At 38.9% G+C, this 60,948-nt stretch overlaps 1 protein-coding gene across 2 annotated transcripts; it reads right to left on the bottom strand.

Moving 5' to 3' along the window:
* Positions 1-14,533: 14,533 nt before the first annotated feature.
* LOC118731807 (norrin cystine knot growth factor NDP) lies at positions 14,534-39,199 on the bottom strand. 2 transcript variants are annotated; one of them, XM_045570436.1, is made up of 4 exons: positions 38,785-39,199; positions 26,379-26,457; positions 24,888-25,268; positions 14,534-15,775 (listed from the first exon to the last, which is right to left on the bottom strand). In XM_045570436.1, the coding sequence occupies exons 3-4, from the start codon at positions 25,059-25,061 to the stop codon at positions 15,548-15,550; spliced, it is 402 nt and encodes a 133-aa protein (XP_045426392.1). In that variant the 5' UTR covers positions 25,062-25,268; positions 26,379-26,457; positions 38,785-39,199; the 3' UTR covers positions 14,534-15,547. The 2 variants fall into 2 exon arrangements, with proteins under 2 accessions (XP_045426392.1, XP_036316563.1); XM_036460670.2 differs by lacking the exon at positions 26,379-26,457.
* Positions 39,200-60,948: the final 21,749 nt, after the last annotated feature.

Here is a 60,948-nt window from a genome sequence, read left to right as displayed (position 1 = left end):
CAAATATTTATGTGCCCACTGTGAAAGCAGGCCACTATTGGATGGTTCCATTTCACCAATTAATTGGATACTTGCCCACTTATTATTTACCTCAAAGAGAAGATTTATGCCTCTAGATCAAATCAGGATATATTTTGTTTTTAAAATGTTGATATATAGTTATTATACAGAAATTAAAGTTATTTCTTGCTTTATTGTTTGCTCTCTTTCACAGAGATAATGATGAGCTAAAAGACAAAGGATAAATAGTTATGTACTCAGATACTTGTTTTATTTTATTTATTTATTTATTTATTTTTATATATTTTATTGATTTTGTACAGAGAGGAAGGGAGAGAGAGAGCTAGAAACATCGATGAAAGAGAGTCATCGATCAGCCGCCTCTTGCACACCCCCTACCGGGGATATGCCCACAACCAAGGTACATGCCCTTGACCGGAATCGAACCCGGGACCTTTCAGTCCCCAAGCCGATGCTTTATCCATTGAGCCAAACTGGTCTCGGCTCAGATACTTGTTTTAGCTTGAAAATATTTTAGAGTTAATATTTTAATCAGCCAGTCTTCATGTCCAAAATTCTGCAAAAATGTCTATCTATTATTACCTACTTCCCAATATTCTGGCAAGAAATATTAGAGGCCTTCAGAAGCAAGGTACTTTGATGGGGTATTGTAGATGATTTTTAATTTTTAAATTAGCATTCCAACTTGGTCACCAAATAATGTCTTCCATAACTTAGCCATGATCTACATCTCATGGTAACTCTTCAGTGACTCGTTTTATAAGTCCTGATGGAAAATTTATAATTATGAGGGGTTTTTTTTCCTCTTCAGATAAAGAAGAGGCTTCTGGGATAAGTATCTTAAAGGTAAGACATTGTATTTCTGACATTTACTTTAAGATCATTTAAATTAAAATTGACACTGAAAAAAAATGATATGTGAAATATTATCTAGTTATTTCAAATACCGTGAATTAATTAGAATAGCAAAACACTAAAAATTTATCAGAAACTCAACAAGGTGGTACCTAGTAGATGAAGAAAAGTACATTTTAAATGCAGCTTAAAGAGTAAAAGCTTGTGATGATCATATGAATCATATATTTTCATGGGAAAAGTATCCATAGAAATCTGGGGCATGATAAGTGTTGGTATAACATCTTTGCAATTTTAACTTTTGGAATTTTCATCAGAGAATGAAGATATAGTTTCATCAAGGTCTGAGTGTCAAGAAATTGTGTGCACTAAACTTAGATTTAATAATGGATGGCTTTATGTAACTTTGGCTGTAGTTCCTTCACACAAGTAAAATAATCACAATTCTTTATTTTCTCATATAAGTCTTGATAAATGTTGGTTTAACAAATTAATAAATTATCAGCAAATACTTACTTTGGGGTTTCTAGGCACATGAGCTTTTTAAAAAAGAGACACAGGGAATGATTAAGAATAGGCAATTTGCATACAGACATGATGAAGTGATCCTGTCTCAAAAGACTTTCTATTTTCCAGTTAGTTTTTCTACATAACAAACTACTGCAAGATTAAGTTGTTAAAATAACCCTTGTTTGACTTATTTTCCAGAGTTTGGGGGCCTAGAACTATGGGGCTGGGGAAGCATATTACTAGTTCTAATTGCTGAAACAAATAATGTATCTGCTCTTTGAGAGTTAAAAATAAAATCTTCCTTTTTCTTACCACAGAGTATATTTTCTTGACAGACTTAAATAAGCCACCAAACGGCCTTTACTTAATTTTAGGTTACATGCTTTTGATGGGAGAGTGAGACAACTTAATGACAACATGTCAATATTTATAGTTACCAAGAAAAGCACAGATTTTAAAAAAGCTTTGTCAAAATTTAATATCAGAGAGTCTTTATTTGCAATTTTTCTTCTATCTATTACGATATGCCATCCAGTTATGTAATCTGTCTACAATCAATACCAGCATACAATGGAAATGTGTTGATAAATGTTGAGAGATCGTTAGGTGTGGTCTTGTATGTATAACTCCAGGGACAAATCCTCTGTTTCCAGTTTATATATGCGTGTAGGGATATTATAAAAGTAAATCAATTTCCTCTTCCAAAATATTGTCAGAGGCTAAAGGCAAAAATATTGTACTGGCTATCTTATGATCTTCATCTGACTCCTGAAGCTTTTTTAGCTACATGTTGTTCTCAGAGTTATCTAAGAAACCTTTATGTGACGGTACAAGTTAGTTTTTCTACATAACAAACTACCGCAAGATTAAGTTGTTAAAATAACCCTTGTTTGACTTATAATTATATGGATTGGCAATACTGGCTGGGACCGACTAGGAAGATTTTTTTTTTTTAATTTTGGCTTGGCTGGGCTTCCTCGTGTGTCTAGGGCAAGGGTCAGCAAACTTTTTCTGTAAAAGGCCAGTAGTAAATATTTTAAGTTGTGTGGGACATACAGTATTTGTTACAACTAGTCAACCTGGCCAGTATAGCACTAAAGAAGCCATAGATAGTAACAAATGAAGAGTATGGCTGTTTTCCAATAAAACTTTATTTACAAAAACAAGCAACTGTCCAGCAAACTGCAGTTGCCAACCCCTGGTCTAGGATCCGATGCTTGTTGGCAGTTGGCTGGCTGGCCTAGAATAGCATCAACTGAAATAGACAAGCACTTTTCAAGTTTCTGGTTGCAACCAGTTTACTAACTCCCCAATAGCCAAAGCAAATCACAGGGGCAATGAAAATGTAAGAGATTCAGAAACAGACTATACCTCTTGGAGGGAGGGGAAGAATTTGCAGCCATTTGTGATTCTTTTGCTCCCATCCAACCATAATCCACTTATTGGAATGACTCTGAGCCAAGACACAGCTAGAGATCATAGCAGTCAGGCTTTCTACATTAATCCTGGGCCCTCCCTCTGCTGGCAGAGCTGGAATTCAAAAAAATCTATTAGAATTTTTTTTTTCTATGATGAGGTCAGATGGCCCTGGAGAATCACCATCTTATGCATCTTATATGTGGTAAGTGACATATACAGCAACCTGAGAATAAAAAGGGACCCAATTGGTCCAAAAACATCAATAATTACCAATGGCATATCTTCCACCAACAAACCCATTTCTTTGAAGTTATAAACAGAAAGATACCTGTCCTTAGGAGCACCCACTTAAAGTGTAGCCAGGCCAGCAGAAAGCCCAACTTATAGCTCAGATTTATTACTTTTATTGCCGTGTTTCCCCGGAAATAAGACATCCTCCGGAAATAAGACCTACTTACAGGTTTCCTTCTGAGTGAAATATAAGGCACCCCCCTGAAAATAAGCCCCCCCCAGGCTAAACATGAGAGATTTGGTCCACTGATTCTGAAAGAAATGGAGTCACAAGAAATTCACCAGGAAATTCAGGAATTGGATTGTTCTGATGATGTTCCAGAAGATGATGACATGATTGTCATTGAATAAATGAGTAAATTCTTGATACTGTAGGATTCACAGTTTGTCTGGTTTGTGTTGACAACTACCGCACTACCGTACCGTACACAGGTAATAAATTTCCTTTATTTTCATTTAACAATAAATGTGTATCGTATTCTTCTTCATGGGAAAATAAGACAACCCCTGAAAATAAGACCTAGAGCATCTTTGGGAGCAAAAATTAATATAAGACACTGTCTTATTTTCGGGGAAACAGGGTACCTGCCATCTTGCCAAGTACCATATGACCCTAAGGGCATTGTAAGATCTGCTGGCTGTTTTCACACCTCTCAGGGTGGTTCCATGTTGTTCTGTCTTCCCCTTGTCATTGAAAATAGGAGCATGTCTTATCACTCAGCATCTGTTGAAGGACCACTCAGCTGTAAATGTGAAGTACAGATGTGGGCATAGTGGTGGGAGAGAAAGTATAGACAGAGAAGGTACATTCTTAGGAAGGTAAATCCTAGAGAGGTGAAAACAGTTAACAGCAGCATGAAAACATCTCAAATCAAATGCAGTCTGTTTCATGGTTTGCTTAAAGGAAGAAAAATATCATTAATTGAGTGTCTGTTATGTTGTAGGTCTACCTTTAAGAACGTGGCTCATATTTCCTCATTTTATCTTCCTAAAAACACTTTGACATGTGTATTATTACATTCATTTTACATAATAGAAAACAGAGGCTCAGATAAATTCAGAAAATTGCTTAAGGTCACTCAGCTAATAAATTACAGAATCAGGATCAAAACCTAAAACACACTCTACTCCAACTACTCCCTCCACGACTACAGAAGTAATGCCGGTATTTCTCCACCATATTATCCCATCCCTTTAAAGCCAGCAGCATTAACTTTCAAAATGTTTGACACTGAAGCTTTCCTTTGTACTTTAGTCTGATGAGCTTTCCAAATTGTCAGTGACTCTCAGAAACAACAGCAATTTGAGTTTGGACCATGACACATGATAATCTCTACCTTGTGCTCAGAATCTTACCATCTCTTATTAGAACTAAAGAGTGATCCTAGAAAATCATCCATCTTGCTAGGCCCTCACCTCCATGCCAGGGAATTGCCTCAATCTCTCTCAAATCACTATCCTGTTTTTTTCTCAAGGTTTCACAGAATAGTCCCTATCATTTCCCCTGGAAGCCTCTGCCAGTGTTGTTGTTTGTTTTTTCCCTTGAAAGAAAAAAAATTCTTTCTAATGAAGATCTAAAGTTTCTGCAGTTTTAACTTAAATCTACTTCTGTGTTTTTGTCTTCTAAGAAAATAAAGAAAAATGACTTAATTCATCCCCATGAAAATCCTATTATATGTTTGAAGGTCATTATTATGTCTTTGGCTCCTCTTGACCCCCTTTATCTTCCTTAATTGGTTTTTGGCAGTCTTTAGGAACAACAATTCTGATCATAATCATATATCTCTCCAACTTTAGACACACCTTACTAACAACCACCAGACTGATTGTCATAATTCCACTTCTCAAGAGATGAGTCTTTGGACTTTTTATCATGTGAAGCCATAAAAAGAGCAAGGATTTAGAGTCAAGCCAGGAGTTTGAGCCATAGGTCTACTAGTCCTTAGCTTATTTATTTCTGAGCCTCATTTTTCCCTTCAATTTTCTGCTTCATTTCATCTCTTTCAAATTGGGGAGGATATATTTTCACATTTAGGAAGTTTTGTGTTTTTGTTAGAAACTAGTATATAGTCACTGTGATAGGAAGAAAGTTGGTCCCCAAAAGGTGTCCATTTTCTAAATTCTAGAACCCTAACCCTACATAGTAAAGGGGAATTGATGTTGCAGATGGAATTAGGTTTGCTCATCAGCTTATATTAATATTAGGAGATCATTCTGGATGATCTGGGTGGACCCAAAGTAAACTGGTTGAATAAAAGTGTCCATGGGAAAATGAAAATTCATATTGTCACAGATGACAATTCATATTTTCTCAGAAATGTTTCCAGATAAAAGCTGAGCTGTACATCCCTATAGTTACTGAGAACAATTGACTTTAAAATGATCAAACTAACTTAGTGGCTGAAGCAAAGTAAATTTATTATCTTAACAGTTCTGGAGGTCTGAAGTCTGATATGGATGTCACTGGGCTAAAATCCAAGTGTTGGTAGGGCTACATTTCTTGTGGAGGTGCTAAAGGAGAATGTATTTCCTTGCTTTACTGCTTCTAGAGACCACTGCATTCCTTGGCTTATGGCTTCCTTCCTCCATCTTCAAATCTAGCAAATATGACTTAAGTACTTCTTGCATGACATCAAAATAAGTCTTAACAGGAATGGTTAAGTGAAGAAAAGTAGAATTGAATTTGAGCAATAAAAATTTGGAAATCCATTTTAAAGATGCCAGAGGCAAGATTTAAATACTGGAAAGTAATCATGAAAGGATGCAAACATACCACTAATCATCCAAGAGATGCAAATCAAAAATCTCACACCTGCCAGAATGGCTATCATCAACAAATCAACAAATGACAAGCAGGCTAGGGCTGGGTTATTTATTTAAATAGGTCTTTTATTCTGTCCCACAACCAAGCTAGTAAGCTCTATATGCTAAGCATGCCAAGCTGATATTTGAAATTTAATATTTGATACAGCCTCTTTCATTTCTGAAGGTCTTAAATCTTACAAAGTCTATTTTTCCTTACTTCAGCAGTAATGTATCCTAGTGGATTCTGGATCAGAGGAAATAATATTGTTATAAAGGACAATATTGGGAAAATTGCTGAAATTTGAGTATGAAATGTATAATTTTACTTAGGTTATGCAAGAAAATGTCCTTATTCTTAGGAAATGCATGATGAGATATCTATAAATGTAAGAATATTATAATGTCATTTACTATCAAGTGGTTCCAGAAAATATAATACCATATATGAGAGAGATAAAGTAAATGTGCCAAAATTTTAACAATGAAGGAATAAAGGTACCCAGCTTATGTGCATTTTTTGTACTTTTCTTGCAATTCTTCTGTAAGTTAGCAATGTTTTTAAAACTGAAAACAAAATTTTGCTGAAATTGAGTCGAAATACTTACGAGTAGCTCACACATATTTCTGTCCCTTTGGATCTAATTCTGCCTCTTGCATAATTCTTCTGAGAAGATTGATTTTTTTCACTATAATAGAATTTCAGACATTAGAAAAATGGTATCATGAAGCTCTGAAACTCTCTTCTCATCAAATTATCTGGAAACTTCAATTCCCTTTTGACCATCACCCCCTACACACACACACACACACACACACACACACACACACACGCCTGCACCACATACATATGCTAAGTATCGTACTTTGGGAACTTAGTCAGCTCCCATATGTGAATAGACAAGAAATTGTTTTCTTCCCTGCACAGAAAATCTCAACAATGGCCAGGGCTTCTTTACGCCACTGTGACACAGCTTCTCACCTGCTGCAATGCCAAAGAAAAGCCGGATAGAGGCAAAACATTGCCTCTTTGGCAGGACTATGAGACAAAAGGAGCCTCAGAAATTCACAACGCGTGGAAAAGAGAAGAAATGAGACATAAAAGTCTGATGTAGAACGGTTGCTATGGTGTAATGTGTTTTTATCCACCCCTCTTTTCAGAGCAGGGAAAAAAAAAAAAAAGAATGATCTAGCTTTCAGCAGTTCTTTTTAAGTGAATGAGTGAGGCTTTCCCGAGGCAAACTGTCATGCAAAATAAATAGCTCCATCATGCAATCTAGCAGCATTTTGAACAAGAATCACCATGAGACCTAACCAATGAACAAATACACAAGATGAATCGGACTTGTGAACGTGTGTATTCGCATTTAAAGTACTGACTGATGGCATGGATTCATGAGACCTGCTCAGAGCAGTCTGCTACATTTAGCATTATTAAAACCTTACTGTGGCAATGAAAGCCCCAGAAATGTTTTTTGATCAAGATCTCCCCACTTCAAAGGTATTTGTGGGTATTTTCCCAGGGTCTGGCACAGGAGGTTTGAAATATAGCTAGCTTCTTGAGGTCCTTCCATCTTCTTGACTCTAAGCATAGAGTTCTTGCAGACTGTGTGTTAGAGTGGAACGTGAGCACCATCTAAAGGCTACATACCAAATGACTTGCCAGTGTGAATGTTGCTTAACATGCTGTTTGCTATGATGATCTAATTCTTTGGGGGGGCTGACATTGTGAGAAATGTTGCTTACCAAGAATGAAACAGTCCGCAAAACGCTGCTAACCACAAAGTTGTTGAGAAGATTAAATTGGAAACCTATCATGTCTAGCACAATACTCAGAGCTGGTAAATATTCCATGAGTGCTATCATTGGCTTTTTACTTTAAAATTACTCTCCTGTTGGAGGTCACACAGCACACAGAGAAAGGCTTAGGTTTCTTGTGCATCAGCACAGGCCCCAATGATTGATTCTGAATCTTAGACCTAACAAATGCTTGCCTGGTTCCTCAGACACACGACCCAGGCTTTTGCTTTTGTTTTTCAAAATGTTCTCTGTGCTCAGTGCTTTCTGAGTATCGGCCATAGCCCTGTGTTTCCACTGCATGATCCTGCTTCTGCTTTTAGCCCAGGTGGCTTTGCTGTCAGGGTATTTGAAGTTTGCCTTTGATGGCCCTGCAACTAAGCAACTTAATTATGAATGAGCACTCTGCCTAAAAGCCTCTCTTTTCCCCTAAATGGCTCCTGGCATATAATCCAGGGCCTCAATGCACAAAAGCTAAGCTATGTCTGACCCACCCTCCCACCATTGAATGACCCCCATCTCTTCCCATTTATCTGCTGCTTGCCACCTTTGTTAGATAAGAGGAACAGTGAGCTAGGAAAAAAATAAAAGGAAAAATGTAACACTTTTAAAAATGAAATATTCCCTATTTCCATTTTTAAAAATGTTCAAAATGAATGATGTATTAACATCAATTCACTATGTTCTGAGATTAGACAAAGCAATATTTCAGTGAGTTTTCTTCCATTTTTTATTACTTATGTAAAATATCACCCATACACAACTCTTATAAAGAAGAAAAAGAAAAACATAAAATAGGTAAGTAAAAATATAAGATTTCTTAGTGGTGAATGCCAGCTTATTACAGAGAAGTACTTTACTTCTTTAAAAATTATATTTATAAACATATGTGCATGTACAGATGCTTTAAATATTCTTTGTGATGATGATGGCAATATTAGTTTTGGTGATCATATTGAAGATAATGAAGAACTCTGGAAAGCAAAAAATGTCTGAGTGATTACAAACCATAAGCACTAACTCATACCGTCTGCAAATTGGGGATTATATTAAGTTCAAAGTTGGTTGTGAGAATAAAATGAGATAAAGCAGAGAAAATGCTAAGCACAAGTCTGCTTCATTACATACTATTAATCAAGGTTAACAACGATGATGATGATGATAGGCCTCAGAAATTAAGCTGTTTCTAGGGAGCCATATCCAATCCTCAACAATTTTAAAATAAAACATTCAAGTTAACATGTATGTATAACACAAGGACATTGGAGTCATTCGAAATATTATAGCCAAATATGATAGGGCTTTAAACTCACAAATGTGGCTTTGTTTTCATATATAATTTAAAACTCTTTCTTTTTTTGTCAGAAGTTTATATTAGTATAGCATAGTATCTAAAGTTCAATGAGGTTAAGGTCCTGTATGCTTTGTGTTCATTCTGGGATCATAGTTTGCTAATGAGAACTGACACATACCAACACAAAATGGTTTCATGGTTCTCTCCTTCTGTTCACAAACTTTAGAAATAAAAACAGTGTTTGGGAATAGCAAAGAAAGCACAGAGTTTAAAATGTCAGAAGACAACCTCCAGCTTATCTGTGAGTCTGTGAGTTTTTGTAATAAAGTTAATCTCACATGAATATTTTGGAAACCAAATGAGATTCAATCTATGTGAATGATGTACAAATGCTAATGTTATCACTGAAAGTCATATCCTCTTACTTTTATAACAACCACTTTAAAATGAACACACAAGATCATCTGCTTTATTTTGTTCATTAGATTTAACATATAAGTAAAATCATGTGATATTTGTCTTGCTCTGACTGGTGTATTTCACTTAACATAATACTCTCCAGGTCCAACCATGCTATTGCAAAAGCTATTTTCTTTTTCATGGCTGAGTAGTATTCCAGGGTGTAAATGTACCACAGCTTTATTTATTTATTTATTTATTTTTATCCACAAATGTACTGATGGGCACTTAAGCTGCTTCCAAATCTTGGCTATTGTAAATAATATTGCAATGAACACAGGGCTGTACATATTCTTTCAAATTAGTGTGTTAGGTTTCTTTGTATATATTCCCAGAAGTGCAATTGCTGGGTTATAAGGCATTTCCATTTTTAAAAAAATATATTTTATTGATTTTTTACAGAGAGGAAGGGAGAGAGATAGAGAGCTAGAAACGTCGATGAGAGAGAAACATCAACCAGTTGCCTCTTGCACACCCCCTACCAGGGATATGCCTGCAACCAATGTACGTGCCCTTGACCGGAATTGAACCTGGTACCTTTCAGTCCGCAGACTGACGCTCTACCACTGAGCCAAACCGGTTTCAGCAAGGCATTTCCATCTTTAATTTTTTGAGGTAACTCCATACTGCTTTCCACAATGGCTGCAATAAAATAGAAATAAACTCATAGATACAGAGAACAGACTGGCAGCTGTTAAAGAGGAGGGGTAGAGTGCTGGGTGAAAAAGATGAAGGGATCAAGCAGACAAATAAAATTAAAAAAAACCACCTTATAGACAGACAACAGTACTGTGATTGCTAGAGGGAAGGGGAGGTGGGGGAATTAGGGGAGGGTAAAGGGAGAATAAATGGTGATGAACGGACTCTTGGGGTGGTGAATACACAATATAATATATGAATGATATATTATAGCATTGTACCCCTGAAATCTATATAATTTTATTAACCATATAAAATTATGGTTAATAAAATTATATAACCTATATAATTTTATGTAACTCCAATAAACTCAATAAAAATCATCTACTTTGTAGATTATCTCTATATGTCATCAGTACACTTAATTATAGTCATCTCTAGCCCTCTGTAGCCTGTGCACACAATAAAGCTAGGCTATGCCCTTTTCACCTCAACATCTCCAGCATTTGGCATTCTGACATATAGTAGACGCCAGCACATATATTTAAATTATGAACTTAGAGGAAACAGAAACATAATCTTAACCCTAAATATTATTGGACCACATAATGAGACTACACAGCTTAGATGCACGTGTTTCTTTTTACAGGCCAATAAAATATGTTAAAGTTACTGTTTCAAGCTTTGGTTCCCAAGAGTCAGATATTGAGATGGAGCCTGTAGTGCAGGGAATTTATTAGGGATCAGCACCTATGGAAGGCCAGGGGAGAAGCAAGCTTGGGCACAAAGAGAAGTTGAACTGGCATACCTTGGTCAGCCTAGTGGACAACTCTGGAACCAAGTTTGTCCACTGGAGTTGTCTTGCATCAGGCCAAGATAGGCTCTCATGCTCCCACCTCCATCACTCCTTGGATCCTCCATCACTCCTCCGCTACCCCTGGGAGAGAATGCCCTTGGGCAAGGTGACTCTGCAGCTGAGACAGTCTCTGAAGAAGATCAACAGCTAAGGCAACAAGTCTTTCCCTGGTGCTTATCCATGTTCACAAGAGTCATCAAATTTAAAATGTTCTGTCTACCACATAAGAAGAGACATTCATATTTGAAGGCACAGAATGACTTTACTCAATGTGGAATTTGGAATTACATTCATAATCAATTTGAAGAAAAGGCTTATGCTGTTATAGATTGATAGTAGCATAAATAAAAAAATTTCATTAATATAGTGAAGACTTACAGGAAGACATTGGTGTGTTGGCATTTTCTCATGAAATACTGTCCTTCAGCAAGTAGTTTCTGGGTACCTGCTTGTGCATTGAAACAGACATTATGAAGTAAAGCACTCCTCTAGGGATGTAATGATACAGCTTTGTGCAGAACCTCTCTTCCTACAATAGATCCAACCTTCTCCACTGTTCTAGCTTCTGAAGGTAATGAGTATGTCTTTCTGCCAGGATGTGGCTGCATCTAGGGTCATGAAGAAAGCACTATTAGCAGGATATGGGTTTCCTTTCTGATCTAAGCCTTCTTACCCATTGATCCCCATGCATTCAGTGTTCCATCTTGGCAGTTGTCTTTCTCAAATGTATGTGGTGTGTGTGTGTGTGTGTGTGTGTGTGTGTGTGTGTGTGTTTTAAAAAGGTCATTATTTTTAAAGAACTGTAATAATTTAATTTTATTAATTTCTTTTTAATTGATCTTAGAGAGAGAAAGAGAGGGAGAGGGAGGGAAGGAGAGAGAGAAGGAGGGAGGGAAGGAAGGAGGGAGGAAGGGAGGGAAGGAGGGAGGGAGGGAGAGAGGGAGGGAGGGAGGGAGGGAGAGAAAGAGAGAGAGAGAGAGAGAGAGAGAGAGAGAGAGAGAGAGAGAGAGAGAGGAGGTACATCAATTGACTGCCTTCCGCAACCGGTGATCAAACTGGAAACCTATGTACTGGTATATGCCCTGACCGGGAATTGAACCAGCAACCTTTTGGTGCAGGAACAATCCTCTAATAAACTGTGCCACCTTGGCCAGGGCCAAGTGTATATGTTTTAATGATGCCTGAAGAAGTGACCAAAACCAGATTTGTGCCTTAATTTCTCCGAAGTTTCAAAGAAGAAATCAACTTAAAGAGTTCCTTGGTCATAGTGTGTATGCAATCCTACTCTACCTACTACAAAACAGTGTGTTGGGTAGATTAGCAAACACTTGAGTTTACTAGAAAATCAACCATTACGTATTTCCTCAGGACCTAGAAGGGTTGATTTTCTTTCTTTAAAAAAAAATATTTTATTGATTTTTTTACAGAGAGGAAGGGAGAGATATAGAGAGATAGAAACATCGATGAGAGAGAAACATCGACCAGCTGCCTCTTGCACACTCCCTATTGGGGATGTACCCACAACTCAGGTACATGCCCTTGACTGGAATCGAACCTGGGACCTTTCAGTCCACAGACCGACGCTCTACCACTGAGCCAAACCGGTTTCGGCGAAGGGTTGATTTTCTTTCATTTTAAGTTTCTGGGGAAAGTTCAGGAGCTTACACAAATGAGACTTAAGAGATTGGTGTGGGAAACTGAGACATCAATTCAGTCCGTAATGCTTCTATCTTCCAGTGCAGTGTTAGCTCATTATTGTTAAATGCTTATAAATAATGAGGATAAGATCATTTTATAAGAGTCTTGCTCTCCACCATTATGGATTATCATACAGACGTTTAGGATGTAAGCTACTAAGATTATAGCATATTTTAGTCTGCCTTTATTCATGCGTAACAAATGGGAAAGACGGATGAACATTCCTTACACATTCCAGCAGTAGTGTTTTTAACCAATCAATGTTTTCATTTGGTTCTCTCTCAATCCCTCAAGGGTAGACATTAAAATAAGGCTAAGTATGTTTAATTTTTGAAAGATATAATACAAATTCCATAGTAATCTAAACTCCAATAGTGTCTAAATTTTTTCAGTTCCCAGGGTTATTTTTAGGCCTTTAGGGAAAATATAAGTTTTTCCCCCCACTTTCTCAGCCTTGAAGTGCCCCATTTTGACATGACTGTCTCGTCACACCCTTTTTCACTCATTCACCATATTAAGCATCCAAAATCCTGAAAAGAGGAAGGTTTCTTTCACTGGTGGAGAGGGAGGAAGGGAAGCACCATGCTGTGGAGCTGGAAACCTGGGTTCTGGTTCTAGTTCCAAATCCACACCTAAGTGTGGTACTTTGGGCAAGCTCCTGACTTTCTGCAGGCCTTCATTTGCTCATCAATTTAGGGAGAAAAGAGAATGGCTGCTTTTTAATGCCCCCCCCCCATACCACAGTCCTATGATTCTCTACTGTTCCAAACATATTCTGTTTTGACAATAGACCATGTAATGGGATTTGAAGAGAATATTTTCTATGGCTTCCAGGAAATTTGGAAAATATGAGTCATATAACTACCCCTTCCAGTCCCAAAATGGTAGTAAGGAAATAAATACTGGAATTTGGGCCATGTGACTCTTAAAGCAAATTGAGTTTTCAAAGCCAGAAAGATATATTTTAAGGCTACAGTATTATTTCCACTTTTTGATTAGTGACATGAAAAAATAGCTATAAATGTGACCAGTGGTTAATACTTTCATTATCAGTTAAGAATTATAACCATTTAACTTTAGATATTAAATTTAATTCTTTTTTATGACAAAAATATTCTTCATATAATGGTCCAAATTAACATTTCACATTTGCCTTCAGAATGAGACAACCGCCAATTTAGTGGACTGCCTGGCTCTGACACAATGAAGGTTACAATTTAGGTCAAGGCTTAATAGCATTATATTTTTTTCTGCTCCAAAGGCACAAATACAAATTTAACCCTGCTGGATTTTTTAAAAATGTGTGAAAGCTATGCCAACGAGTTTATAAAACCATCATGTCTACAGGAAAAGTAATTCACAGGTTGGCTGTACTAACAGTGGGTGCACTGGCATTTCTGGTGAGCCAAGACAGCATGGTGTCAAGGTTGCCCTGGAAACTGAATTGCCAGTCTGGGTTAGTGTTGAGATGCCTAAAGCAGACACAGCGCTATGTTAGCACTGTGAATGTTCTTGTAATGCTCAGGAGTATCATTGGACCTATAGCACTGGATGGTCAATGACACAGACACCACAGTAGTGAACAATTTATCTTCTTTCTGGTTCTTCAGACTTCATTTATGAATATTTATTCTCTTCTGAGTAAAGTGAAGGAATTAAATAGGTGATGACTTTTCCATTTTATTTTGTAGTGCCTAAGGAAGCCAGAATGCATCAGATTTTGTGTTCGTTCAATAAACTATATTCTGAGGCTAAAAGCCAAGTTTAAAAATGCCCCACCATGCATTCTGGAACCATATCTCCCTCTTTTTCTGGACTTCACCACCACAATGCACACACAGTAGAGATGCATCCAAGTAAGATATTTAGTAGGAAAAAACAATGCTTAAGCAGAATTTTGATGATACTCTCTTTTTATTTCACAACATGGGAATGACTCAAATTTGGAGTCTCAGAGACCAAAATATATTTAAACCAAATGTTTAGAAGATGAGCCAGGCCACCATTTTGGCAGCAAGCTTCATATGGCCCAGTAGATGTTGGAGAAAATGCCTGCAGCATGACTAGAGCTATAGCACACCCACAAATAGGTTCATACTTGGTTGTCTAATTTGCATGCATGAGTATAGTGCATTCTCCAGGCCACTAGTACACTTATGCCCTTTTCAAAGTCAGTGCAGAATCTGTATTTGTGCAGGTCTTTAAAAGTCTGCTCCCTTACAAAGTTTTACCATAATTTATCTGAGGGAACCTTCAGATGACAAATCCTTATGCCACCTTTATCGTCCAAAAGTCATTTCTGAATAGTAATTACAGCTATCAGGAGTCCCAGCATCGTTTAAGAGAATCTATTTAATTATTTGAATGTCAGCTGGCTGTGATTGAACTTGAATAAACATACCGACATGCTTGATGCCTGGAATTTCAAATTGAGAATCGTTAGCAGCAATGGCAACTTTAGAGCAAATGACAAGATAAATAAAGATTAGCTGATGTCCCAGGAAGAACTGGGCATTCCTGTTTTCCAAAGGGAATGCTTCTCTAATCTGCACCAGACAGTAACAGTCTAACCCACTCTTGCCTGGGGGCCCACTTTTCCCACTAATGCTGAATTTTTGGAAACCCAAACAACATTCAGCACCAAAGGGGAAGATGCCTGAATCTGAAAAGGAAACAGAAGAAATTGTACCAGGGAAAGGAGACAGGAATGGACAACAGGTTCCCAGAGTATCTCTCTCTGTCAACAAGCATGTGGAGTCTTTATTACTGAAAAATGCAGAATCCCATGGGAATTGCTGCATCTTTTTTTGCCTTAACTTCTTTCTTGCCAGCCTGTCCATGACTGATTGAATTGTCTCACTGATGGAGGGAGGTTGTCCCATCCCAAAGCCACTCAGCAGCAGGTCTCAGGAGCCACATTCCTCGCAGTGACAGGAGAGGATGTACCGGTAGGTGGCCGTGAGTCGCATGCCCCCTGAGCAGCGCAGCCTCAATGCTTTCAGCTTGGAGGTCTGGGGACGGCAGCAGTGACAGGAAGAGCGGAAGGGCTGCTTGAGGACAGTGCTGAAGGACACCAAGGGCTCAGAGCGTGATGCCTGGCTGCAGTGTCCTTCACACCTGGCCAGAAGCACCATCTGGGGAGAGAAGAAAGGTAGTTACTATGTGGAGATGCCAAGCCCCAGCAAGGTTGCACAGCCTCCTTTACAAGGACCTGATACTCTTTGCCAGTTCCTGCTGGATTAGATCAGTGGCTCTCAACTCTGGTTGCATGTTGGAATCATGAGGTAAAACTTGTTTTTAAAATGCCCACACCCAGGCCTTGTCTCAGACCAATTGAGTTAAAATCCTTCAAGACAGAGCCAGACTTTTGTGGTTTTCAAAGCTCCTTGAGTGATTTTTAAGTGCACTCAGAGTTTAGAACAACCAAATAAGGCCTACCACCACAATGTGCGAATAAAAATCAAAGAACAAAAGAAATCTCAGACAGGTGGCAGTCTACCATTGGCCTGATGTCAACTTTATGAGTCTTAAAATGCAGAAAGTCATTCCAAATTAAAGTCAGGGGGTAAAGAATAACTACAGAAAAAAAATTGTTATATGAAGGAAATTTCTAAACGAAAGGAATATCGGTTTCTGAGGAAGAAAACAAAAGGATAATCTGAGTGATACTATTGTAAATTGCCCAAGGGCCCAGCAGCAGATGAGCGGATAAAAAAAGCTACAGTACATTTATACAACGGAATACTATGCATCTGTATAAAAGAAGGGTTTTTTACCCTTTGAGACAGCATGGATGGACCTGGATATTATTATGTTAAGTGAAATTAACCAGTCAGAAAAAGTCAAGTATCACATGATCTCACTCATATGTGGAATCAAATGAACAAAATAAACTGATGAACAAAATAGATCTGGTCCTAGCCAGTTTGGCTCAGTGGATAGAACATCAGCCTGCAGACTGAAGGATCCCAGGTTCTATTCCAGTCAAGGGCACATGCCCAGTTTGCGGGCTTGATCCCCAGTAGGGGGTGTGCAGGAGGTAGCCGATCCATGATTCCCTCTCATCATTGATGTTTCTCTCTCTCTCCTTCTCCCTTTCTGTCTAAAAACAATAAAAATATATTTTTTAAATTAATAATAATTAACAAAATAGATCCAGAGACATAGAAGCATGGAACAGACTATGGAATATCAGAGGGAAGACAGAGGTGGGTGGGTAAGTGGGAAGAGATAAACCAAAGAACTTGTATGCACATATGCATAACCCATGGACAAAGATAACAGGGTGGTGAAAGGCCTAGGAAGTGCAGGTGCTGGGTGGCGGGGGTCAATGAGAAAAAACAACAAAGGGGATATTTGTAATAGTATCAACAATAAAGATAATTTTTTTAAAAAAAAGACTTGTTATAAAGGTAGTTTTGTAGGTTTAAATATTATCTTTAGAAATGAAATATATAAGAAGAATAAAAAAACTCCACCAGCTATTATCTTTGATATTATCCTACAGGACAGAATTAAACACCCAAGGATTGAAAAAAGGAAATGACCTGCCTATCTTTCCAACAGGAAGAGAAGCTGATAATTATAGATCATTACCTGAGAAGATGTTGGGCAGTAGCCAACAATCTCTTAGCAACCAAGAGAATATGAGATACTAGGAAACAACCAGCAGGACTTGGTGAAGATAAACTGAAAGAGAGCAAGATCTTCCCCAGTCCCTTCTTCGCACACCCTCCAGTACATGGGAAGAGCTCCTTGACATCTCATTTTGAAGAAGTTGTGTTCAATTTACTCATCTCTAATGCAGATAATCTATTAGGCAAATTAAGCAGTTATTCATAGAATAACCTCCTAAAATGGAGTCTGGATGGATACAGTGAACCTATGCCAACAGACTTAATTCAGAAGCAAAACATGGTGGGGCATCATCCCCAAATGACACACATACAGGTGAATCAAATGTAGACCTTGAATGACCAGGCAATTAGCCGTGGTCTGTAAAATGACAAAGTCAGCAATATGGGGCCATTTGTAGAAAAACTAAACTGGTAGTAATTTCACTAAAAGTTTTCAGGTTCTCAAGCTCTACCTTCAGCTCATTCTGAAGGACAAGATCTCCAACACTGAAGATTCTGGAGCCACCGCCAATGGGTCCCTCTTTCTGGGCAAGGAGGATACACAAATATACAGGCTGTTCCCAGCCTTCAGAATAAAATCTAAAATCCTAAACAGGCACTAAGGCCCTCTGACATGGATTTCACATATCTTTCCAGTCTTTCTTACAACAGTTTTTATTCACATCACCCACTACCTATTCTGTTCAAGCTTAATTACTTACGAGTTCATGGAACTATACAGGATTTCCCTGCCTCTTATTTTTGCTCATGTCTTTACTCTTTTAGGAATACCCTTTTCTCCTAGCTCTGCTTAATGAAATCTTAACTACCTCCGTTGCCAAATCAAAATGATCTTTCCTTGAAGAAAACACTATGAAACAATTATTGGGCCCTTAATATTCTCAACACACACACACACACACACACACACACACACACACACGCGCGCAAATCTACTCTCTGAGAGATTGCCAGTATATAGATATTATCTGAAAGCTGGAAACTATATTAAAATCTAGGTGTGTTTTGTGTATGTTGGATAAGTGAAGTGGGGAGTGTGTAAGATAAGATCCATAATGTGTTTCGGTAAGGAACGAAAAGGGTAAATATCTGCTCTCCGGGTTCACTCTTGATATGCCACATTTTACGGTAGTCTCTGCCATGCCTCACCTGTGTTACAGATTTAATGAACGTCTTCCAGACCAGAGCTTCTTAAACTATAAAATGCATGTAAATCAGATCTTGTTAAAATGTATAATGTGATTGAGTAGTTCTGACTAGATATTCCGCATTTCTTATGAGTTTCGCTGGGCTAACCTCCACACTTTGATTAGCAAGGCTCTGGGCCTATTAAAATTTGAGAGACTCTGCTCCAGATGGATCACCAGATAGTGACCATTTAATTCATAATAACAATAACGCTAAAATGTATTGGGTGCTTACAACATTTAATCTAATTTAGTCATCATAACAATCCCATGCGAAAAATAAATCTATAGTATTGCTACAGATAAGGAAAATGAAGATTTAGAAAGTTTAAGTAACTTGCTCAAACTCATATATCTGATAAAAGGCAGAGCTGGAGTCAAACTCAGGTTTGTCTAAAATGAAACCCCTAGTCTAACTCACTATAATATCCTGCATCCTGACATTAAGATGTTTTCCTGAGGTATGAACCAACTCACCATTCTCTGATTAGACCTGACTACATATCATTTCCATACAAGTCTGACGTTTGTTTTATGGGCCTCTTGGGACACATCATCATCCAAGCGTACACAGAGCTGCATCTTGCAAGATCCATGGCAGTCCTAAATAATACCTTCTTCACTGTCAAGATCTTCACTCAGCTCTATCCCCTGGCGATTTGGGGACTCCCAGAAATTCTCGAGATAGTACCTCACACTCTCTAACTCCTAACCCATTCATCCCTCAGTTCAGTAAACATTTGACACTTTCAAACATCAGGTCACCTGCTAAAACACAGTGGCCCCTGATTTGTGGTTGACATATTCCTCATGCTTGGATGACTTCTCACAGCCCAGGTGAGTGACAGTTACATGTTATATCCTTTGGGTCCAGTTTAATTTTTATTATCTTATGTGTCCCAAACAAGTGGCCTGATGCTAAGAAGCTAGTCAACTCCTCCAGTAGCTCCTCTGTATTCCCCAACTTTGTTGTCACTTGGCTTCAGCTGGATATGAAAGTCAGTTTCTTCCAATATGAAGGTTCAGAGTGTTTGCTCAAGAACAGGCTCCTTCATGCTCTATCTGATTTCCATGTGCTGAGGCTAAGAGTAATAGAAAGGTCCATGGGTAATAAAAGAGGATAGTAAAGATGGTGATTTATAACATGTATTTAATATTTACCAGATCCCAGCCACTGTGCCAAGCCCTTCATATGCAACTTAGTTCTTAATAATCATTTCAGAAGGTAAACTCTCCCTGTTTTACAAATTAAGGAGTCAAAAGGCAGAAGATATGACTGAAGTCATATAGCTATGCAATGGAGAGTCAGGATTAGGAACCAACACAGCCTAATTCCTGAGCCTTTTCTCCTAAATGCAGTGCTATGCTGTTAGGCCATGACAGTCAGCCTGTCAAGCCCTCAGTTTTCATAAGATGTTTAGGCTGATCATGGGCAAGTTCAAGCGACATTGTGATGGTTGTGGCCTGCAGTGATTCCTGGGTCCAGACCAAAGAATGCACTGGATACATCAGGTCTCTGCTCCCTCTGGTGACCCTATCATGGTTCTTAGACAGTTATATCTTTTCTGCAATACACAACTATCTTCTGATGAGAGAAATCCCAAACACAGATGGCTTTCGTCACCCTTTGTTGAAAGATCATTACCATCCCTAAAGTCTTTTCTTTTCTGTCATGTGGAAACCCTGGGAATCCTGGCTCAGGCCATGACTGACTCGAAGTCTCCATCAGTATAAGAATACAGATGCACCTGTCCCATCCAAGAATAGAGTTTTGGTTATTTTACCCCAATTGAGTGAGAAACATATTTTTTCCTTTTTCTCAGCAGTGAACACTGTATACCTTATATTCCATGACACCCTATGAAGCACCCCGTTTTCCTTAGGAACCAGATTTATCCACGTTTCTCCTAAACCTTCCCTTACTAACACCTTTAACAAATGACTGTTCACTTCATTTCCAGGGACCCAGATAAACCTTGAGACCTTTAAAATGTCCATGCCAGGCTCAGGGCATCAGCAAAATTTCAACCAAGGGAAAGAAACAGTATTTATTGGGGATGTGGTTGTGGTGATGAGAGCTTTGACAGCATGGGTGTGAACTTTGCAAACTCCAACTGAAATCTGGTCCCTTCACTATGTAAAAACTCAATTGGACATGATTAGGCCTTTGCGCACAGAACACTTCCCTTCTCTCTCTCCTCCATTTACTTGTAAACACGGGAGCTAAAATTTTGTATTTTTTTTTCTAATGTTGTGTCTCTAGAACCTACCACAATGCCTTCACATAGTAGGAATTCTGTATACATTTGTTTTGTTTTTTTGTTTTTTAATAAGTCTTACCTCCTCGATAGTTAATTGAGTTATAAACTCAATATTCCCGACTTCCTGCCAACCCTAAGGCTCAGTCCTTGGCATGCCAGGTCCTTTGTACTCTGGAAATTTTCCCAGGATTTGTCTCCTGAATCCTCCTCCTCCTTCTCTTTTGTTGCAGCTCCTGTGGCCATTCAGAGTTCAGACTTCCTTATGTCATGGTTCCACACCCCTGTTCCAGGGCCACCATCTCTCACTACTCATCCAACTCAGACTTCACAGAACTATCCCACCAGCTTGCTTTCCCGATCTCAGTTCCTGAATACCTCTCCCTGGACTGAATCCAAAAGTGACCCCCTCCAGTCCCTCTTTCCTCTTCTCACCTGGGAAGAGAGGTCAGACAGCAGAATCTGTTTCTTTTTTACTTTTATCCCTCCGTTTAGCACCTACCACAGTGGCTTACATTTACTTTGCTCTTCTGTATGCTCTCCCATCACTGCCAAATTTCTCTGTTCAACATGAACTACAGTGAGGTTTATTTTCTTAATCCTTTAAGGCTATAGCAGATCCCAACAGTTATTGAGGTCACAGTAGTGACAGAAATAGAAAAGTGAGCCTAAACACCTGTCAAGTTTATAACTTTGTCATCACCATCATAATATCATTTATTAATACCTATCATATGCCAGACTCTGTGCTGGATGCTTTATAAATATTATCACCAATACTCATGCCCACACATTTAGATAGACAGCAATAGCTCCATTCAACAAACAGAGGTACCAAATAATTACTTCTTTCCCCAGTTGGCAACCTGTGGACCTTGAATTTGAAGCCAGGTCTCTCTCACTTAAAAGTGTGCAATGTCTAAGTTCCTTTAAAGATGCCCCAGACGACTCATTTCCACTAACTACTGACCTTCTGCCTGCTTATTCTATAGCCTTCACTCAGAATTTCAGGCAAGATTGTAAATGAAGCTGCCACTCTAAGAATTTTTTTTACCTAATCCTAGGAGGTGTCACCACTAAATGCCACCAGGCACATCACGATCTGTGGCCACTCTGACCTCCTTAGTGGACCAGTGTAGCCAGTCTTTCCTGCCTGAATCCATTTCATCTCTTTCCTAAATTGCTAGGAGGGGGGGCAACAGACCTCTGAGGCTGACCAGCTACAAGTTTAGAGCTAGGGGAACAGGCAGTTTCATGGAATGCTCCCTGAAAAGCTTTCACTACTAGTTCTAGTTCTAGAAAGATTACTGAGTCTAAGTCATCATTTCCAGCAGATCTGGAAAATTAAGCCTTGTTTCCTAAATACTAGCTTCTGCATTCTGTTTGTTTTCCTCCAACATGAAGCCAGGTTGTTAGATGAATGCTCCGAAGTAGACATTGCTATGGGCAATGTATGTAATATTTCTTTCAAATTTCAGTTTTCCTTGCCAGTAAAATGGGAGCGATAATGCTTTCCAACATAGGTTTGTCAGCAATGGTTATATTGTATAGTATACGTGGTTGGCATAAATTAGCTGTTCAAGCAGGTACCCTCCCTTCGATAAGCCTAAGTAACAGGCTCCCCTTCATCTGTCTTCCTAAGGGCAAATATTGGATAAATGTAAGTCAGGAAGGATTAACAATCGAGAAGCAAATAGCAGGCATATATTTAGTAAATAACAGCGTTTGAACATCATGTTGAGAGAAAATTTTGCAGAGAGGAAAAATCTACCCTAGTCTCCTCTCTGTAAAAACGCCCGTTGGCTATTTTCTAAAGAGAGGTTAAATACTTTATCCCAAGTCTAGAAAGACAAAGTTTTGTTAAATGAGACCCACTAGAGAGAAGACCAACCCGGGTCTGTGAAAGCTAAGAAAAATAGAATAATTTGGAATGAAAACCAGTTTTTGTTCATGGATACATAAAGAAAATCTAATCCAGGAGAGGTCTGGGTAGTTGAGATTCTACCAGGCATATTTTATGGCCAAAGAAGAAAGGTTTTTAATTACAAGCACCATTTACATAAAACTATTGCTATATTTGAGATAGTTTGGTATATTTGAGAACAGATTGTTTCCATGAAATTATAAACATTTCTGTTATTATTATGGTAAATGCCATTTACCATAGCATTCTGAAAGAAACAAAGGTGAACAAAGGTAGACTAAGGTCTGTTTCTAGAATTTATGCTCAAACACTGTGATTTTGTTGTGTTGGAGTTAATGACATCTCTTCTTTGACCTTAGGGCACCCCTCCATCCTTTCACAAAATATTTCCAGATTATTCTTTTGTTTTTGAAGATGCTCCTGTTTCTCTGTTCCTTCTTATTATCACATTGACACTTTCATTTAAATAATTTTAATACTTTTTTTAAAAAAAGAATTATGATTATGAAGGACAACTCAACAGAGGGAGAAATCACCCATGGAATAAGAAACACGTAATCCTAGCTAGTGCTGTGTGGGAGTGGGGGAAAAGAAGCTAATAATTGTTTCAGTCCATTTCCGAGCACAGTTGTAAAAACATATCCTGTCTTTATTTTTCAATTTGTTTTAGTTTTATTTCCTAAGAAGGGACTGTGGTCTTGCAAAATTTTAAGTTTATTCATTTTTTTTTTAGCTCTACAAGTACAAATAAGAGACAGAAAGTTTTTGTTAGGTACAAGCAGGACTTTGGGACAAATACCCTTTGTGCTGTTTGGTAACACAACTTTTTTATTTGTTGCAATCTTTCTCCTTATGTCTAATTTTTCCCACAGTCGTAGATCTTACTAATATAATGGTTAAAATGATTTAACTCAAGTTTTTATCCTCCCAAATGTAAATAAGCCTTCATCATTGAGCTATAATCAGACAAGTTATGGAAATTTTAAAGGCAGACAGAAGTTGTAATGTTTTTAGATAGAGGGTAGAAAGACTTACTTATATAGACTTAATTCTAATGGTTGATATTACAAAAACTTCTTAATTATACTGGTAATTTAAAAAATATTTGCCGTATGAGAATGTTTAAGTGGTTTTAGTTCCAGGATTAAAAGTGAAAATCTCTGAGGTTGGCCTAAATAAATTCCTATTTACCAAATGTGGGCAAATTTCATTCATGTGACTGTTTGGGATGGTGGCAGCCATGAGAATTCTCATTCTAAGTCTGCTCTTCTCTACTATGAGCCTCCCTTCTGGGTGGTCCATGTGGCTGGTCACTCTTGGTGACCTTTGAAGCATGGTGTTCCTTCCCACAATTTGTCTCAGTACTCAGACATCAGTTGCAGAGGTTGCCTGTGCAAAAATCATACAATCTACTCCAACAAGAGTGATTTGGATAATCAATATAAAAATGACAATTGATCAAATTAAAGCTTAAAAGACTGGCCAACTGGCCAGTAGGCATGACACGAACTGACCACCAGGGGGCAGATACTCAATGCAGAAGCTGCCAAGGGACAGCAACTTTGCAGATTGCCCTCTTGCACTCTGAGACCCCTCGGGGGATGTTAGACTGACAGTTTTGGCCTGATCCCCACAGGCCAGGCTGAGGGACCCCACCAGTGCACAAATCCATGCACTGGGCCTCTAGCTTTTACATAAACATAGAAGATGAAGAAAGGCTTGGACCATAAGGCCAATGACCAACTATTTCATCAGGAAACTCTATGAAGAGCCCCTCAAGGAGTACATTTCACAGATCAACCCTATTTCTTACATTGCCTCACTCCTTCCTTCTTTATTCCCGGTGGAGGTACAAAGTGTTAAAATAACTTGTAGACTCCATTTTTCTCTCTTGAAAAAGGACACTACTGCTTATAAATTTCACAACCAAGGATGAAACGCACCCCTCCTATCTTTTGTTTAGCATCAATTTTATTGTGAGAACCTTCCAGCTTTTCCTATTGACTTTGAGCAGCCCGAAAAGAGAGAAGCTGACTGCGAGTACACATGCTTAATTAGGCAGCTTTACTGACAAAAGTGCAAAGCGTGGTGAGAAACCGTAAGTGCATGATTCTCCCAAAAGCTCCATGAGACAGCTCTGGTTTGAGCTATCCTCATATTTCTCCATCCCCTGACAAAGGAATCTGGTTTCTCTCCTGTTTCTAGAAGTAATGCTACCCTCACAGAGGTCTTGGTCTTACCTTTGAGCTACACTTGTACAGTGGGTGACTGATAGAATCGACATAGTGGTGCCTCATGCAACGCCGAGGGTCTGAGTCCATCATGAAGGAGCTGTCCGTTTTGCTGTCTGTATCTCCCATTAGTGCCAGCAGGGAGAGCATAGAAAAGGATGCAGCTAGTACATGATTTCTCATTGTTGTAAGGAAAAACTTCTCAAGAGGAACAGCAGAGGGAGGCAGAGGACTAAAAATCAGAAATGCCTTCACCTCCTAGGATCCAGTTCCTTCCAAGGAACGGGCAGGATCTGGCTGAAGCTTTCTGGTTGTCATTGTCCTTTGTATGCCAGAGTTTTGTCTTACTCTTTGCACTTGCAATCCATCATCACTCTATCTGCTGCACAGCTGGAATGAAAACAGAAATTATTTTCCCCAGAAACATTTACTGAGAAAAACTAACGGAACCCAGGAGATATCGAGTAGAATTTTTCCATGTCATTTCAAGTGAAGAATACTGGTTTCTAGAGCTTCATTAGCATAAACTGTCATCTTTTCCACACCCCCTCCATAGCTTATGCTCCATATTTATAACCATTTGGAAGTGGAAACAATGGCTTAATGGGAGTATGTGTTGACTTTAATTGCTGGAGTCCATGTTCCTACAAGCAAGAATAGTTTCAACCCATGGTAAAAATTAAACATGTGGTTGTGGCCACAGCATAACTGAATCGGGTGGTCTCATACTTATTCCTGGTTGGTGGAATCTATTCAGTTTCTAAGTAAGCTTTTTGTCAACGTCAGCTTACAGGGATATAAAGGAGAAAGGTCAATACTAATGAACACAAGCCATCTCCCATGTGAAGGAAATACATTTTCCACTTCTAAGTCCATACCCATCCACCCACCTAATTTTCCAGTTCTAGGCTCATCCTGTTTTTCTTTTAAGCCCCATGGCACCCAGTATCAATGAAAAACTGCATCTGATATACACATTATGCCAACGTGTGGTCATAACAATATGGGTATTTGCCAATACAGTCACACATTTTTGCAGTCTCTGTAGCCTGAGCACATGGCATAATTTGAAAAAATAAGTGGTCATTGGAGTGGAAAACTACCATTAAAATGGGATCATACTATACCAGTTTTCCTGAAATTTGCTTTGTTCTTTTAAATATACCTCTTGGACTAAGGACTGGGGTCCAGAGATCCCCCCAAATCACTTCAATAACCCATAGCCAACATTGATACTTTTTATCACAACAGACTATATACAGTATAAAAATGTTTTCAAACATTTAGGAAAGTTGGGGGCAATCTAACATTACATCCAAAATAAAAAGAACATGTGAGCTGCCTTGTGAATGTGGGGCAGGGGATCCCAAGCAGGAAAGTATGTGTTAATAGGCCTATTTTAGAGCACCACATCCTTGGCAATGACAAAACCTCAGCGTGTGTTTCACAGGGGTTATTTAAACTGAAGAAAGAGCAGGATTCAGTAACAAGGGGACCTACCTGGACCCTAGCACTGTCATTCATTATCTGGGGGACCTTGCACAGCTCATTTACATAGTACCAGCCCCAGTTTCCTCACCTGTAGAGTAGAGGAGTTGAAAAACATGGCAAATAAAGTTCCCTCTTGCTTTAAAATGTCACTACCTGATACTTATAGAGTCAGTTAACACCGTCTTCATATGCAGAAGAAACCCTAAAGTTGAGGATACCATCTTTTCATACAACTTTGTGCCATTTTCTTTTATGTGCATGCTAATGGAAACATCTCATTAAGTTTTATTAAGACTGAGCCCTAATCTCCACATCAGCAAAAGATAAGAAGAGCATTTTTTGTTTTCATTTCAAAAGTCTAGGTTTTCCTGTGCACATTACACTGAAATTCACCAAGACTTCAGTTCAAAGAGCCAGTGCTTTGGGGGGGTTCGATGTTCAGAAACTGCATTAATACTGACCATTTCCTGAGTTTAAATATGACTATGTTATCCCAAGTGGGTTATCTATCTCTTTGAAGCCTTAATTAGTCTTAGAAAGAGAATTTATTAGATTTCTCCTTTCACCACTCCAGCATACAGATATTTTCCCCAGCAGCCAATGGCAAAGGGATAACGGGAAAAGCAGACAGTCTAGTCTTGCCTCTCCCTTCCCACTGCCAGCTCCTTCTCTTCAGAGCAGTAACCAGCAGATATGGTCAAATGAGCAAAACAAATGAAAGAAAAACATGTATAGCATGATAGTAAAAAACAAGCAACAACATCAACAACAAAACTCCATAGATAGTTGTATTTGTTGGCATTTGCATTTTCTCCACAGAAAAGGACATTTAAAAATACAAATAGTCCTTAAACATAGAAGATGGGTATGCTCACTGAAATGACAATTAAAAGTGCTTTGAGATACTTTGTTCAACAAATCAGCTTTAGAAAGATTCCAAAGTCTGATCATGCACCCTGTTAGCAAGGCTATGGGAAAGAGACCCATTCTAGAGACAGTGAAATATAAATTGGTACAAATTCTGTAGAGGCCAATTTGGTGATATCTATTAAAATTACAAATGTAAATAACTTAGATCCAGAAATTTCACTTCTGAGAATTATCCTACATGTGAGATCATGCAATCATGTAGTTATTCACTATAGCATTGGTTGCCATAGCATAAAATAGAGCACAAAATATCCATCAGTAGGGAACTGGTTAAATACATTATACAACACTCATACAATGGAATACTATGCAACTATATAAAAATAATGCAGAAACTCTACAGATTTGTATTGTTAAAACAGGGAGGGACAAGAATATATATTTGTGTCTATTTGTATTTGCATTGAGAAGCTCTGGAAGGGTACCTAAGAAACTATATAATTAGTTACCTATGGAGGTTGGAAGATAGGCATGGGAGAAAATCTTCACTGTGTACCCTTTTTTTAATCTGTAGATATTTGAACTTATGAATATATACCTACCCAAAATTTATATTTATTAACTTTTGGTCGAGAATACATTCTATTTTAAAATCTAGGCTTAAAATAATAATTAAGTTAGTGGATGCTTAAATCAGTCAGTATTATTTAATAGTATATTTTTACTTCTTATAAATATAGGAAGACCTGCTAGTCTTTTCTTAGTTCTTGTGCACTACTGCCACCTAGTAGCAACATCCTGAATTGCAAGTACAGTTCATTTTTTACCCCCCTGAAAGTATAAAAGAAATGACAGAGGAAATGTTGCTTCACTACTAATAATAGGTTTTTCATTTCAGCACATTCACAACGCATGCTGCTTTTTGTTCAGTTTTTATATTGACTTCTGAAATAAGAATCCAAGCAGTGATATAAATATGCCACAGAATTCATAGAACCTCAAGACAGAGTTAAATAATATTGGGATTTTTGCTTTAAGTGTTCAAATTGAATGATTCAACGTGTTGTGCTAGATGGAATAAACATAATTCTCAAGAAAATAGGTATGTTAAGTCAAGTTGTCCAAACATTGTGTTGGTTGGGGTGTACATAGGTGAGAATGTGCAGAGTGTTGAGGAAAATGGAAAATGAAGGGAATTTACATCACTCAATATTTAGACTTTATGGAAGTCTAGGGATATCTATGTCCGTCTTGTAGGAGCTTCTGTCATTTTTCTCAAAATTAAATTAATTCCAATTTGCTTCCATTTTAAAAAAAAGCCACATAGCATAAAATCAAATGCTGCTTATCAAGACTTAGAACCTCTGCCCAGCCAAAGAGGGATTGAATAAGAGAATGACTCTCTTGCTGACCTCAGTAGCCCCAGGGCTGCTCTGTGCTCTGGGTATAGTCTCTGAAACATGGGCTTGGCCAGTGTACAGAGCCCACATACTAATAGCTTCAATGTGGACCTGTTGCCGACAGGAGAGGCACGTAGGATGGCGTGCCCGACTTTGGAGCTACCCTTCAAATGATACCAGTGGAAAAGAACAACTGGTGCCCAGATTTTCCCACCTGTCATCCTCAGCGAAATAATATAGCAGAGCTTACAGTGGGTCCAGCCTCCTGGGTGAGAGATGGTGTTATGTCTACAAATCAGCTCCCTCTTGGGCTGACCTTCTGCCTGGCAGAGGGTAAAGTGTTGGTTTCTTGCAAAGTTATTCCAGCAACAGGCTAAGACAAGTGGCCTTAATCTTGCCATGCTTGCCATGTAAATGGGTAGTGCTCTAGCATTCAGACCCTCCCCCATCTGCCCAGGCTTTTTTTCAGTACTAATATATGCAGATATTGCCTCCTGTGGTTTCTTTCAATAAGTATTTATTCAACACATTCATTGAGCACCTGCTTGTATTCTAGGAGAGAAAAGTTAAGGGTCAGGGTTAAAAATAAATCCTATCCTAATTCCCTCTTTCAGCTCATTGCATCCACCAGCAAAGAGTCTTGGCCTGTTGTTGTTTTCCTGGTTTATTCTGTGGACACATTGATAAACTCCCTTAACATCTAATTTGTGTCCAACATGCACTGCATCATTTCTAAGAATATCAAATTAAGCAGATAAAATATAATAACACCGGAATGGCGTCAGTGTAACAGAATTATTTGATATTTACTATAATTTAAAATAATCATATCGGCCATGAGTAAAGTAAAGATGACAGGACATAGAGCCTCTCTCAAAGGAATTGCCAAACAAACAAACAAACAAAAAAACAAAACAAAACAAACAAAAAAACCCAAGCTTTAAGTGTGAAAGAAAGGTTGCCACTAGATAACTCTTCATACTAGGATTAGAAAAGCAAGAAACTCAAGGTCTAATCAGGGATTGTGAAATGCTAAGTAGCCCCTTCTCAGGAACTCAAAGAATTCCAATTGGATCTAGTCAACTAGATGCCTTGGAGAATAAGTCAGATGTCTCTTCCCACTTAATTTATAAACTGTAAACAACATGTTGGACTCAATAAAGCATCTCATGCGCTCAATGAATGAGTTTTGACATTATTTTTATCAGACAGCACATAAGTAGCAGCCAAGAAGCCAAGCCTGGGCTGAGCCAAAGGCAGTAGTACTGACAATGAATGTTGCCAGGCCTCCAGACTGCCAGCGCCAGGTAGCTCAAAGGATGGGGAGCCACAAGGTCAGTGTGTGTATGGGGGTGAGGGGAAGCTGCTCCTGTCTCTGTTGTCTTATGGTGTCTACACTACAATCAGAAGTGAAGGAGCATGTGAGGCAGTATCTGCCCCGGTTGTGCCAACTTAGGAAAAAAGGATGATTAAACAGAAGTCCTCCAGTCTGGTTTAGGACCCTCTGTTCTCCCAACCTGCATTACTAGCCAAACATGGCTAAGCTTAACAGTGATGGTGCTACAGGGAGAAAAAAGATGGGAGAAACAAAAGTAAAGGAGAAATATAGCTCAGAAAAAAGTAATAAATTATAATCTTGGGGTAAATAGGGGTGCAAAAAAGGCCTGGGACTAGAAGTAATTTCTGGTGATGATCCTTGGATTGAATAAATTTACTGTCTGGGAAGAAACTGGTGTGGGAGGATTCAACCTCGAGATGCCTGAAACTTAAAATTTTTATTTTTAAGAAGTCCAGAGGAACATTTCATTATTATCTAAACTCTCACTTGTCTACAGCTTTCATCTTTCTCTCCCCAAACTGATTTCTAGACTACATTGTTAGTATCCCATCTCCAAGTGTTTTACACTCATTTGTCAGAAATATTAGATAACTATTTCTCTATATTCTGAAACATAAAGAGCACTCTATTGTTAACACAATCTGGTAGAAAGAAGGCTGATCTGAGGAGCCATAAGCTTTGAGTCCTATCTTTCCATCACTGACTTTGCAATCTTCAACAAATCACTTGACTTCTCTGGAACTTGGATTCCTTGTCTACAAAATGAATGGAATGGTCTAGATGTTTCTATAGTTCTATACATTTCTAATATTCTTTAACTATATCTAAGCCTCTCAGAGTATAGAACCTGCTTTGTGGCTATACAGTCTCCAAATCAATGCTACAGAAAGAGTTCCTACCTTACCCAAGAAGTTAATGATTGTAAAATAGTTCAAACAAGTTCTCATGCAGTGCCTGAGGCAACATTGAAGGCCAAGCTATAAGAATTTGCCCCTTGGTGAGGTCATATTGGTGGCCTGAAATAAAAATAGCACTTAAAACCAATGTGATTCATAAATTAATATGGGGCTAATAATAGGAAGCAGTTAGTGAAGATATTTTACCAGTTCCCATTTCTCTTAAAGCTGTCTTAAAATGTGTAGTGCTTTTCTCCAGTATCTACCAAATGGGCAGAGAAGAAAGACAAATAGTCAATCATGCTAGAATTAAACTTTTTTCATTTGATGATGATGATATATAATAGGCTGAGTTTAACCCTCCTGTACCTTCCTATGAATGAATCGTATTCCTAGACTGAGCTTGAGATGCAAATTATCATCTGTGATGCTCTGCTTCAGGATAGAAGAGGAAAATTGGTTAGAGTTGTCTTTTCTGCAGAGGTAGAATGAATAAGGCACTAGTGGTCAAGAGCAAGGCACTCTGCTAGGTGTGAAACCTTTGTGTTAGGAGAGGTACATTTGTGAAATCCTGGGCTGGAACTTAGGTCTGTAAGAGTTGCCCATTTAGTATGACACTTGGAGCTTGTGCTGAACTTTTGTGGGCTTCTGTAGTTTCTAAGGAAAGACTCACTCTGAGTTCTTAATAGTCGACATAACTAACAGACTTTTAGAATGCAAACCTTTCATAAATTGGAAATGACCAGGTCTGATTCCACATGTGTCAAAAAGCATGATACAGTTAAAGACTTTTCCTCCAGGAGTTTAAATTATTTTTGTAAATCTGCAAGCCGACTAAAACCTGTGACTGATATGCTGACAAGCTGTCAGAAAACGCTTAAGGGTGGCCTTTCCACAGTGTCACAAATTAACAATAGCCCTAAACATGGAGTCTTCTTCCATCCTTTCACCAGAAAATAATAAAAATAGAGGAGGGAGAAGCCACAGAAGTAAAATAAGAGAAGGAGGAAAGATTATTTTTATTAAAAATGTTTTTATTGATATTTTTTAGAGAGAGGGGAAAGGAGGAAAAAAGAAGAGATAGATAGAAAAATCGATGTGATGTAAGAGCAGCACATCAATCAGCTGCCTCCTGCATGCCCCCTGCACATGTGCCCTGACCAAGAATCAAACCAGCAACCGCTTGGTTCATGGGTCAATGCTCATCCACTGAGCCACAGTGGCGGAGCAGAAAGATTATATTTGATGTTCAAAATCTGCCACTGCACTTTCAATGATGTCAAATACACAATTTCAGATAGAAAAAGATTCCTTTATTTCACTCACTTCCTCCTAGAAAAGGGGTTTCATGTGAGGAATGAGAAACATTCTAACCATTCATCTTTATATAAAGACCATTTGGGAGAAAGAAAAGAGGAGAGTTCTGAGAACCCAAGCCAGGAACTGTCTTGCCAAAACATATGAATAGACTATCTCCCCGCGGAAACGAAAAGGTGGCCAAGTGTTCTGGATACCCTGGCCTGATGTGATCTGACACTGGTTCTGCTACCGGACTGCTGGCTGTGGTATGGCCTTAGGAGAAGAGGTGACCAGTGTTAGCTCAGGGAACAAGCTCCCATTTCCCATGGAGCCAAATGAGTATGTTGGCTTTTCTTCAAAGTCTCCAGCAAAGTGTTTCCAAAGCTTCATTTGAATCTCCTCACCCATAACAACATGGTGGAATAATGAGTAGTGATCTCACTTAACAGCTGTAGAGCCCTTAGTTAGAAATGGGGCATAAACAATAGGACCAATGCAGTCTTTCCATTTCCCATTCAATTTGCTTTTCTTCCCAATGGTTGGATTTGAATACTGAACTCAATCTTATTGCAATCAGGAACAGTTGTAGATGCAAACCTATGTCAAAAGAGTAAGGTTAAAATAATATCACATAAAAATATGTTTCCCTATATTGCTGATAACTCTGAACTTCTTAGGTTGTTGGTTTTCTGTTTATATCTTGCTTTGTTTAAACCACGCACACTAAGGCTTTCTGTTTGATTGGTAATTCTCCTGTAGCAATTCTATTCTGCTGCCTTTAGATTTCAAAGCTCCAAAAATTTTAAATTCTGAAAAGGAGTAATTTCTCATAATTTGGGGGAAAATTACAACATGTATCAAGTCCTAAAACATTGCCTGTGCTTGAAAGAAAAATTAAACTTTGATTAAGGATTTGATTTCTTTGATTCTTCCCATCTATTATATAGGCATTTGTGTGCCTACATTTTACTTAGAGTTGAAGATAGAGGATATCTTTTTCACTTGAAGAGTGGACCTCCTTTTCTAAAGTCAAGTAAAGAAGGCAACTTCAGAGTTCAAACTCTTCCTGGGAGGGAGTACGTGAAATGAAGGGAAGCTTTCCTTTCTCAAATTGTGCTATTTGAAAATCTACAGTGGAAAAGTTTGAACATCAAAAATAATCCTTTCCTCTGTTACTTCTCCCATGACCTGCTTTCTTATTTTTATTCCCTATTGATGAAAGAATGGAAAGAGACTCCATGTTTAAGGCTATTGTTGGTTTGTGACACTGCAAAAAGGTCACCCCTGAGCATTTTCTGACAGCTCATCAACTTTCTTAAATGTATTAACCTGTTGCCCTTTCATTTTTGAGAGATATTGCAATTGGTTGGATTACAGCTTAAAAGAAAAAGTTGGGATTTAGCCAGTCCTCTTGGAAGAGAGAAAATTACATGAAAAATTCTTAGCTTTTGTAGAAAAACAAAAAGGAAAATGTATCTAAATTGTATAGAACTGAGTTTAATGTTCATGTGCAGATTTGGACAAGAGGGTGAAATGTTCCCAGATTGGATGAATTCCTGTTTACAAGCACTGGGTATATATCGTCAACTGAAGTTACCCACTTTTTGAATTTTCTGAGTCAGCACTCTTTCTAACAAGAAAGCAGTTGTTCCAGACTTTGAACCCTATCCAGGGTGTTAGATTCTGACTATTGAAAATGGGTCTAAGGGGTGTGACTCTCAGCAATATATGTTCATCCATCAGACTCTGATGAAGGGGACAGTAAGCATGAATGCTACCAAGCAAACGATTGGCAGGCACACACACACAAAAGCTTTGCAGATGTGAGGGCAGTTGGCACCACAAAATAATGCCATCGGCACAATCTTCCTAAAAAACTCAAATGTGTGGGCATGTGAATTTGCCACATGCAACCTGCACAGACAAACCAGCATTCATTTCAGTACCAGCTTCTCCCACCCCGCTGTACACACATAGGGGGTTCAGAAGGATTCCCCACTCTTTGTTTTCTGTTGGAATAAAACATAGAGGCTCATGTTTGCTGATCTGATGGGTGAGGAGTGGGTACTACCAGCTGGAATGTTGCCACTGGCAGGGCAGACAGGAAAATAAGAATGCTCTTAATGTCCTCCCAAAGAAAACCTTTGATGGACAAAAGAGTGGTTGTATTTTTACCCTCTCTCTTCATGCTGCCAGGCGTCTTTAAATAGATCCTCTAGCCTAGGGACTTGTATGGAATAATTCATATTAAAATCCAAGAAGTGGCAGAGGAGGGGAGTTTGGTTCTCTTTTCTCTTTCTTTCCCCCCACCCCCTTGTCAAGCTAACAGGAAAGGACTCATTTTAATTCAGCTGTGTTAATTTTTTTTCTTTGGGGCCTTTTAATGAACTTTAGCTAATTCAGAAAGACTACCAAAGCCCCTAGGAAAAGAAAAGGAGTAGGAAGCTGCATTGTAGATTGCTATTTAATACCTTTTGGTACCAAGGACATTAGCAGCATCTTTGAGGGATGCTGCACAGAGGGGATTATTTGAGGCTCTTAAATGTGAAAGTCTAAGTAAAAAGTCCAGTTTTTTTCCATTTGCAGCTCACAAACCCATCTGTTGTTCTGTGTTAAGAGAAGGGAAAAACAAAACAAAACAGAAGCCTATCTCCATAATCCCATGCATTTTTAGTTCAGCTCAACCCAGGATCCATTCCTCCTTCTCCCTTTCACCGAATGGGCTTCATAAAGACATTCAGGCCCATGCTAGCTAAATTAAAAGTTCCATCTCTCCTTCTTTTTCATTGGGATGAGGAGCATGTGGGAAGGACAGAGAAAGGGGGGCAGGGCAGGGCAGGGCAGGGCAGGGCAGCGCCCAAGAATCCAGGGCGCTTTGTTTCCAGTCACTTTTCTCTCCCTCTGAAAGAGAGAATAACTACATTTCTCTTAATGTAGGCCGAAGTGCACCCAGGCGTTCCCATAGCACTCCCACCCCCAGCCCTTTGCCAGAGATGTGCGGGTCACTGTGATGGTATGCTTATCCCTGCCAGCCCGGGTCACTCCAGCCCTGCTCTCAGCAGCCTAAAGGGCAGCCGAGCCATGTGGCTGCTTCTCTCTGTGAGTGGGTTCAGGCTCAAGGCTCCAAAAGCCCCCCAATGCTATTCAGCCCTGCAGAGCTGCTGCCAAGAATGACATCCTGGGAATACTATGGAGATGGGGAGACCTCAAGGAACAGAACCCAGGCTGTGAGGAAGGGCAGAGCAAAGGGCAAGCTCACAATGGAAGGAGCTCAGGCAAAGGGAAGAGGGGGCGGGGTGGGAGTGGTGGCGAGCGAAAGAAAGAAAAGCCACATGCCACCCAGGAAGATTCCAGGGCTGGCGGGAGGAGGTGGTGGAGGAAGCACTTAGAGGAAACAAGTACCCAGACATGGCACTGCCAGTCTAGCTGGATTCTTTTCGGAATTAGATTATGTGAAAGAAAGAGAGGAAATATATAGCCTGCCAGCTGTTCAAAGGCTTACAACCTTGCTTTTATTGTCCGGGTAAGTTGGTGAGGTGGGGCATCAGAGGAATTCCAAACATACCATCCCAGAGAAATTTTAATATGTTGCACAGTGTCATACACGAAGAGGAAATGACAGCTGATCAGCCATGGCAGGCCACAGAAACCTGGGTCTTGAAGCTCACCCACCCTCACATTACTCACCTTCCTTTTGCTTTAGCACTTCTCAGTCCTTCCACCTACCTCCCCATCCCTTTGGCTCCCACTGGCCCAGCCAGGGGTTTCTGGACAAAATAGCCCTAACTGATTCATGGGAAGAGGTGAGGATGGGCTGGAAGGCTGCTGGCCAAGAAGCTGAGGGCTGACTAGGGTGAGTCAGGCACTGCAGGGAGTCAGAGATATTTAATCCAATCACAGGGGTGGGGATGGTTATCTACTGATAAGGACCAAATCAAAGACCCTGGTGATGCTGTCTTGAGGGTTTTTTCCCAGTAACCTACCCACATCAGAAAACATGAGAATGGATTATTTAAAAGCAACACTGTGTGGGTTTGGAGCACAACTTCTGGCAATTTCTTCCCAGGGGCCTCTTGAATTTAGGCCAGGCCCAGAGGTCATTGGTTTGGATCCTGGGGGTGGGACAAGTAAATAATGGGAGATAGTGATTACATCTTCCTCTGTCCATGTTCCTTATTCAGTGATTCATCAAGTAGCCCTCACGTCAGCTTCTGAGTAGGTGATGCACAACCATCCAAGATAAACACAGCACGTGGTCCTTTATTTAAACAGTGATCAAGGGAGCAAAGAAGGGGTTAACTGCTTTTTCCCCAGGTTTCTTCTACCTAGGCAGGAGAGATACAGGCCATCACAGCTACGCAAGTGATGTGAACCCAGAACCCAGTGATAAAGGCCTAACAGGCCTTAATCATAATGGTAAGAAAACTCATTGATAAGTGGCAATCATTTCAAGTAAATCTAAATAGTAGCAGATTTTTCAAATGGTTCCTTGTAATAAGAAAGTCATCGCCCAGTTTACCCACTCGCATGGAAGAATGTCTCATCCACCTTTGCATTCGTCAGGACTAGAATAATCCATTAGGAGAATGATGGAATGAATAATTAACCAATAAGAATAACAATATTTGAATTGTGAGTTACTGAAATGGAGGAAAATTGCCAGCCACTATTGGTAGCCATAATTCTGAGAAACTCACCACATTTTTTAAGGACCCAAGAAAATAAACAAGTTGGAAATTGTTAAATATATTGGAAAATATTAATTTTCTCCTTGTGATTGGAATTCAAATTAAAACTGAAAACTACAAAGGCATGTTTCCATCTGTGGGTGTCAATTGCTCAGTACAGAGTCACCAAGAAGGCCTCAATCAGTTTTCCCTTTACCTGAACTAAATGTATTTTCAAGTATATGACTCAAAACATTGCTTTGTGTTCAGACACTCTTATGTAACAATCCTGAATAATAGTTTAAGAAAATATTTGTTAACAGCAGCAGTTTTAAAAATCACCATTAAAGTGTGTAGCAATAGAATCCATACCATGATTAAAGGCTTTCTCAAACAGAGAGCATCTCAAACTTATAAATCAACTCATTGAAAAGTCAGATTTTCTTTTCATAATACCTGATAGGCTAGTTATTAGAGAAAATCAGAAAGCTTTCCAATGTCTCTGCTCCACAATGAAAACTGGTTGGTAGAATCCTAAAGTTACTTTTAGAAGTCAAACTGGTGAAAAGAAAATGGACAGATATTTGCATTTGATCTAAAGACACAATCAAGAAACGATCTGCAGTCTATCTCCCCCTCCCCCCGCTATATTTGGTTGACACCCACAACCATCACTGCCTTTTAGGCATCTCTATGTTTTCAAATGCACCTGGTATTCAATATTATGTGTTGGAGCAATTGGACAATGCCAGAACATTGCAATTAAAATTCACTAATATTCAGAAGGAAAAGAGACATGTTTCATAGCATCCATATTTGTTATTAATGACAGTTGCAAAGAATAGAACCTGGGACTCTCATCTTGCCAAATACTAGCTTCCTTTCCTGCACCTGGATCTCAGTACCGAGGGGCGGCTGCCTCTTTCACACAGGTTTATCTGGGCTCCTTGATTACAATGAGCTTCATTTACAGGGCATTCCGAGTCATTAGCATTCTGCACACAGTCACACTGCCCGTCCCCCAAGAAAGAGTCATGCACAGGCCTACTGCAGCCCAATTGTTCACTTAAATAGAGAACTTGTATTCAGGAGACTGAAAGAACCCTTCAAATATTCCTCAGGTGAGTCATTGCTATAGGTGCCGGTCCCTATGCTGGTGAGAGCATCCTTTCTCGGCCACTGCTCAGACAGTGTAGCATCGGTCCTGCTAAAAATAACCCTCTGCAATAAGGCCAAGTCAAACAGCATGCATTTCCTAGGAATTTTTGCCCAATCAAAAGCATATAGTAAATCCATCCTCCTTTCTCCACTGCGCTCCTCACTGCATCTATGGCAGCAAAGCCTTTGCAGTTTGGGAGAAGAGTGCAACGGATTCCTGCAAACCATGACACAGAAAGCTGGAAATAAATGTTGCCTATTGTTTGAAGTCATTCTAAGCACTCCGGCAGAGTCCTGGCAGGAGATCAGCAGCATACATAAGTAGTAATAAAAGTAAACAGTGCACTTTTAAACTCGAAGGCTTGCCTTCGTTAAGAGTGCCCCATTGTAAGAGGGATGAGGGTAGTGGGAAAGATACTGGGGCATCGGGAATCCATGTCTGCGACTTGCTGCTTCTCAGTCTCCTTTCACAGGGTCAAATACAAAAACCATTGCAAAGTTCCATCCAACTAAGCAGAGAGTTTGAAAATTAAATCTGTTTAAGTCAAAGCAAGAGAGAGTGCCCAGCCTAGCCTTTCTGTGAGGCTCCCCTGTTCTGTCACAGACTTCAAAGACCCGTTCGTTTAAAAAACACAATGCTAGCATGCTACAGAATAATGCAAATTAAATTAATGCAAATTTAAGTGGCATTTCAAGGCTGTCTCTTTGTCGGAGAGGAGGATGAAATGCTCGGCTGGGAAAGAGTCATTTTCTAGGCAAGCTGTCGGCGCTTGTTTTCCTGCTTACCTTGGGGGAAACGCAGGGCTCCCTTCTCCTCAGACTTTTCTGAGAGCTAGAAAGAGGTCCTGTTACTTCCAAATGCTTTTGTTCTTCTGTCCCTCTGTCACATGGCTTGCCTTTTATATTTGCAACACACAAAAGTTAGGACTGTTGTTTAAGCGACACAGGGAGAGGGAGAGCCGGAGAGAGAGAGGGAAAGAGAGAGAGAGAATGTCAAATGGAAAAGTGCCATTGCAGTCATATATCAATCAGGCGTGCGGCCACAGCAGCGCACCAGCAAATGGAAATGCCAGGGAAATGTGAGGCGCTGGTTATCTGGGACTCAGCCTCTGCCCACTGCTCGGCTCTCTTCCACGGAGCATCTTGCGATGGGAACGGCATTGAAGAAGAAGGGCAAGGAAGTTCCCCCCCTTTTAGGGGGAGGGAGGCACTGTGGAAATATTCTGGGGATAAATGAATATTCTGGATTTAATTCATCGGAGAGCATGTGTCTGCCACAAAGATGTGCAGTCTGCAATAAAGACACGTAGGTTCAGGAACACAAAGACAGAACGGCATGCTGTTTAATGATGCAGCAGCTGATTAGGAGAAAGTTGAAATTCTAAGTGAGAGAGAAGGATGGGAATGAGAACTGCTCTGCAGGCGATACTGCTGAAGCAAGTGCAAAACTCTGCCCTATTTTATCATGATGTGTGTGGGTGGTGAAAGCTGTGCACCCATTAAATGATTTTTAGCACTGCATCCATTATTAAATCACAATGGCACTTTAATAAGCACCTTCATTTGCATCATCTAGAATAAAACTTTAGGTCTGATTTAGAAACAATGAGAAAGTGTAATCTTTGACTCTTTGAGATATGTGAGCGTGAGACTAACAGGTAAGGCCAACCGACTGCACCACAATTAGGAGGAAAATGGCAAAGGTGACTGTGTGTGTGGGCTAAGCACTATGAGCTGTGGGAATACAAAGGGAAATATTTCACAATTCTTTCCCTTAAAAAGCTTAAAATTAAGACAAAAAAAATCAGCAGTTTTTGTGAAAAACACAAAGTACCATTAAACCACTTATAAATTTTTATGTCAAATGGATCCAGCTCCAGAATAATGTTTTCATTAACTCCAATGAAGAATTAAACCGAGACTATTAAAAAGGGCATTTCAGTGGGTAGTAAATATCGTAACACTTAAAAACAAATTTATCTTGGGAGTCCCATATAATTGTAGATGCTGAAATATTCATGTTCAACTGTGTCGCATAATTTCTTATTCATTAATAGATATACAATCACATTATTACTTTTCTGTATAATCTCTACTCCACCCTTTAATAAGAAGCCCCCTTTCTTTTGCTCCAGCAGTGAAACCCTGTCTACCTGTGACCAGCTAGCCACAGGCATAATCCACTTACATGGGATAAGGGATAAATGACACATTCAAAGCCCTGGAAGAAAACCTGGCAGTTGACCCATAATGATACTGGCTAAATGTCTTAAAAGAAGAAGATCAAAAAGCAAAAGAAATTCAGCCTTAAAAATGGAAATAATCAGAAAGGGGAAATGACTTGTAGCTGAGTAAGAGTCATGGAAATAGTCATGAACACATTTTCTGGCTCAATATTGTGGTTCAGATTGGGAGGGAGGATAAACTCTTTGGCCACCAACATTTTCAAATATCAGAGCTTGACATCCATCCACCTTTTCATTCTTTCTACTGAATAATGTATGGCTTTCTCGATATATGCTCACCACTCCACCCTGCTACCTTTTTTCCTTTGGGTTCTCAGAGTCACTCTATCTGCTCTGAAGTAACATGAAAAGGTAAAGTTCTTCCTGGTTGGAATTTTCCAGCCTTCCACAATGTGAGCTTCTTCAAGAGCATCACAGAAAGTGTAAAGATTGCAAACACATTGACTGCTTGGCTGCAGAAGACAGACTCTCTCCCAGATGGAGCCCCACTGCTTCCTCCAGCCGTTATTCTGTCAGGGGTGGCAAAGAATACCATCTGCTGCCCCTTTCAAGAGGGAGGTTTTGACTCCACCCGTTGGGCTCCAAAGGATTCATTTCTGAGCGTATCAATAGGAATCTGGCAACAGCAACTCTTTTCATCACATTATCATGCTTTATAGAAAGGTTGCTGAACCATGGGTGGTTACTTTACTGGCCATCATTAATGTATCTGAGAAAGAAGGGCTCTCTTGAAAGTTCTATCTACACAAAAGGGATGGAAATGCTACTGCTGTTATTTTATATGCACTCAGAGTGGGAAAAGTTTGGAGAAGGAGATGTCTATTATCTGGTACAGTTTTAAAGTTGCCTCTCTCTTTCTTGGTGGCTCTACTGATTATTTACGGGAAGCATGGGTAATCCCAAGGCAGGGGGGAAGAAGGATCTGCCTCTTCCCTGCAGAAACTGCAGGGAGCAGATTTTTCCTCTCCCCTCCTCAAGGCAGCTAGAGAGATACGTGTAACCAAGCCTGGCTCACCAGATGTGCCATCCAGGAGAAGTGGCCAAGCCAGACATTCAGAGGTTATTTCCTGCAGTCATGCTGGAACTGTGAGCCCAGGGGTTACAGCAGTCAGTGCTGGAGGCAACTGAGCCCACTCCTGCGACAGTGGGCGATCTGGAAACACCGGGACTATTTATGATAGCACCCTTAGTAATGTGGTCATTTTGACTGCATCTGTGTTTGCTGCAATTTTATTAGCCTGGAGCTCTAGCTTTCCTGGTAATTCTGTGAACTGCTCCCATCACCACACCTACCAAAATCCTGCCAATTAATTCATTTCTGCTTTAATTAGCTAGAGAGAGTTTTTGAGGTTGGCAGCCAGGAGTTCTGACCTGAACATTGGATTTTCTAAAAACTAGGCAAACTAAAATCATTAACATACAAATGGAAATCTAGCCTAGCCTCTATTTCCTTCTAGCTACTTTATCAAACAGATGGTTTCAGATTCACTGCCAGTTTGTTATAGTCTCTGCTCTAACATTTTGAAAGTAGAAAATTTCTATGTAAATATATGACAAAATCCATTTATATAATATGGATACTATATATATATATATATATATATATATATATATATATATATATCAGGATTACTCATTAAAAGCCAATAACATTTGACATCATATCTATTGTATATGGATATACTAGAGAGAGTGTGTGTGTGTGTGTGTGTGTGTGTGTGTGTGTGTAAAATCCCAACCTCTCATCATGGCATCATGGTCTGCGGGGCATGATTTATAATTATCTTTGAGAATGCAAATCATTATCATCTACATAAATATGATAGTATTAATTCAAAAATACCTGTAACTAACTAATGATAGCAGCTATTTAATATATGTTTATTCTCTGCTGAGCTCTGTGGCAAATATTCTATATGCATTATCTCTTTTAGAGACAGACAAAATAGTCCTACCTTTAAGGTAGATACTATTTATTATTCTGTATTTTATAAAAGGAGAAACTGAGGCTCTGAGAGGATAGGTGATGTCCCTGTGGTTGATAGCAGGAAAATAGCAAATATGAGCTCTGGATTTTCTGTTTCTAAAAGGCCAGGGCTTAGCCACTATACCTTGCTGCCCTCATTCAACAAAAATTCACTGAGTAATGCTTTTATAATAATGCTGTTATTTATGGGGAATACAAATAAGAATAGGACTTAGATGAGAAGATGCTCCACATCATATGTCATCAGGGAAATGCAAATGAAAATAACAATGAGGTACCACTACACATCTGTTAGGATGGTCACAATCCAGAACAATGAAAACCCCAAATACTGCAATGATGTGGAGCAACAAGAACTCTCACTCATTATGAGTGGGAATGAAAAATGGTACAGCCACTCTGGAAGACAATGTGCTATTTTCTTACAAAACAAAATATACTCTACCATGTTACCCAGGAATTGTGCTCTTTGCTAGTTACCTAATGAAGCTGAAACTTCAGTCCACACAAAATTCTGCACATGAGTGTTTATAGCAGCTTTATTTTTTAATTTTTTGTTCATCCTCACCCAAGGATATTTTTCCCATTGATTTTTAGAGAGAGAGGAAGGGAGGGAGAAGGAGAGAAAAAGAGACGCATTGATGTGAGAGAGACACTTGCGATTGGTTGCCTCTCAGACAGAACCTGCAATGGAGGTACATGCCCTTCCTTGACTATAACTGAACCTACTACCCTTCAGTCTGCAGTCTGACACTCTACCCACTGAGCCAAACTGGCAAGGTTTATAGCAGCTTTATTAAAATCTTGGAGGTAACCGATATTTCCTTTAGTAGATTAATGGATAAATAAACTGTGGTACATCCAGACAATGGAACATTATTAAGCACTGAAAAGAGCTATCAAGCCATGAAAAGACATGGAGGTCTATTAAATGCACATTACTTTATACAGGGTGGAGCAAAAGTAGGTATACAGTTGTTGGGTATGAGAAACACAGTTTATTCTTGCTATTTGTTAATTATTGTATTATTTTCCATATGAACAACTATAAACCTACTTTTGTCCCCACCCTATGTGCCAATTATACCTCAATATAGCTGAATTTTTAAATGAATATTACAAAATGAAAGAAGCCAATCTGAAAAGAGTATATACTGTATGATTCTCACTACATAAAATTGTAAAGGCAAAACTAAGGAGATAGTAAAAATAAAATTAGTGGTTGCAAAGGGTTGGGGTAAATGGAGAACAGATGAATACACATAGCACAGAGGATTTTTAGGGCAATGAAACTACTCTGTGATACTATCATGATAGATTCATGTCATTATACATTTGTCCAAAACCATAGAATGTACCATACCAAGAGTGAGCCCTAATGTAAACTATGGACTTTGGGTGAAAATAGTGTCAGTATTGGTTCATTAATTATAACAAATGTACCACTTTGATGTAGGATATTGAAGTTAGGGGATGCTGTGCATGTGCTGAAATAAGCAAAATATGGGAACTCTATACTTTCCACTCAATTTTTCAGTGAACTTAAAATTACTCTAAAAAATGAAGTCTGGTTTAAAAACTACAACAACATGGCATACTCCCTTCTTCCCAGCCCCGAAATATTACCTGACTCAGGAGACAGCCTCAGGAATAAAGCAAAACAAACAAACAAACAAACACCTCCCCCCAGCAATTCCAAAGCATAGCTCTAGACTTAAGAATACATATTTAACACCAAAACCGGTTTGGCTCAGTGGATAGAGCATTGGTCTGCGAACTGAAAGGTCCCAGGATTGATTCCAGTCAAGGGCATGTACATTGGTTGTGGGCACATCCCTGGCAGGGGGTGTGCAGGAGGCAGCTGATCTATGTTTCTCTCTCATCGATGTTTCTAGCTCTCTATTCCTCTCTCTTCCTCTCTGTAAAAAAAATCAATAAAATATATATTTTTAAAAAGAATACATATTTAGCTATTATAAAACTATCTGGTCAATCAATTCAAGAAATAATTTTATAATGTAAAAGCTAATTAACTACTAGATATGTGCTAATTTTAGTGAATAATATTTTTGGCAACTTTTCCACCATTTTATGTGCATCTTCAAAGAATTGAGAGAACATCTTTATCTTACAACATACTGTACATCTCATCAAAGGCATAAATCAGTACAATCTTTGGTTCATAAAAAGATGATTAAAAAAAGAGACTCTCAGCTCTAAATTTAAGCACCTTTTGAACTTTATAAAAACCACTTTAAGGACAAAATTGTTAGTATAGCAGAAAAATTAAGATTTTTATCAGGACCTTTTAAAAAAATACATTCTTTTGTGCATGAGTTACTGCATAAAGATAATGAAAAATTATTTTATACACAAAATTAAAAATACAAGATTTTAAAGCAATCTGAAGAATATTTGAGAAAAAAATAACATATTTAAGGAGGTAACAAATCCTCTAACAATATATGTCATCTTGTCTCTAAACTTAACCCTTCCTTAATTAGGTGAGAAATAGGACTATTAAAATCATCATATGGGCCGAAACTGGGTTGGCTCAGTGGATAGAGAGTCACCCTGTGGACTGAAAGGTCCCAGGTTCGATTCCAGTCAAGGGCATATACCTTGGTTGCAGCCACATCCCCAGTAGGAGGTGTGCAGGAGGCAGCTGGTTGATGTTTCTAACTCTCTATCTCTCTCCCTTCCTCTCTGTAAGAAAAGCAATAAAATAAATATTTTTTTAAAAAATCATCACTTGGTACTCTGCCAAACTTCTAGAGATGCTCCATGCTAGAGGTAAGGGCCCCAATGTTCATTTTATTTCAAAGGTCTTATTTCTTACCCCACAGGACATCTCAATAGTATCTGACATAAATGAGTAACTCTTCCTTAAAAATTCTTTCTTCCTTTAGTGTCCATTATGTTATAGAATCCACTCTTAGCCTGGCATTCTTTCCTTCACAGCCTCAATTGTCTTCTCCATTAACAACTACCTGAGTGATTTATCTAGTTCATGGTTCAAATGTTACCTCAAGGTGAATTTCTGTTTTTGGCATACTTTCTGAACTTCAAAGCAAGAGTTTCCACTTATTCCATCATTAAAATATCTCACCAGCACTTCTCACTTGGGTACCAAATACAACCGATTGTTTTTGCCTCCAATGCTGCTTCATATTTTGCATCCTTAACTCAATTTCACCAGTTTCTTCAGCCTGGAAAAATTTAGCTCTGTAATTTTGGTAAAGTTGACTTCTTTTTAAAAAAAGAAATATTTTTATTTGATTTTTCAAAGAGAGGAAGAGAGAGAGGGGGAAGCGAGGGAGGGAGGGAGGGAAGGAGGTAGGGAGAGAGAGAGAGAGAGAGAGAGAGAGAGAGAGAGAGAGAGAGAGAGAGAGATCAGTTGCCCCAATGGGGGACCAAAACAACCTGGGCATGTATGTGCCCTGACCAGGAATCAAATCGGTGACCTTTTGGTCCACAGTATGATGCTCAACCAACTAAGCCACACTGGCCAGGGCTGTTAACTTCTTACAACCTCGGTTACTTTATCTGTGTTATGGGGATGGGGGGGGAGAACCCAACAATTTGAGGGGTTTGGTGTGAAGGTAATTTGAGACATTGAACTGACATTGCTTTAGATTTCAAAGATGAGTGCCCTGTGTTGTTGTTAGACATGGCCCTGCTGGAAAACAACTAAGGAAATGGTGAACTCGGCCTTGGCTATAAACAGGACCAGAGGCTTTGACTCCCATGTTATGATGCCTATAAAACTACTGGTAGGCTAGAAAGTAATAGCTTTCTCCATATAATGAAACAGAACGGTTTCAGTTATATTTAACTTTTAATTTCTTATGGTCTTGCTATAAAATAATAGATTCTATTGTTAAATCTCATTTTTCAAGTTCTTAAAGCTCACAGTATTAAGAAATATTCACTTCCTTTAGTATAAAAAGTGACACCCACTTAAAAAATATTTTTAAGCCCAGCTGGCATGGCTCAGTGGTTGAGCATCAACCTATGAAGCAGGAGGTCATGGTTCAATTCCTGGTCAGGGCACATGCCCAGGTTGCAGGCTCAATCCCCAGTGGGTGAGGGTGGATGTGTGGGAGGCAGCCTATCAATGATTCTGTCTCATCATTGATGTTTCTATTCCTCTCTTCCTCTCCATTCTTCTCTATGAAATAAAAACATAAAAAAGAAAAAAATTACTAAAAATAATTAACTTTGCATGTCTCAATGATCATGTACAAACTGCATTCACTAGTAGCTCCACAAATTCATGTTAGGTTTTAATCCTACTTAAGGTCAAATTTACACATAAAGAATTATTGTAAGAGTTTTACTGACAGCTTGTAATTAGTGTATGCCTTTGAAAGGATAACTAGTTATTGACTAGATATTCAAAGAAAAACTGGATTTCTTGATCTTCTCCATGCAGAAAAATGATGCTCTTCATCATATTTGACACTCCTTTGTTTTTCCCAGAAGTTTTTTTTTACACATTGAAAAGTGTGCCCCAAATTTTTTCAATTAATATTTAATTTTACAAATCATTTTTCTGGTTTGAGTCCAAATAATAGGCTTAGAGGAATTCCATAATTGTTTTGTGTGATAAAGGCAGCTTCATTTTATCTATTTGCTTATTCAATCTGTATTTATTGAATACCTAATGAGTGCAGATACCGTACATTTTCTTACTAAATTGATGAATAATATATTTTCAGAAATGTCCTGTGATTTTCCCAGATGTCTGAGAAATTATTTTACTTTCATATTTTTTCAGTCTTATTCATTTATTCAACAAATAATTTTGGAACGGTGCCAAGCCTTGTTTTAGGTCTTGGAGACAGACAAGACAGACAAGCTCCCAGTTCTCATGAAGCTGAAATTTTATTAGAAATTTCATAAATAAATATAAAATATACTTTCGGGTGATGCTAAGTGTATTATAAAAGAAAAAAAGGCACGAGGGGATCCAGAGTGAAGAAGAATGCTGTTTTAGATTGTGTGATTGGAAATGCACCCCGGATGAAGTGGTATATGAACAAAGTTATGGATGAAGTGAGGAAGAGTTGTGGAAGGGCTGGGAAAAGACAATTCCAGCCAGAGGAAATAGCCTTGAGGTGAGAGCAAGACTAGCTTGTCCATATGAAGAAAGGATGCAACTGTGGCTGCAGCAGGGTAAATGAACAAGAGTGGAAGAAAATGAAGCAAAGGCCAAATCATGTAGAACCTTGTAGTCATGATAAGGCATCCAGAGTGTATTCTAATGTGATGGGAAGCCACTGGGGAGTTTCAAAATACAGAGTGACATGACTTGAATCATGATTATAAAAGATGACTGTGGGTCTTTTCTGGAAATAGGCAATCTGATTAGAAAGCTAATGCAGTGAAACATGGTAGTATTCTGACTATATTTTGAAAGTAGAGCTCTTGTGGAACTTGCTGATGGTTTGGCTTTATGGGGTGGATGAAGAAGGGGAATTGGCAATAACACTTAAGATTTTTGTATGAACAACTGGTGATGAATGAGTGTTCCTATTTAACCGAAATAGGGAAGATTAGAAGATACACACAGTGAATGGATGAGGCATAACTAAGAATTCTGATTTGGACATAGTAGAAACCTATTGCGCAACAAGGAACAAATATTCTGCTGCCACATAGACCAGACCTTTGGGAACATCATTTATTGGAAAAAACTCATGGAGACAAGATCAGGGCATATGTGTGAGTTCTCCAGTTCTCCATTGCTCCTTACACTCTGGGGTAGCTTCCTTTCAAATGTCAGATGTGGAAGAGGGCCATCACTTTTGGATGTGAAGCTTTTAAGATGAATGGTTAGGAAAGAATCAGGCTTTCCCTGTTGTAGTGAGGGGCTAGGATGGAATAGCAATGTGATTCAGTAGAACCACACTTGATCCCTATCCTGCCAGACCTTCCTCTGGGTGACCAGGGACCAGAAACTAATAGCAATTGGATATAACAGAACCTTGTCCCATCCATATCCTGCCAGTTTGTCTTCTATTGTTATGGAAATGGGAGGATCCAAACAATCTTCTAGAGCTATATGACAAAAAAAAAGTTAACAGAAGAGTTTTCTCTATCAATACTCATGATTGGATAAGCAGCAGCACCTATCAGGGCATGCTTGGAGAGCTGAGGTCCAGGCCTCCTGGTTAATCAGGATTGGTTGTCTTAATTGCTAGTCTTCTCCACAGGAGATCATTCGTGGACAAATTAAGTGCCTCTTTGCAAAACTGAGCTGGTTTGAGAATCCAAGAGTTAAGTGAAGCTGAACAGGTACTATGATGAGGCACTGGCGATAGACATCAAAATCCACTCAGATTCTTCTGTCATTTGTGTTTGAGCAGATGTGCTGGAGTTTACTGAGTCCTTTAGTCCCAAAGTGGGCTCTGTCTTGCTTTCTTGATTAAGTCCCCACTTTATAAAAAGTTTCTTAAATCACAGATACATGATATGCATTCTCTACTTTTCAAAAATTTTCCCACTTCCTGGTGTCTCTCAAACTTATAGGTCACTGCCTAATCCTGGTGAAATGTATGCATGAAGTAGTGTGGCCACCAAGTCAGCACTTGGCATAAAGACTGTGACCCCATAGCCATTTATGGATGGAAGTTTGCACATGGGAGCTTCTCTAAATAAATTTCATTCTCATCATGCCCCCACAGTCATCCATTAATCATACAAACTCAGACAATCAATTACATACTCCCCTTCTTTCTGTCACTGAGGACTTACCACCTCATTTTGCTATAAGGTCTAATTCCCAGTCATCCCATGAAGCTGCTATCCAGCTGTTGGGCAGAAAGACATTAAATTTGGTTCTACCAGTATCCTCTGACACAGAGCAAGACTTTATTCATACCACCAAGTTCCAAAAATGGTTATTTGATTAGCAGCAAATATCCACCATGTGGTTACTTCAAAATTGATGTTATTGAAGTTTCCATCACATATCAACTGATCATTCAATAAATAAATTAAAATACATTGGTCCTTTAAAACTATAGATTTTCTTTTTATTTCTGTATTCACAGTACAAAGATGAGACTAAAATGACTTCAAGACATTCATTTTAGTTAAATCAAAACTCATTTTTCAAATAATCTAGTGAAAGTCATTTTTCTTTTCAAAGAGGTTGAACAGAAAGGAATTCTTTGAAAAGAGAAAAAAGATCCGATAATGTTATGAATACCCAATAAAATTTAAAATGTAATACTGCAGCCCTAGATGATTTGGCTCAATGCATGGAGCATAGACCTGCGGACTGAAGGGTCCCATGTTTGGTTCTGGCTAAGGGCACATGCCTGGGTTGCAGGCTCAATCCCCGGTAGGGGGCATGCAGGAGGCAGTCAATCAATGATTCCCTCTCATCCTTGATGTTTCTCTCTCTCTCCCTCTCCCTTGCTCTCTAAAATCAATAAAATATATTTTTAAAATAAAATTTAATGCTGCATATTAATTTTCTTCTAATCCTTTTTTTTTTGAGAGCCCATTTGGAATATTAAATAATAGATAATGGTTAAGCACAGCTGATAGAATAGAATAATGTAAGGCTGATTTTGAATACACTATCCTGCCAGTTTGTAAAAGGATACTAGTATTATTACTCCTTTCTTTTCATTTGCATGTTTATTAAGAGTCAAATAACCCCCACCATTAGGTATATGGTTATGGGTTCAGAGCCCCAGGGACCAGTACCCATGGAAAGTGGTTCTAGATCAGTGATCACTTTCCAACATTTCCGCTTTCTTTGTCCACTTCTACAATCTCTATTGTACTATTATGTGTCAAGTTGTATTGAGATGTCAATATCCTTGAAATATTAGGGAATGTTACTTGATGCACTCCCAACACCAACACATGAGAACATTCCAACTAACACAATAGCTTTTTCTCAATAGATATTTGATTTTACTTCCTTAGAGCTTTTCCTTAATCTTTATTGTTGAGAGTATTACAAATATCTCCCCCTTTTTCCTCCTTGTCCCCCAAAACTCCCTGGTTCCTACCCCACCCCAGGCTTTCATCACCCTATTGCCTGTGTCTATGCCCAATGCATATTGCATATAAGTTCTTTGGATAATCTCTTCCCAGCACCACCTCCCCTTTTCCCTCTGAGTTTCATCAGTCTGTTCCCTGTTTCTATGCTGCTGGTCCTATTTTATTCATCATTTTATTGTGTTTATTAAATTCCACATATATGTGAGATCATGTGATATTTGTCTTTCTCTGACTAGCTTATTTCACTTAGCATAATATTCTCCATGTCTCATTTTAATACAGCTTTCCACTTACTCCTTAAAATTATCTCCTCCTCCATAACACCACATTATGGCACCAATGTTTTTACAACTACAAACATCTCTTTCATGACCTCACTTCGTGTATTCCAATTTTTGGTTTAACATGGAATTCGTTAGATGTTTCTTTCCACTGATTTACATATTACAATCAATCAGTGCCCCTCTCCTTTTTGAAAACTCCTAAAATCATCATATATAGATATGACTATATCATATTTGTATCATGTTAATCAATAACTAAATATAGCTCTATGACATCTCTTATAATATAGCCCTATTTTAATTAATTCTTACACTCTTCTTAGAGAGATGGAGAAACACTGCACTCTTCTGAGAAAGAGAGAGAATTAAATTAATAATTTGGAACAGGATCTGAGGGTCCTCCTGCTTGCCCTTCTTTGTATACATTTCCTGTCTCCTACTTCCAGTTCCAGGCATCATCAACTCAGGGAAGAAATCATTGTTAGAGCAGAGTAAAGGGGGGAAATGCACTTTTGTGCATTTAAAAGTTTTGCTTTTGCTTTTTAAAAATGGGCTTTTGAAGCTGTGGCAGAGACAATAGTTTGAGAACAAAGGATTTGAGTTCCAAAGATATAGTCTCTTTCAGTTTTAAAAAAGAGATTCATGGCACAAAGTCGGTGCTAAACAGGAGGCATAGAGAAAAGATCATGGTGACTTAAGCTAGGCAAAAACAGTCAGAGCAGTGGAGGGGCTTTGGTAGAGAGTGTAGATGATTATGGGAACCTGGGGAACTACAAGTTGCAATTGGCATCTGAAGTGAGGGAGGCGTGTGTCTTGTGGAACTGAGCCCTAACCTGTGGGGTCTGTATTAACTCTGATTAGGGTTAGCATTGAATTGAATTTTAGGACACCCAGCTGATGTCAGATAATTGATCAATGTGAGGAAAACCACACACATTTGGTATCAGAAATATTCAGTGTGAGAATAAGGAAAAAGGGGAGTTTTTCCTGAACACATGGATTCTCATTCAGTGGGCTATAATCTATTGTTATTATTGTTAATCTAAGCTCAAATTGTCTCAGGTTATTCAGTAGTAACCCCTTCAATGTGGCTTTGGTGTCTTTTTAACATGCCTCCATAGGTCTTTGAGTTTGTGGCTTTCCATCATAATGAGATGTTCTAGGCTCATCTTTCTCTGCCCAACCTTGGAATTACTCATTTTCCTAAGGAGTCCAGATTTCTTCCCTGGAGATAGAAGCCAAATTTAAGTGCAAGGTGTGCTCAGTTGCTACTAGGATGCCATTGCTTCTAGGTCTTCTCACAGGACAGAGGTAGCAAATAGATATATACAAATACATACACATACACACATACATATATGCACATAAAGCAGAATTTTTGGAGGGTTGAAAACACAGAAGAAAAGAAAAAATGACTGAAGTAGGCAGAAAATGCTCTCCAAAAGATATCTTTGTCCTAATCCCCAGAAACTATAAATATCTTGGGTCACATGAAAAAAAAAGGCACAAATTAGATTAAGGTTGCTAATCAGCTGGCCTTGAGATGGGGAGAAGAACCTGTATTATCCAGGTGAGCCCAGTGTAATCACAAGGGTCCTTTAGAGTAAGAGGGAAGCAGAAGAGAGAAGGCAGCATGAGCAGCATTTAGCTTAACATTGCTAGCTTTGAAGATGAAGGAAAGGTCCCGCGAACCAAAGAAAGCCGGGGGGGCCTCTAGATGCTGGAAAGGCAAGGAAACGGATTCTCCTCTAGAGCCCCCTCCCCCCAGAGAAGAATACATCTCTTCCAACATCATGATTTTACCCCAGTGAGACCCTCATCGGATTTCTAAACCACATAACTGTAAGCTAATAAATGTGTGCTGCTTTAAAGCACTATTTGTGGTAATTTGTTAAAATAGCTAAAGAACACTAATGGTGGCAGAAACTTTGTTGTCAAAGCAAAGCCTACAAAAACTAAAGTTATCTCTGGGCAAAGCAGATAAAAATCACAATTATTTTGACTTGTAAAAGCCTCAACCAACATCTCTGGTGAATTATTCAGTAGTGTTTAGGGCTTGGAAAATGAGACACATAATAATATAGAGAAAATTGTATCTATTTAAGCACACGGGAAACAGAAACCATCAGTGACCCAGGCTCCTCTGTACTGTTGCCTCTCCATTCCAAGGGTATTACCCTCATTGCAGGGTTCAAGACATCTCATCACCATATCCTCATTCCAGCCAATGGACAGGAAAAACAGTGACAGATATAACTCTTCCCTTTGAAAGTGTCCACACACCACTCCAATTCACATGCTATTGACTAGAACTGAGTCACATGGCTACCCTTGCATGCAAGTGAAGCTGTATAGTCCTGTGCCAGCATAAATATCTATTAGAATGGAAAAAGAGGAAAACAAATATGGCAGACAAGTAGCCATTGCTTCCATACCGTGTAACTGGTACTCCTCAGTTACGCTGATTCATATATTTTACACTTGTAAAAGTATATTGTTTCTGTCTTCCATAACTCTTTAGAAAGAGTTATTAAACTCAGGGCTATTTTTATTCTATATGTTGATTCTTTTGGGGGGAGGTAAGCATAAATTATTTTATTTATTTCTATTTTATTATTTATTCATTTATTTTAAATATTTATTGTTGACACTATTACATATGTACCCCCTCAATTGACCTCTTTTAGCCTTCCCCTGCCCCCCAAGGCTCATCTGTCTCTCTCCCATTGGCATTCTCCCTATTGAAAGAAGGGGGAAAAGCTACCCTTATTGAAAGAAGGGTAGTTTTTCCCCCTTCTTTCAAAAAAGCCCATTGTGTAATTGGTTAGAGTATCATTATTATAGGCATAACCTGGATTCTGCACTGATTTATGTTATTTTATTTTTCCAATATTTTTTATTGATTTTTTACAGAGAGGAAGAGAGAGGGATAGAGAGTTGGAAACATCGATGAGAGAGAATCATCAATCAGCTGCCTCTTGCACACCCCCTACTGGGGTTGTGCCCACAACCAAGGTACATGCCCTTGACCGGAATCGAACCCAGGACCTTTCAGTCTGTAGGCTGACGCCCTATCCACTGAGCCAAACCGGTTTCGGCTGCACTGATTTATTTTAAATAAGCTACAAATTCACAAATGTCAGCACTTTATTATTCATAATGAATTATTTGCGCCATATATTACAATTGATCACTATACACCAGAAGGGTACAGTATAGAACCATATGAGACTTAGGATAAAACTTCATAAGGCAAAGGGATCATTTTACCCCAAGCACAATTAACAAAGGAGGAACAAGAAGACTACAATCCAAATGTGTTTTCTTTTCTTTCTTTCTTTTTTTTTAAATAAAAATATATCTTTTTATGAAAATATCAAGTAGAAATATTTAAGTATTAACTTGAACCATATGAAATCTCCATCAACATTTTCATATGGTTCAACCTGCCACTAGTTATGAGCATTGACTGAGGACTTTATAGGTTTAATAGGTACAATATACAGTAGATTTACAAAGGCGCTGCCTCACCCTTAACCTCGGTCAGATACCTTCTCAAATAAACTGCATTTAATCTCAAACACACTTATCCAGGAATGTTCACCCCACCACTAAGTAAATGGATCACTATCATTTTCATAGATCCCAAGCCTTCCTAGAAATTGCAGTGGGCCCCATAGGCACCAACTCACTACTAATGCCTTACTACTCACCTGGGAATGAGATTTCAGGACTTCTCAGCATTCCCTGGTATTAGCCTCTATTCAACACCTTCTCTCTACTCACTTTGGTGGCAATGTTGTGAGATAAGCATTGGGCACAAGACAGAAGACCTAAGCATGAATCAGGTCTGACCATGTTCCGACTCTATGAGCATAGATTTCTCTTTCAAAACCCCTTCCCAATTTGAATGTACAGTTATCTTATTCTTTTAATTAATGGCTTCAATCTTCATTGTGTTACCTTCCTTCAGATTGACAGAAAGAAGCTATTACCTTTCAGCATAATTGATTTTCAATACTAAAAGTAGGAACAACAATAACAACAAAGCAAAAAAGCCCTAGCCAGTTTTGCCTCAGTGGATAGAGCGTTGACCTGCGGACTGAAGGGTCCCAGAATCAATTCTGGTCAAGGATATATGCCCAGGTTGTGGGCTCAACCCAAGTGGGAGGCATACAGGAGGCAGCCAATCAATGATTCTCATCGTTGATGTTTCTCTCTCCTTTCCTCTCTGAAGTCAATTAAGAAAGGGAAAGTAAACCAAAGCTGTGTGTGCCTATCCTCAAGATGGTATATTTAAATAACTATATGTTTATTTATGACTGTTATGAAAAGAGATGGCTTTACGTGTTGGTTGTATTCCCAATGTTGTACACAGCTTTGTATTATTTTCTCTCTCTGAGGGTTCACCAACTAATTCCATACCTCAGTGTCTGTAAAGTAGGGAGCAAATGTGTCCCTCTCATTTTCCTTCAGGGGATTTGCTCTGTTGTGGTTGCCTGACTTAACTCAAATGATGCTTTGAGTCAAGTTGCTTTTTCCTTAACTGAGAAACCAAAGACAGACCACAGTTAACAATAGTCTCAAAAATAACTTCTTGGGAATAATCATCACATGTTTCTTTATTACAGGAAATGCATACCAAATGTCGCCTTGTGTTTAAACCTGAAAAGTGGGCAGAGTGTGGGCAGACAATTACACTAAAAGCTATTTAAGGAGGGCAGGTTTTCCATGACTGGCAACAATTGGCCTTAGAACTCCATCTGTTCCTAACTTAATTCACATGTAACTATTAGCACAGGTGTCATTGGTTAATATTAGAGAAGCAAAAGTGATTGTCATGTAACCTTTAGAATGTGAGCGGCTCATTCAAATCCCTCTGGCCTGACCACACGTCCAGTATGGATGAGGAGCAAAAATAAAGAACAAAGTTTTGTGGTTTTTTAGTCCTTGGAACCAGAGATATGAATTTAATTTCAAGGTCCCATGAACACAGAGGCCCTTTGACAATTCTCCACTTCCCTAAAATGCATGCTAGCCAAATGCTGTAAGGGACCTTAGAGCTAGCTACACAATTTGTGGGGCTCAGTGTGAAATGAAAATGCAGAGCCCCTTGTCCACAAAGCAGGGGAAAGGTGCCTTTAAAGGTATTAAAATATAAAGCCTTTTTTTCCCTTTCTTCTGTAGTTACTCTCTTGCTTTTGCCATGAAGGTTTTACTTGTTATTTAATGCCATTTTTAAGTAAAGAAAAATTAAAATTTTAAATTATTAGCATGAATTTACCACTCATATTCCATTGCATGATGCCAGTAATCAATGCAAATGTAAGAATATTTAACTAAAATGTAGAATTAATGATATTACCCAATTCAGATTTCCTAGTTCATACATAGACATGTGCATTTTCTTACCAAAAGAGTGGAACTACTGCACAAAACTAACCTGTTTTTACTTTGCTTCTTCATATGAATATATTCTATCAACACTCTTTATCTTTAGTTTATAGTAAATAAATAAGGCCTGAAAAAAAAAGAATTATGAGTTTCCCTTTATCTCTCTTTTCTTCTATCTTTTCCTTTTCTGTGTGAGTGGTTGACTACTACAGGGAAGTAATAAAAGCAAGAAACAACATGATAGGATTCCTTGTTCCTTTATGTTTCTTAGAATATCACTGCCTCCATTCTGCAATTGAAGCAAATTCTGGTGCAAATGGAAAGCATCACCCTGGAGAGCTGTAAGATATCCCACTTACTCAAATGTAGATGGAACACACTTTGAGTCTCCCTGATTCACATTAGGGGTCCACTGAAATTCTGTATTCATGGAGCATCACAAATACTATATACACTAGAATGACAAGGAACAGTGAGCACTCATATCACTAATATTTTCTCTACTTACACTCATGCTCTATTGTTCCATTAGATTTCATGAACAAAACACAAGTTCAAAGGTAAAATTATGAAGAAGGTCAAGAAAGTAACAACAGGGCTTTTAATCAAAGTGTGGGACCTTTCTGAATATGGGCCTCTATGTACAGAATTGCACACCCTTGAAGCAAGCCCTAAGGGACATTTATTTTCACACTTTAACATTTATTGAGCATCCAGTGTGTGTGCAAAAAGTGAATGAGATAGACAAACAATGTGCTATCTTTTAAGTCTTTGAGGGGCTGTTTGGGTGATTGCTGTGTTCATGTTTTCAATAGAACAGTTCCTTGGTTAGATCCTAAGATGATGCCTAAAGTGGCAAGAGAATATCTAGCACTCCTGGGATAAAACTTATCCCCAAAATTGCAATCCCTTGAGATAAACAGGGAAAAATAAAATATCTGTACAGCTGAGACTTACACCAAACATATGAACTCAACATGAATTTAAGAATATATTGGCCAGGTGTCTCACTGTAAACAGATTACAGACAAAAAAAGTGACCAGACACAGCTCCCAGAACTTTGCCTAAACAGCAAGCTAGTGAGCCACTACTACAGAATTGTTGAACTTGAAGCAGTCCAAAAACATTTTTTACAGTTTTTTTAAAATTGTGATAAAATACACAAAGCATAAAACATCATCTTAAACATTTTAAATGTACAGTTTAGTAGTGTTAACTACATTCACATTGTTGTGCAACCAATATCAACAACTTTTTTTGTTTTGTTAATTCTCATCCACGGGTATTTTTCCATTGATTTTTAGTGAAAAGGAGAGGGAGAAACAGGGAGAAACAATAATATGAGAGAGACACATCAATTGGTTGTCCCCTACACACACCCCAACCAGGGCCGGGGAAACCTGCAACCAAGGTATGTGTCCTTGACTGGAATTGAATCTGGGAGCCTGCAATCTGCAGGCTGATGGTCTATCCATTGTGCCAAACTGGCTCGGGCATATCCAGAACTTTTTAATCTCTTGTGGCTGGTTTATTTTGCTTAGTATAACATCCTCAAGGTTTATTTATGCTACAGCATGTGCCAGAATTTCCTTTATTTTTAAGGCTGAATAACATCCCATTGTATGGCTATACCACACTTTGTTTATTCATTCATCCATCAATGAACATTTAGATGGCTTTTACCTTTTGGCTATTGTGAATAAAGCTGCTATGAACAGCATAGCAGCATTACAATATCTCTTTAAGACCCTGCTTGCAATTCTTTTGGATGCATAACCAGAAGTAGAATTGCTGGTGAAAAACTTCTGTTAAATCACACTTATAGGTGTATGATCCATTTTGGGAGATAACATGATGTTTGAAATTGTCAGTAGACTACCTTGACAATTTGAGGGGTAAGAGAAGTAACATGGAAGTATCAAATTTGAAAAACTATGAGTATATCCCATGTAGCTATTCAAAAGTGTGGCCTTTCTAACTAGACAGAAAATAATTACCAGCTAAAATAAGATCAGACAAATTATAAAACCAAGAATTTTGGATTGGTACCAAGTGTAACTAAAATAAGTACACTGAAGATGTGTAGAAGAAACACTCATTGACCATCCAATTGTTCTTGGAAAGATAAAAATTTTAAAACAGTGGCTATGGGTTTGTAATATAACACTTGAACCAATGCAAAAGGACTCACTGTGGCAAAATACCAATCTTCAGGCAAAAAAACAATGTCACCAATGAGTATCTCTGCAACATCCTAATCTCACTGAAAATACATCAGTTTTTAACACTTAGACAGTTAATGCCCTAGCAGGCTTCCCCAGTGGATTTTAAAATTATAGAACCTTCAAGTTTGTAAAGATGTTAGACATCATCTAGCGTGACTCTCCTGTTTTTTTTTAAACAAAACACACACACACACACACACACACACACACACACACACAAAGTCTCAGAGAGGTGAAGCTACTCTCCCGGGACCACAAACCTAGTTAGTGACAGAGGGAGGGATGAATTTCTCAATTCTAGTGGTGAATCTGCTAATATTCTTAAGGCCACCATTATGACAGCAACCTCAGAAGTATCTGACAATATAAATAACATAGCTCAAGCCTAAAAAGGCAAGAGCTTCTGGATTATTTTCTGTAGCACAGCCAAACTATCATTGATGTTGTCCAAGCACACTATCCCAACCCAGGAATGTAAAAGCTGCTTTTTCCAAGATACATCAAAATGTTTGATGGTGCAGACAATCAGCAGCATAAAGGCAATAGTCAATGCCTCAAATGGATATACAAATATCTTCCCCCCCCCCTTCCTTTGACTTCATGACTTCAAGACCTCAGAAAGTTTCTGTTAAAATGGAAATATATTCCCCAAGAAGGACTATACATGAATTCATTATGGACATTAACAAACTATGAAGTATTCTTTGATTGGATTAGTTAGTTGTCACCTTGTCAAGCAAGATATCTCCTGGAATTGAAGGACTAAGTCTCGGGACCCATAAATTTTTGTTGTGTGTAGAGAGAGGTTGGGGAGAGAAAGGTTAGCTAAGCTGGGGTATATTAGTGTGAGGGTCTCTTTGGGACCATGCAGAGGAGGAAAACACTGGACGAGGAATGGAGAATACCTAAAAAGAAGGTATAGAAGTAAGAATTCACTTACTTAACAATATTACCATGAAGGGTTGCTAAGAATGCTACAATTGGAAGATAAATGCCCACATGAATAATACTGTGTGCAGCATGGAATAATTTTTGATCATCCAACAAATTCTAATATCTGAGCTTTTAAATTGGCTTCCAGCCTTGGCCAGTGTGGCTCAGTTTGTTGGAGCATTATCCCATATACCAAAAGGTGGCAAGTTTGATCCCTAGTTGGGGTGTATATAGGAGACAACTGGTTGATGTTCTCTCTCTCTCTCTCTCTCTCTCTCTCTCTCTCTCTCTCTCTCTGTCTCTCTCTCTCTCTCTCTCCCTCCTCCTCCTCCTCTTCTCTCCCTCTCCCTCTTTCTCTCTTTCTCTTCATTACTCTCTTTAAAATCAATAAAAACACTAGCCTCCAAACTGTCTATATCAATCTACTGTAATATTCCTATTTGACAGAAAATAATCTAAAGTTGACTGAGATAGCAGCCATGTCCTGTAAAGGGTAGGAACGGGAAAATATAATGGAAAAAAAAAGCTTTGATATTCCATCAGTGGACTCACCCAGTTTGAGGGCACCATGTCCCCTCTGTTACTAGACAATTAGGGCCAATGGATACGTGAACAGACCCTTTGGGAATTGGGTGAGATTAAGGCAGAATGAATATTTGTTTTCTTTACCTTATCTTTATTTTTCCTATATCTCCGTAATGCGTGTTGATTCAGCCATTAGAGACTGTGAAGGTTCAGATAAGCTTGGGGAAAACCCACAGGAGTGGTAGTTATTTTCCATTCTCTGTTTGGTGTGTGTGTCTGTTTTGCAGCCAGCCACATTGGGTGGCTGGTTCCCTGGACCCAACTCCTGGTACCCAGGAAATTCCAGAGATGCCAGGATCTTTGGGTTGTCCCAAAGAAACACACACATACACACACACACACACACACACACACACACACACACAACTGATCTATATATTTGTGTGGGGAATTTGATCCAGACAATTCTGAGTACATCCAGGAAGGGCAAATTGGTTCATGGTTAGCTCCCAGAGAACTTACTCCTCAAAGAGATGGAGAACTCATAAGAAATTTGAATAAGAATACTGTAACTAAAGTGTTCACAAGGGCAGATTATTCCTGGACAAGCCAGTATTCCTTCATTGCTTTATGGGACTTCTGCTACCATCTGGTTAATCCCTTGTCCCTTTCCTGTTCCCCCATCCAACACTAACATAATAGACCTTAATATAACAATAGACACCATTTTGAGCACCATCTAAGTGGTTACTTAAATTATCCCATTTATTTCCACTGTAACCTTTTAACCTCTTTTTATACAGGAGAACTGAAATGAACACCCCAGGCTAGGGGTGTCAAACTCAATCAGAGAAGGGGCCAAAATCTAAAATCCAGCCTAAATCGCGGGCCAAATGGTTTACTGAACAGTCATAAACTGTCATTGTGATGGAAACGCAGCGGAGTGCAGTGATGACAGCGCGGTGCGGGCCACATTGCAAGGCCTGGCGGGACGGATTTGGCCCGGTGGGCCTTGTGTTTGACACATGTGCCCCAGGCCATAGAACTAAGGGAAGTAAGACTCAGGCCTAGCACCATAGAATTACAAAGTTCATGATCTTCACCACACCCTTTTTCATTTCTTAAGCATCTTGCTTGCCTCAGGAAGTGGAGAGGCCCCTTACTCCTCCACTTCATACTCCATTTCCCCAACCCTGAACTCGGAGCCTCAGCAACAAGGCCTCCCCAGGAAGGGTTGGGCTTTGAGGAAAGAATCCTTTCTCATATATTCACTAAAAGTTCCTGAAGTTAAAAAGGCCCATGCCCTAACACAGGCAATGCTCTGCACTGG

Source organism: Pipistrellus kuhlii, unplaced genomic scaffold (genome assembly GCF_014108245.1).
Source record: "Pipistrellus kuhlii isolate mPipKuh1 unplaced genomic scaffold, mPipKuh1.p scaffold_m20_p_32, whole genome shotgun sequence".
Lineage (NCBI taxonomy): Eukaryota > Metazoa > Chordata > Mammalia > Chiroptera > Vespertilionidae > Pipistrellus > Pipistrellus kuhlii.
Note: the sequence above shows the minus strand (reverse complement) of the source record. Positions and strands in the feature narration are given on the sequence as shown.

Coding starts and splice junctions, on each gene's coding strand:
- LOC118731807 (XM_045570436.1), bottom strand. CDS start 25,061: ATGAGAAATCATGTACTAGCTGCATCCTTTTCTATGCTCTCCCTGCTG. Junction 15,776..24,887: donor TGTACAAGTGTAGCTCAAAG/GTAAGACCAAGA, acceptor TTCTCTCCCCAG/ATGGTGCTTCTGGCCAGGTG.